The 72,089-nt window shown below is 42.5% G+C and overlaps 1 protein-coding gene across 1 annotated transcript; it reads right to left on the bottom strand.

Annotated features, from left to right (window-relative positions):
* Positions 1–37,233: 37,233 nt before the first annotated feature.
* Positions 37,234–44,287, bottom strand: CTLA4 (cytotoxic T-lymphocyte associated protein 4). The gene is made up of 4 exons (XM_073633358.1): positions 43,989–44,287; positions 43,154–43,504; positions 42,056–42,183; positions 37,234–41,239 (listed from the first exon to the last, which is right to left on the bottom strand). The coding sequence occupies exons 1-4, from the start codon at positions 44,098–44,100 to the stop codon at positions 41,150–41,152; spliced, it is 681 nt and encodes a 226-aa protein (XP_073489459.1). The 5' UTR covers positions 44,101–44,287; the 3' UTR covers positions 37,234–41,149.
* Positions 44,288–72,089: the final 27,802 nt, after the last annotated feature.

Here is a 72,089-nt window from a genome sequence, read left to right as displayed (position 1 = left end):
TTTCCTCCTGCTGTCAGTGTGAACCAGGGCTCAAACTGGGCCTTTTGCCTTTGTAATTCACCTGCTGCTAACCCAGGGACACCATTTCTTATTAAACTCCCTTAAGTTTACCTTCAAATATATGTAGAAATACAGATTTGCATATCTGAAAATAAAAAATACTAATCATGGTTGAGATCAAATATTTGCAGCTGCAATCAAAAGCGTGGTTTCACCTTCTGACCTGGAAATTAGTCATTGTATGCACCCGGAAGTTCCTGTGCTGGTCAGGATCTCCATCTAGGTGGACATGGCGAGGTCTCTTTAGCAGAGAGGAGGTGCTGCTCATTGGCCGGGTAAGTGTAGGATATGTACTTGTACTTAATGTGGGGGTGGATGTGGTAGTTAGATTTGGTGTGGGTGGGGTTCATTGATTTGTTTGGCATCACCACACATTTGCTTCTGTCCCATGTGCACACATCACTTCCTGCATTTGTTCTGCTGATGTAAATCAGTAAGGACTATGCAAGTATAAATGAGAGCTCCTTTTATTAAAATATATATGACTTGTTTCACAGCTGGGCGAATTTTCCAGCAAATTTGGACCTCTGAGTTGCATGACAAGTTGTACCCCATGATTCTCAATGACAACCATTCATATCTGTGCTACTTTAAGTTGCACCAACTTCAAAGTAGTCCCTGTACTACTTTGGTGTGACTTGAGGTATATCGGGTACAATATTACACAGGCATTCCCAGAAGTTGGGGCCAAGTTGCAGCGGCAAAGTGGCAGAAAATAGTGTGACTTTCAGGTCGCAGCAGTGTGAATGAGATTCAAGGATAACACCTTTGAATTTGGCCCTATTGTCATTTGTGCATCCTGAAGGTGTAGCAAATTCGTCCCTGCACTACCTTGGTTTGACTTTGATGCAATTTGAGGTCCATACACCACAAGATTACACAGACATTGCTTCAAGTCATGACAAAGCTGTGCAATTTTAAGGTCGCACAAGTGCAAATGGGGCCTTATTCAAAGGTGTTACCAATTAATCGCATTAGGTTACTTTCACACTTGGGTGACTTTTCATGGAGCTTTGGACCTCAGAGTCACATGAAAAGTTGTCCCCCTTGATTTCCATGCATATTTATTAGAGCTGCACGATTAATCGTCATCGTAATTTTTTTACCCCTTTACGATCTTGGAAAAAAGAGTTTCACGATTCTTGCTATGCAAAGAACTCTCTCTGCTCTTCTGAAGCCACAGCCGAAAAACCAGGAAGTCTGCCAAGAATTAGAACATTCTTTATCAGTGAACTTACCTAGAAACCTTGTAACAATTTGTCAATTAAATAGAATTCTGTGTAAGTGAGGAAAGTTTAACTACTTAAACACTAAACATTTTTCTGACATTTGTTGGTTTCAGGTTAAAATCATTTTTTTTTTTGCTAGAAAATTACTTAAAACCCCCCAACATTATATATATTTTTTTAGTAGAGACCCTAGAGAATAAAATGGTGGTTGTTACAATATTTTATGTCACACTGTATTTGCACCTTTCAAATGCAATTTTTTGGGGAAAAAAGTACTTTAATGAATTAAAAAAAAAAAAAAAAAGAAAAGTTAGCCCAATTTTTTGTGGGATAATGTGAAAGATTTTACGTTGCGAGAATCGTGATCTTTTTATTCTAAGCAAAAAAATTGTGATTCTCATTTTGGCCAGAACCGTGCAGCTCTAATATCTATGCAACTTCACCCATGTTCACATAGGTCTGAATTGACATGTCAAATTGTAGGCCAAATCGGCACCTATTGATGGCAATGGAACTGTCCGAATTGGTGCGACGCCACAACGATTCCCAAAAGAAGTTCCTGCACTACTTTGGGTGACTTCAGGGGGCAATTTCTTACCTCCCAACTTTTTGAGATGGGTATAAGGGACACCTATTAGCAAAGGTAGGTAGGCATAGGACACCTTCTTAAAGGAGAACAGTTGGTACCTATGTGATTTCACTAGACATCTGTGCAGGAAAGTGCACTGATGTCTCTGAAATCGCTGACAAAGTCAGGCTGAGTCACACTTGTGCGACTTTGGACATCAGAATCGTATGACAAGTCATACCCCATGATTTTTAATGTGTACCATTCATATCTGTGCGATTTCAAGTAACACTGACTTCAACGTAGTCCCTGTACTACTTTGGTCTGACTTTGATGCGAGTTGAGGTCCATAGACCTCAAGTTTACACAGGCATTCCCTGGAATTGCAGAAAAATTGCTGATGCAAAATCATGGGAAAGTTGCGTGTCTTTCCCTGCGACTCCTGCGTCCATAGACCTCAAGATTACACAGGCATTGCTTAAAGTCGCATTAAAATCTCGCAACTTTCAGGTCGCACAAGTGTGAAAGGTGCCTAAGTCACTGTGCTGAGTACTATTTTATACCTAGAATATAAAGTAGTCCCACCATCAAACACTAGTAAACATATGTTCTCAATATAATTGTGCTCAAATGGCTGAAATTCACACAGATGGTATCACCTACTGAAAGCTTGCATTGTACTCAGCAGCATATGCTGAAAAGAGGCAAATGCCTATTAGCCAATGCCACATCGGCACGAGCATGGTTGTTACTATAATATTAATGCCTGAAATGCAAAACATTATTGTATTGAATCAAACATTAGTAAATGTATTTTCTCTGTAGGTAAGTGCTCAGCTCTGTAGCATAGCGGTATCCCCTGCTGCCCCCAAAAGTTCAAGCCATGAATTCGAATCCCACTGACAGTATCACCTCTGTGTCCACGAATATAACCAAAATATGGGAGGGGTGGACCTCAACGACCAGTTGTTGGCGCTGTACCTAGTTGCCCGTAAGGCCAGACGCTGGTACAAAAATGTGTCTGTTTATTTATTTCAGTTGGCTTTGCTGAATGCTCATGTGCTATACAGAGCTTCAGGACAGACTGGATCCTTCCTTAAATTCCAGGAAGAGATTGTAAGAGCCTTTCTGTTTCCAGACGGTGCTCCACCTCACCTTCCCCAACCAAATGAAGTAAGCCGGCTGCATGAGAGGCATTTTCCTTATGTCCTCCCGAGTACCCCTACCCAACGAGCCCCCCCCAAAAAAATGTTGTGTCTGCAGCAAGCGCGGATATAGGCATGACACCCGGTATTATTGTCCCTCCTGTCCTGACAATCCTGGTCTATGCATTGGTGAATGTTTTAAACGCTACCATACACTAGTTGAGTATTAGCGTAGGGTACAGCACTGCACAGACTAGGACACACTTTCACAGGGTCTCTCAAGATGCCATCGCATTTTGAGAGACCCAAACCTGGTACCAGTTACAAAAGTTAAAGTTACTAAAAAAAGTGTAGAAAAAAAAAAAAATAAAAACACAAAAAAAAAAAATTAAAAAAAAAAAAATTGTCGTTTTATTGTTCTCTCTCTCTCTATTCTCTCTCTATTGTTCTCCTCTTTTTTACTGTATTCTATTCTGCAATGTTTTATTGTTATTATGTTTTAACATGTCTGCTTTTCAGATATGCAATTTTTTTATACTTTACTGTGTTTTATTGGTAACCATTTTTTTGTTTTCAGGTACGCCATTCAGTTGCAGCGCAGATTTATTTATCTTGACAGCAACAGCGTTTGCTCCCACGATATATAAAGCCGTGACTCCAGCGCTGTTGGAGGTGATTTCACCACCACAGTTACATACTTCAGCATATATGCAGAAGCATGGGGGCAGCAGTGGGTGGACGAGCGATTTGCTCCTACCTTTTGCGGGAGGATGCCCCCATGCTTCGGCATATATATATATTTTAGGCACAGGTTGCATTAAATGTTTTATTTTTTACTATGTTTTTTTTGTATTTGCTTTGCAGGTATGGTAAGTCTTACTGTTATACTGTAATGTTACTTTGTTTTATTGTTAACCATCATTTGCTTAGCAGGTACGCCATTCAGTTGCAGAGCGGATTTATGTATCTTGACAGCAACAGCGTTTGCTCCCACAATATATAAAGCCGTGACTCCAGCGCTGTCGGAGGTGATTTCACCACCACAGTTACATACTTCAGCATATATGCCGAAGCGTGGGGGCAGCAGAGGGCGGAGGAGCGATTTGCTCCTAACTTTTGCGGGAGGATGCCCCCATGCTTCGGCATATATATACGGTGCATGTATGCCCATCATTAGAAGTGGGTGGATGAAGGGAGGTATTCTAATGGTGGGCATACCCACCGATCAATCTCTTTTTTTCGTTCAGCCCACAGGCTGCATGAAAAAAAAATTTACAATATATGCCCAACAAGGACCAGCAACGTACTGGTATGTTGCTGGACTTTGAGTGGTTATACCAGAATGATGCCTGCAGGTTTAGGTATCATCTTGGTATCATTCTTTTCAGCCAACGGTTGGCTTTCATGTAAAAGCAATCCTAGCGGCTAATTAGCCTCTAGACTGCTTTTACAAGCAGTGGGAGGGAATCACCCCACCGTCTTACATGTTTTTCTCTGGCTCTCCTGTCCCAACAGGGAACCTAAGAATGCAGCCGGTGATTCAGCCAGCTGACCATAGAGCTGATCAGAGACCAGAGTGGCTCCAAACATCTCTATGGCCTAAGAAACCGGAAGCTACGAGCATTTCATGACTTAGATTTCGCCGGATGTAAACAGCGCCATTGGGAAATTGGGAAAGCATTATATCACACCGATCTTGGTGTGGTCAGATGCTTTGAGGGCAGAGGAGAGATCTAGGGTCTAATAGACCCCAGTTTTTTTCAAAAAAGAGTACCTGTCACTACCTATTGCTATCATAGGGGATATTTACATTCCCTGAGATAATAATAAAAATGATTAAAAAAAAAAAAAAAAAAATGAAAGGAACAGTTTAAAAATAAGATAAAAAAGCAAAAAAATAATAAAGAAAAAAAAAAAAGCAACCCTGTCCCCCCCTGCTCTCGCGCAAAGGCGAACGCAAGCATCGGTCTGGCGTCAAATGTAAACAGCAATTGCACCATGCATGTGAGGTATCGCCGCGAAGGTCAGATCGAAGGCAGTAATTTTATCAGTAGACCTCCTCTGTAAATCTAATGTGGTAACCTGTAAAGGCTTTTAAAAATGTATTTAGTTTGTCGCCACTGCACATTTGTGCGCAATTTTAAAGCATGTCATGTTTGGTATCCATGTACTCGGCCTAAGATCATCTTTTTTATTTCATCAAACATTTGGGCAATATAGTGTGTTTTAGTGCATTAAAATTTTAAAAAGTGTGTTTTTTCCCCAAAAAATGCGTTTGAAAAATCGCTGCGCAAATACTGTGTGAAAAAAAATGAAACACACACCATTTTAATCTGTAGGGCATTTGCTTTAAAAAAATATATAATGTTTGGGGGTTCAAAGTAATTTTCTTGCAAAAAAAAAATATTTTTTCATGTAAACAAAAAGTGTCAGAAAGGGCTTTGTCTTCAAGTGGTTAGAAGAGTGGGTGATGTGTGACATAAGCTTCTAAATGTTGTGCATAAAATGCCAGGACAGTTCAAACCCCCCCCATGTTTGAGCAATGGACTCGACATGCCTCTCAGCAAATAGCTTGGGGTGTCTACTTTCCAAAATGGGGTCATTTGGGGGGGTTTGTGTCATCTTGGCATTTTATGGCCTTCAAAACTGTGATAGGTAGTGAGGAGTGAAATCAAAAATTTACGCCCTTAGAAATCCTGAAGGCGGTGCTTGGTTTTCGGGGCCCCGTACGCGTCTAGGCTCCCAAAAAGTCCCACACATGTGGTATCCCCGTACTCAGGAGAAGCAGCTGAATGTATTTTGGGGTGCAATTCCACATATGCTTATGGGCTGTGTGAGCAATATATCATTTAGTGACAACTTTTTGTATTTTTTTTTTTTTTGTCATTATTCAATCACTTGGGACAAAAAATAAATATTCATTGGGCTCAACATGCCTCTCAGCAATTTCCTTGGGGTGTCTACTTTCCAAAATGGGGTCATTTGGGGGGGTTGTACTGCCCTGCCATTTTAGCACCTCAAGAAATGACATAGGTAGTCATAAACTAAAAGCTGTGTAAATTCCAGAAAATGTACCCTAGTTTGTAGACGCTATAACTTTTGCGCAAACCAATAAATATACGCTTATTGACATTTTTTTTTACCAAAGACATGTGGCCGAATACATTTTGGCCTAAATGTATGACTAAAATTGAGTTTATTGGATTTTTTTTATAACAAAAAGTAGAAAATATCATTTTTTTTCAAAATTTTCGTTCCTTTTCTGTTTATAGCGCAAAGAATAAAAACCGCAGAGGTGATCAAATACCATCAAAAGAAAGCTCTATTTGTGGGAAGAAAAGGACGCAAATTTTGTTTGGGTACAGCATTGCATGACAGCGCAATTAGCAGTTAAAGCGACGCAGTGCCAAATTGTAAAAAGTGCTCTGGTCAGGAAGGGGGTAAATCCTTCCGGGGCTGAAGTGGTAAAATCCATACCAGACCCTTCAGTCTGATATGGATTTTGAGGGGGACCCCCACATCATTTTTTTTAAATTTTGGCGTGGGGTTCCCCTTAATATCCATACCAGACCTGAAGGGCCTGGTATGGAATTTAGGGGGACCCCCATGCCATTTTTTTTTTTTTATTTTGGTTCAGGGTTCCCCTGTGGGGAAATCCCATGCCGTTTTTATCAATGAACTTTTATGTGTATTGTCGGACCGACAATTCATTATAGCCGCGAGTAGTTTTAAATGACTTTTTTTCCTTTGAAATGTCATTTTGCTGTCAGACTGTTCTAAACACGGGAAACATGTGCTCCGTTACAGGCATGCTATAGAAACCCCCCAGATACGAAAATTTAAAGGAATATTACACTTTTATTGATTCACTTTAAGCATTAAAAATCACTGCTCCCGAAAAAACAACAGTTTTTAAAACTTTTTATTTTTCATTGATACGTGTCCCCTGGGGCAGGACCCAGGTCCCCAAACACTTTTTATGACAATATCATGCATATAAGCCTTTAAAATTAGCACTTTTGATTTCTTCCATAGACTTTTAAAGGGTGTTCCGCGGCTTTTGAATTTGCCGCGAACACCCCAAATTGTTAGCTGTTTGGCGAACTGGCAAACAGCCGATGTTCGAGTCGAGCATGAGTTCAACTCGAACTCAAAGCTCATCCCTAGCTGCAATGCATGTTCACCTAACAACGGCTCCCTCGAACCTCAGCCTTCCCCCCTTTTTATATTGCAGGTGGGAAGGCTGGATCCACAAAGCACAGGAACAGCAGCACACAAATTAACTCTTTCACCCCTAGCCTGGGCCAGCCGCTAACTGAACTAATATTTCTGTAGGCAAGGTCTGGAACTCGCTGGTAAACAACATTAAATCATGCTATCTGCATACGATATATTGCTGTATATCTTCTCGCCCCATATCTACCTGACAAATTTATTCTAAGTACTCTCTGAGTTTGGCTATCTATCACAGCTGTTTGTAAATTAAGCCAAATCTAAGGCACTAAACTTCTCTTTATCCCCTGATCAGCTGGAAGAGGTCCGGGCTCACTATTGCTTTGCTTGGCCCTTTTCACTTCCCTACTGGGGAGTTCACCTGACCTCTACCTTTGACTCACTCTACCAGCCAATTCGCTCCCCTCCCTTGTTCAAGGAATTGTCTGCTTTTCTTGCTTCCTGATCCTCCTTATCGATATCCTGGTTTAGGAGAATTCATGTCCTTGGTATGACTTACCTTCCAAAGCTTCTATACTTTTTTAGGGTTCTGCCTATCCCTGTGCCGGACCACATTCTGCAAAACAAAACAGCGCAAACTCTTGTGGTTCATTTGGTACTCCAACAGACCACACCAACTGGCTGCAATGCTTTATAACCAGCGATTGGCAGGTAGCCTGGCAGTTCCAAACCCTAAACATTGTTATACTGCGGCACAACTAGCACTGTTTGCCTCCTTCCAGGCAACATCTGAGATACCCATCTGGGTGCATTTCCTATTTAAAACCTTCTCTGGACACACCCCACGCATTACCATCGGCTCCATGACCCCTTCTTACTTCATGTCCTACATCTCTGGGACACCGTGAAATACTCTGGCAACCTTATTTCTCCCCACCACCCCCCCCCCGCCGGATATTCTTGATATATATACACCTTTCTCTGCTCAATTTTTTCTGGCTTATAAAAACCCACCGGCTTTTCACTGGTGGCGTAGCAAAGGGGTCAAATATGTTTACAAGCGCTTATTACTGGATGGCATCAAATCCTTCAGTTACCTCTGGGAACACTGGCACCTACTGACCTCGGAAGCCTTCCGCCATCTCCAAATCATGCATCATATCCGTGGCCTTCTTAGGCACCAACCCTGGGCCCCCTCAAGCAATTTACCTCCTTTGAAAACTATTATTGGAAGGACCCACACTCAAAGGGGGTCATGTTGGAACTTCATTCGTCCTTTGTATCTACCTTAAGCTCTGGCAAATTATTGTATGCAACAAAATGAGACCTAGGCAAGACTCTGGATCAGGCAGCTTGGAACACTATCTGGCTAACCTCCTCAAAGTGTTCCCAGAAAACCCTTGCCTAAGAAAATGCATTCAAATTGCTCTCTTGTTGGTACATGACCCCCTGATCATTTATCCCACTTTGTCCCTGGCGTGTCTTCAATGTGCTTTCAGGGTTGCAGAAAATGTGGTACCTTACTCCCAGGCCCGGACTGACCATAGGGCACACCGGGCGTTTGCTCGGTGGGCTGAGGGCCGCCGGGCCACATGTCTGGCTGTGACATGCAGGGTTAGCTACGGATTCCGACATGCAGGGCCGGCTGCTGATGTTCCGCATATGCTGGTGGTGGTGGGAGGAGTGGAGGCATTCTCACTCAGTCTGGAATCTGGGCTGTGGGGACAGCAGCACCATTGCTTCTAAACACATACATTGCCAGACTGTGTACAGAAGATCTGAATATCCTTTCTATCTCCCTGAGCAGTCTTGTGCACGCTCGCTCTGCACCCTCCTGGACTCTGATCCTACAGCCTTCCCCTCACCTCGATCTCCAGTGCCCTTCTGAGAGAATCCGGAGCCCAGCTAATGCTGCTGACACTGTGCAGTGTGGGAGTTGAGATGATCTGTGGAAAGTTTGTGAAGATAAGCTGATTCATGTCGGGACACAGGACAGAATTTCTTGCAGGACATGAGAAACTGGAGGAGTCGAAACAGCAGGCGAGTGTGTGTGTGTGTGTGTGTATGGGGGGGGCTGCTAAGTTTGCAGTCTCTCCCCCATAGCTGACACAAGCAGGCAGACATCACTGTAGAAGCATCCCCCGATCAGTCTGTATGTCCACATACTGTGAACTTCATTTTCGGCCCTTCCATTTAACCCTGTGTTATCCAAACTTTATACAGTGAAAAGTATAAACTCACCACACAAACTAATAATAATCCTCAATAAACAGCAGAGTGAAGTGTTCACAGCTATCTGCATGCTAGCACTATTATATGAAGACTTATTAATTTAGAGAATCATTTCTGTTTTATGGAGGATTGGTTTTTTGCGTTTACTCACAGGCTCAGTTCATACATACAGGTGTGACCAAACATCATATTTTTCACGCATCATGTGTAGGGAATCCCAATCATTTCAATAGGATGCCTTACCTGCAAACAACTGAAAGTATGTCCACCATGTCGGTGCCAGTGTCTGACGGTCGGTGCCAGTGTCCACGTCATGGCAATACATCGGCATTGCCATGATGTGGATCCTGGACTGCAAATGTGCAAAACCCATGAGCCATGCATGCATGGTAAGCAGCGCCATACAGGGAAATGCAGCAGGGCAACAACAGCAGAACAGGCATTGTTCCACCCTAGTAGCCGTAGACAAAGGAGACCCTTGTGTATTAAAGTGAACTTTTCTTAACAGGCCTAAAGCTGTGTAAGGGGCCCCAAAATTTTTGATGGCCGCCCTGTGCAAGGCTGATCCTGGGTGGGTGCTGAGGCAGGCAACGCCGGCCTCTGTGATGACCTGTCCGGCTCTCCTCTCTGATCCCCTGCACAGGTGAGGCTGCATTGCTGGGCACTGGTGAGGCTGCATTGCTGGGCACTGGTGAGGCTGCATTGCTGGGCACTGGTGAGGCTGCATTGCTGGGCACTGGTGAGGCTGCATATATGGGCACTGGTGAGGCTGCATTGCTGAGCATTGGGGATGCTGCATTGCTGGGCACTGGTCAGGCTGCATTGCTGGGCACTGGTCAGGCTGCATAGATGGGCACAGCTGAGCCCTGCATTCTTTATGTAGCGCACTCCTGAGCCCTGCATTCTTTATGTAGCGTACTCCTGAGCCCTGCATTCTTTATGTAGCACACTCCTGGGCCATGCATTCTTGATGTAGCGCACTCCTGAGCCCTGCACTCTTTATGTAGTGCACTCCTGAGCCCTGCACTCTTTATGTAGTGCACTCCTGAGCCATGCATTATTCCATAAACACATACCACATACACTGCATATATAATTTAAGGAACAAAAATTCAGTTTAGTGGTGTGTACAAGGCTTAATACTTTATAACGGGCTTTTCAGTAGTCACAAAGCCAGTTACTTACAGGAATTGGGGCTGATCTGAGGTGTGATGGAGCAAAGTTTAGTTGTTTAAGTGGTTTACAGCATTTACTTAACTATAAAGATTCCTTTTTGTGTGAAGTTGACAGTTTATATTTTTTTATTTTATGTATCTGGCACTCTGAATTTCTTTGAAAGCATTTTTTCGCACACTATGCCCAAAAGGTTGCCCCTGGATTAGAGCAACCCTCATCTTGTGCTGCTTCATACTATTTTCAGTACTCCACCATCAAAACCGGAGTTAAAGTAATCAAACCAACACATCCTGGAACCCCACATCCCACCATCAACCGCCCCCGCAAATGTCCCCCCTCCCCTCCTGGGCTGCTAAGTCTAAAATGCCTGGGCCTATTTTTTGTCCCAGTCCGGGCCTGCTTACTCCACATCTGGTGGACCTGGCCCAAGGTTATCCGCTTCAGACGGGTGTATGCTATGATTACAGCTATACCGAGCATCTCCTTAGCCCCCAATCTGTAGGATGCCTTACTACACAAACCTATTATGACCCTATTCAGGACCCAGAGGAGGTGGGTGTGCTGCTCAAAAGACACTGGCCAGTTTCTTAATATATCCAAGGTTTAACAATGACTTATGGGGACTATGGTTCATGAGAAGCTTACATCTATCTTGAGCAACATATATGCTACATTCCTAAAAGTGGGAACCGTGGCTAACATATAATGACAGCTTAAACCTTTCCTACTCTCTGCATAATATGATGTCTGCAGCCTTAAAAGTGGATGTTTGGGTGCAGCCTGCAGGGTTCCACTCCCCCCCCCCCCAATCACCGTTCTCTGCTCTGTTTCTTTTCTCCCTCTTGGGCATCTTTCTCTCCTGTGCCTGTTAATTAATGAGGGCACTTAGGCCACTTCTCACTTCCAGCATGCGAGTTGCATTTACTGTCCTGAAGGTACAGACCTGAAGGGTTGTTGCTCTGACAAACGTATCCCCATATATTGACCATACTTGCTTTGTCAAATATTGTTGTGATGGATATTTTTCCTTTCTGATATGCTTGTGATGATTTTGGCCAATGTGTTGCCCTTTCTTGTACTTCCTCATTTGCACACATAATTGTTTGCGCTGTTGTCTTTTGCTGTATACGCTTATTGAAAACTTTAATAAACAGCTTTGTAATAGAAAAATGCAGCGATGTACTTTACTTTATCTACCAAATATTGATCTTGTCATTTTTTATTTTATTAAAATGCTCTATAGGTTGGAGAAAAAATCGACAGTATAACATTTGCACATGGAACCCATATTGTTTTTCTCTTCTTAGAAGAAGGTGTGATTGGGTTTAATGCTATGAATGTGGAAAACATTAGTATGGAAAATGTATACATTGGTAAGTAGTTGGTCAGCCTTTTCCTATTCAAAACTGTGAAGCTTCTAGAATACATTGGTTCTCCTGCGACCCCGTCAAGCTAGCCACCATGATGTACATAGGCCTTCCAGCCTGAAAGAGGGAGAGAGCTGCCTGTCATGTCTGCATGGGCTTTTTCATCCCTCTCCTTCTCCGTGTTTCACTGACTCACTGAGTTTAATGTAATGTGAGCTGACTTACACAGGCTATTCTGTTCCTCCCTGTGTTCCTATTGGCAGGAGGAAGAAAGCCAATTAAAGAAGCAGTTACAGGAACCAATCGATGGGGCTTTAACAAGCAGCTGATGCAAAGGATTCTGGAATGTGCAGTCCCTACCTAAAATGGTCCCATAGCTTCCTATGGGGGCAGAAATACAAGAGCCAGCATGCTCTAGGAGGCAGGAAACAAACGACTCCATCTTGCTTATCTGAGGAGACTCTCACTGACCATGAGGCAGTGAAAGAGATGAGACCTGAAGGAGAGATGCTGTCTCTCAGATGATCTCCCCAAGTGATTAATGCCTCCACTGCCAGTCGGGACATCCAGCCTGAGAGGGGGGGATTCCAGGTGCATTTCGAGGCGTACCTGCACCAACGGTGAAGCGTTCCAGTGTGAGGTGACTAGTCGGGTCACCGGGAAAGCCTGCAGTTCCAGGACATTCATTTGGGCCTTGACCACAGGATTTAGTGAGAGGGCATTTTGTCCATCTGCAGGGAACAGAGACACTGCACCATAGGAGGAGTATGAACACTGTATACAGATATCGTTGCTGGTAGTCATCTTGCTACCACAGGGATAAGGGATAAGGCTACTACAAGAGGCCTGACACATTTCTGGGACACTGTGTACAGACATCATTGTCCTCTCACCTTGCTAAAGGATCCTACCTGTTTCAATTGATTAAGCTGGGTCAGTTGTATTGTTTGGGCCTGCTATCCAGGAGTTTAAGTGCACCAACGAAAGATGCTAGCTGAAGACACCAAATCTTATCTTTTCTTCAAAAGGACTAAAGCTACTAGTGCCATACCTATCCACACACAGATACTGTATTCAGGGCTCTGTATATGCACTGGGTGTGGGAGACAGTTTATCTAGAAAGTTAAGCCATTGCTTGTTGACTTGAATAAGTGTTTAAAGTTGGGCCTGTGGTGTCAGCAGAGAGAAGAGAAAGGCTTGACACAAAGGGAGTCATTCCTTTGCTCTCCTCCTGCCTGGACTCATAGAGCCAACCTGAGTAAAGGTAACCAATCCAATTTAAAGTGTCATATTGTGCTTTATTTACCATTTAAGTGTGCCTCTACTCTTGGGGACATTCTTGGGTTTTGAATCCCCTGAAAGCAGCTTGAATATAGGATTTAGAGCTATATTGTTCTTAAATCTCAGTTATTTCTCTCTAGTTGATTACCTGAATATGTATTGTTACTATCTGTTGTTCTTCTACAGAAATTTTGCAGTAAAGACAATTTCTGTGTTTTATCATATCGTGTGTGTTTCTCGCTGGTCATTGCACTTACTCTATTGCCAGGTGTGCCAGGGGGGCCAAGTCTGTTATTAGGGTTGAGAGGCAGAGTAACAGACTGAACTAACTTAAGCAGCTCCTGCAGGGGTATCGCTACACATCAATAGTCTAACTTTACAAAATAAAAAAGTATTGCTAGGATGTAGTCTAGGTAACATGACAGAGGTTCAGTGAGTCCCATATGACAACTGTTGAACATCCTAGAAGATATTAGCTGGCCTCACATGGTAGAAGAAATATAATATACAAAAGTACCATCATCCGAATTTAGTTGAGACAGAAAAATCGGGAGCAAGGACCCCAAATCCGAGCTCTCCAGGGGGAAAAAGTGCAAGCGGACTATTTCGGTACAGATAACAGATGGTAAGCAACAGAAATAATGAACAAATATATAAAACACCATTTTATTTAACAAAAGGTCAAAAGGGAAATATAATACAAACTGTATATAAAACAATGCACAGATGACATGGAATTTCAATTTCGACTAGTTTCGTGGGGAACCCGCTTCATCAGGAAATGTATCTGTGAGAAATACAATACAATGGGATATAAATATTTTTTCATAATAAAGGGGGATGAAAGGGATAATGCCAAAACATGAAAAGGGGGTTGAATTTAGAAAAAGTAACAGTGATTAATAAACAGGTAGGGGGGACTGCTTACCCATGTTAAAGTGCAAACAGAACTCAGGCTAGACCCGGCGGGGTCTCCCGCGGTGACTCATCACAATTAAACGTGATCAATTTAGCTTCATATTCCCTTTCTGCAGATGAAATCTCTGTTTTACAATTAGGTTTGGGGTTCTGCCCCCTTGACCCTATACGCATCACTGAAACTATCAAAGACCTGTATCTTTTTGCACGGAATCTCACCCACAAATTTATGTTTGACTCTAATCGTCAAAACACTAATTTAGAATGCGAACTTACTGAACGCACTAGACACTTTTCAATGGAGGAATTTCGCGCATTACGCAACTTAATGCTCCTCTATGACGAGAGCAACAATGGAGATACACCTAATTTACAACCAGAGACAGCCACTGCCACCCTTGATACCACTGCTACATGTACTTCTTCATCCCATATAGCTTCCAAGCCCCCCACAAAATTTAAACCCAAGTCATGCAAGTTTCCTGACCTGATGACTTGCCCAGCTATTTGGGCCTTCCTACACCAATCTATTAGAGATCTCAATAACAACAAGTGGCAGGAATTTCCATCCAATTTAACCTTTAACCAACAGCAAGCCCTACGATGCTTGCAGACACGTCGTGACATCATCATTAAGCCATTGGACAAAGGTGGCAATATAGTGATCATGTCACATGCCCAATACCAGACTATGTGCCACGAGATAACTCAACCTGGTACAAACCTATTTCACCTAGCAGCATAACGAGCTTTATTAATGAATTTAGAGAACTTTGCACAGGGGCTTTCTGGCAGGGTTTATTGATCAAGATACTCTGAATTACTTGGTCCCCAAGCATCCACGTACTCCCAAATTTTATACACTACCCAAAACACACAAAAATCTCTCCCGGCCTCCGGGCAGACCCATTGTGTCCGGTATTGGGTCTTTAACAGACAACGCTAGCAAGTTTGTGGATAGTTTTTTGCTTCCCCACGTCTCGGGTCTACCATCATATATTCAAGATACCTCTGTCTTGCTTAGACATATCGAGGGGATCCAGGTCCCTTGCGACGCCCTTCTCGTGGCGATTGATGTTGAGTCTTTATACTCTAGCATCCCCCACGAGAGGGGTGTCGCGACTTCCAGATCTTTTCTCATGGAACAAGAGGATACATCTTGGCCTCTTAATGAATTCATCTTACAAGTGCTAACATTTATCCTCACACGTAATTTTTTCATTTTTGAAGACCAACATTACCTACAAACACAAGGCGTGGCAATGGGCACGTCATGTGCCCCATCATACGCAAACTTGTTTCTCGGAGCTTGGGAGTGACATGTTTTTTCGGACGATCGATTTTCAATTTTTTTAGAATCGATACTGTGTTGGTTTAGATTTATTGACGACTTGTTTGTAGTCTGGACTGGCCCATCATCTTTATTGAATCAATTTATCGAGGCCATCAATATTAATACCATGAACCTACGTTTCACGGTCAGCTCAGATAACTTACAGATCCCTTTTCTAGATCTAGTAATTGTTAAAAACCCTGATGGAACTTTGGGGACCAACTTATATCGTAAACCTACAGCTGGCAACACTTTGTTGCACGCTACAAGTGCCCACCCCAAACCTCTCGTGCGCAGTATTCCCTACGCACAGTACTTGCGACTGCGTCGTAACTGCGCACGAGATGAAGACTTCTACAAACAATCAGCCTTTTACGTGAAAGGCTCCTTTTGAGGGGATATTCGCAGACTATCCTTAGAAAAGCCTTTAATAAAGCTTGTGGCCGCACCAGAACTTCTTTACTTTATCCCGTTGCACGTGATACCAACACTAATACAGTTAAAATTGTCACTCAATATTCAGCACACCACCAACAACTCAGACGAATTATTTCAAAATATTGGCACCTTCTCACTGACCATCATATACTTAAACATCATATACGAGAGACACCCGAACTGGTTTTCCGGAGAGCTAAATCCCTTAGAGACCGTTTAACCAGTAGTCACTATAAACCGGATTTTAGTGGCCTTTTCCAACCTTTCGGTACCTCTCCTTGTGGCCAGTGTCCTCTTTGCCCCTGGATACTTTCTTGCTCCTCTATAAGGCTTCCTAATGGTGAGATGTTCACTCCTCAGATTTCTGCCCAGTGTGGCACTACTGGCATTGTCTATCTCATGCTCTGTACCTGTAAAGCATTTTATGTGGGTAAGACGATCAGGGAGTTCAGACAGAGAGTTGGTGATCAAATATATTATTCTACCAACGGCAAACTTACCACTGTCGGGCGCCATATAGGCCTATATCATAAATATGATCTTAAAGTTGCCCAATTTCTAGCCCTGGAAGTGGTACCCCCCGATGTCAGAGGGGGTGACCGTGATAAAATTTTACTACAAAAAGAAGCCCTATGGATAGAAAGACTTAATGCCACTATCCCACCAGGTTTAAAGGAAGTTAACTCCTTCAAATCTTTCCTCAAGTCATGATCACTGACTCTCTGTCCCCTGTTCGCCTCCCTGTGTGTTACTTGCCAAAATTGCTTTTTTTCCTTTGTTGTTTTTTTGCTTTTTGGTTACTTTGTTCATGTATCCTGCCTTGTTCTTTACAGGGGACCCTTATGGAAATTGCATTCATGTGCACTTTACCCAGAGGCCTTTAACTGAGGGTACACCCTCTGATTTATTATTTATTTTTATTATTTTTATACTTCTTTGTTTGTCTGTGGTGACTTCGTCCTCCTGACATACGCACATCTATCTTTATTTGTATTTTCTTTTATTGTTATCTTGTTTCTACAAATGTATACAATAATTCCTTATTTTATTTTTTATGTTTGGCTCTTGTCACACTTCTGGGGTGCACTCGGACAGTCATGGCTACACCTGGCCCTATTTTTTCTGCGGCGACTGGTAGGGTCCCTGGTGGCTAGTTGGGCTCCACAATTCCTTTCCTTCCTTTCCCCCCCTTCCTTTCCTCCCTTTTCTTCCCCCCCTTCCCCCCCCTTTCATCCCCCCTCCTCCCCCTGTGGAACCCGACCTCCCACTTGCACCTGCCTCTCATTGAGTTCCGTTAGGGCTCAAGTTGGCCACTGCTCATGCGCGCGCAGGATTCTCCAGCACGCATGCATCGCTATGGCCTCACTGGGAGCTGTTCAGTGGCTCGCACTTGCTGTGCGGACACTGTATGCTCCTGGTCCCCCGAGATGCTGTGCGCAGGCGCGCGCACGATTACATCGCGCGTGCTCCCTGTGGGACCCTTGACCCCGTGACGTGACTCTACGCCGAGGTCGGCGTTGCTGTGACGTCGCGGGGATGGAAGGCATATTTACTGCGGTCTTATCCCGCAGTCTTCACAGGCCAGCGTGGGATCCGGACGGTTCTGTGACCAGCTCTACTGACAGTAAGTTTTAGACTTTACCCATGTGTAACTCGCCCACTGCACTCTCTTGAATTGAGATGCGGTGGGTTTCAGTTTGGACATTATGCCTCCTTTATATATTTTAGTTTTTAGATCTCTACCAAATACTTTATCAAATACTGGATATCTAACAGGCATATTTAAATCACTATCCAATTGCTGGTCAACCCATATACCTCTACATCCGTACCCTTCTATTCATATTTATAATACCTGGCACAGGTAGATCTTATGTTCTAACTTTCATTATTTACTTTTATCACCTGCATGAACTCTGGTCCTCGTGCTTTCTCTGCTCTCCTCCCCAGCTGCTTTTCACACATCCATCCAGCCACATCTTCCTTGCATTTCTGCAATTTCTGTGCAATTTGTCACCTAGTTTCTGCCATCACTCAACCACAGCTTGGTTTCCCTGGACGCCTTTCCCTGATGTTTATCATCACCTTTCTTTTTGTCACACCACACTCTTTTCCTCACTTTTTTAACTAGGATCTCTGGTATTGGTTCCCCTCTGTACTTTTCTTGTGGCTTTTTTCATTATTGCTTCTAGGTGTTTCGTTCATTCACTTCCACTGTTTGGACCATAGTTATATACATATTTGTTATACTTATATGCACATCCCCCCATTCTTTATTCATGCAGAGGTTTGTCTTCTTGTGGCCTCATTGTATCTTCCCCAGTCGCCGCGGGAGACCCCGCGGGGCCTAGCCTGAGTTCTGTTTGCACTTCAACATGGGTAAGCAGCCCCCCCTACCTGTTTATTAATCACTGTTACTTTTTCTAAATTCAACCCCCTTTTCATGTCTTGGCATTATCCCTTTCATCCCCCTTTATTATGAAAAAATATTTATATCCCATTGTATTGTATTTCTCACAGATACATTTCCTGATGAAGCGGGTTCCCCGCGAAACTAGTCGAAATTGAAATTCCATGTCATCTGTGTATTGTTTTATATACAGTTTGTATTATATTTCCCTTTTGTTAAATAAAATTGTGTTTTATATACTTGTTCATTATTTCTGTTGCTTACCATCTGTTATCTGTACCGAAATAGTCCGCTTGCACTTTTCCCCCCTGGAGAGCTCGGATTTGGGGTCCTTGCTCCCGATTTTTCTGTCTGAACATCCTAGAAGATTTGCAAGATCTTTATAAGCGTCTGTTAATATATTATGCATGTTTCTTAAGAAACTGAGAAAAATACCTTCACTTTTTTTTTTTTAAACAAAAATCTGTTGAAAACCAGTAGGTAAAAAAAGAAAGTGTTGTTGGTAAAGAAAGTGAAATCCAAGCAAAAATTTTTAACTGGGGGGCATCTTGAAATGGTCCATAACTTCAGATATACTAATCTGGCAACATGAATAGGAGGTTGCCTATTTTGCCAGCTGATATGAGAATCTGTTGTGGACCTTCCCAGGACTTGAGATTACCTATCTGTAAGGCTTTGTTTACACTTGTGGCTAGGACACTCTAAAAATAGGTGGTTGTGTTCAGCGAGCAGTACCAATGCCAAATGCGACCCATTCAAGTGAAAGGGTCATTCCACAACAATCATGTGACTAGATGTGATACAAGCATTTGCAGGTTTTTTGGTTAATACAAGCAGTGAGGAAGTGACATATAACCTTCCAACTACCTTTCAACACCCCCCCTCTGACTTTTTAGAGGGGTGGCAAGGACTTTCACAATGTGACTATATTGTCTTGAAAGTGGAAGAAAAAAGGGGAGTGTTCAAAGCAGTAGAAAAAAAACAGGCATTGATTTCTTAAGGTGAATTTTGCATGTGCAAAATCAATAGCCCTATATTAGAGGCCTTGTAATGATTAGCATTGACTTTTACCATCTACTGGTCATTACTCAGCAACATAGGTCTCTGCAGTTACTTAGCTGTACCATAGCTCTAAACTGTCCCTGATTTCGAGGGACTGTCCCTGATTTCGAACACAATCCCTCTGTCCCTCTTTCCTCCTCATCTGTCCCTCATTTTGATCTGATCTATATAGTTGTATATAAAATTTTTTATTTTTTTTTTATTTTTCAAAAAGCGTTTCATCCAATTTCTCTGGAAAGTACTGTTTTCATATATATATATATATATATATATATATATATATATATATATATACACACACAATATATGCAGTATGATATATATATATATATATATATATATATATATATATACACATACATATATATATATATATATATATATATATATATATATATATACATATACACATTATATTTTTTTATATATTTGCTCACATTTCCAGATAAATAAATAAAACACATAGAAGCCTACGATATAAGTTCTTTAACCACTTCAATACCGGGCCAATTCTGACATTTCTCTCCTACATGTAAAAATCATCTTTTTTTTGCTAGAAAATTACATAGAACCCCCAAACATTATATATGTTTTTTTAGCAAAGACCCTAGAGAATACAATGGCGGTTGTTGCAACTTCTTATCTCTTTTTATCAATATGACATGTCAGGTGCTCTTAATAGTGAGATATGGGGTCAATAAGACCCCATATCTCACCACTAGGCTGGGAAGCCTGAAATAAAAAAATAAATAAAACGATCGCCGCATCCCAGCCGAAGCGGCACCGTTTTTTTGAATGGAGAGGCTGGGTGTGACGTCATAACATCGCGCCCGGCCTCCGACGATCATAGAGACTCCGGGGACCATCTGGGAGGGGGAGGGGGTCGCCTCTCGCCTCCCATAGGAACGATCAAGCAGCGGAACGGCCGCTATGATCATTTCTATGGTGTAGAGATTCGCTGGCTGAAACCGGCAATATCTGAATGATGTCTGTAACTACAGGCATCATTCAGATATACCCGCCCAAAGCCCAGGACGTCATATGACGTCCGTGGGCTGGAAGTGGTTAAAATCAGTATACAGTATATTTCAGAGTTGGGGAGTGGGAGAGACCCCTCAGAAAATCAAGCATAGGATATCCCAGCAGAAATCCTCTATTCACTCTCCACAAGCTGAATTACCAGTTTTTAAACATTTTAGACAGTGTGTGCATACTGTAGCCCAAATTAGATTTATGGCAATTGATCACATGCAATGGCAGAGAAGAGGTGGAAATAGGGCGTTAAGATTGAAACAGAGGAAAGTAAAATGGATTTCACTACTAGATACTGTTTACCGTTGGCCCGCGGGCCGGACTTTGGACATGCCTGCCTTAAGGGATTGAATAAAGATTATGATTTACATTTGTTTTTGTAAATATTTTTATAAGATGTTATTTTTATTTTTTACAGGTTTCTATATGAAGTAACCAGAGACATTGTTATATTTTTTGTCCTCTGAACATTAGTTACTGTATTTAATTACATTGTACCAATTGAAATGATTCACGTGTTGCTAATTTGCGGTCTATAAGAGATTTGTTATATAAAGAGTATATTTGAATTTGGCTTTCATGCTTGTCATCCCTGAGCTGTGATTGGGGTATAGAAGGCTCTTGACGGATCCAAAACTGTTGTAACTTGATGAGTTTTTGACTCTCTTAGGAAACCTACAAGGTGCTGCAGATTGGACTTTTTTGTTTATATACAGTATATATATATATATATATATATATATATATATATATATATATATATATATATATATATATACACTGTGGTATATATATATATATATATATATATATATAGCCACATTTCCAGATATATAAAACATGTAGAAGCCTACAAAATAAGTCCTTCAAAATCAGTATATATTGTATATATTGCAGAGTTGTGGCTTCTTTTGACATTATTATTTGGTAGCTAGAGAATAGTACCCGTTCAGATATAGTATTAGTAAGCTGCATCTTACTAAGCACTGAAGAGGCGTCTGCTAAGAAATTTGAGTTTCTGCAATAAACTATTAAATAGATGACCCCGTATTCTGCATCAATTTTATGTGCTGTGTTGTTAGTTTCAGTTCTTTGGTCAGAAGATGGAAACTATTATTTAATAGTCATCAGTGGTTTACCAATACAGGTTGTACCTTGTCAAGCCCTGGTTCTTGCATAAAAGATTACCCACAATACACTGCTTAAAGATGTAAAAGAAATCACTCATGTTAGTGTCAGCAGTTTTGACTAGAGTACATCTTCCTACATCGTCATTTACAAGAAGCAGCTTGTCCTTGTGGAGAAATGAACTGTCATGCCAGTTAATGTGAAAATCAGTGACACATTTTAGATACATGTTTTTCTCTGTTAATGCACTTTGTCATTCAAATATTGTATTTTATTATTCAAGATTTAATCATTGCAGTAGCCTGCTTTAAAGGAAAACAGAATAAAAGTAAATTGTTTGTGATAGCACTATTCAAAGATTTACTAATGACAAGTCTAATATCTATTTTATTCTTGACTCTAAGGGGGATTTACTAAAACTGGAGCACTCAGAATCTGGTGCAGCTTTGCAGGTTAGCCAATCAGCCTCTAACTTCAGCCTGCTCAATTACATTTTGACAATAAAACCTGAAAACTGATTGGTTTCTTTGCAGATCTGCACCAGATTTTGCACATTCAAGTTAAAGTAAATTCCCCTCCCCCAAGTATTTTTATTATGAAATTAATTAGTTTCAGAATAATGTATGCCCTGTTTCTAAACAGTTTAAAATGAATTGTGAGTCTGAGGGAAAGTAATAAAGGTGATAATGAGGTATCTGGAGTGAATATATTTGTGTTTTCAAGGATAACATCTGCTGGTTATGTTATGTAAAACGACCTTTAAAGTGATTGTAAAGGTTGTTTTTTTTTATTTTGTTTTTTAAATAATTAGCATATCATATTTACCTGCTCTGTGCAAGGGTTTTGGACAGATCGCCTCAATGTTCCTTTTCTGGGGTCCCCTGGTGGCGCTCCTTCTCTTTGGCGAGTGCCCCCACAGAGAGCCGCATTCCATGGGGGCACCCATGCAGGCTTGCTCCTGAGTCCTTCTACTGTGTCCATTGACACAGACAGCAGGACTCGGTCCCCCCCGGCTCCCGTGTCCCTGGATATGATTGACAGCAGCGGGAGCCAATAGCTCCTGCTGCTATCAATCTATCCAATGAGGACCTGAGACCTGAGACAGTGGCTGGAGCTGCTGGGCTCATGCTCATCGCTGAAATGGACAGGTTCAGGTAAGAAAAAGGGGGGCTCTGGGGGACAGCTGCAGCACAGAAGGTTTTTCACCTTAATGCACAGAATGCATTAAGGTGAAATACTCCTTTAAGTAACAGGTATTAATTAATAACCAATGGAAAGTTTTTTTGCCAAATTAAATGCTATATAAGCTGTGTCTAAGCTTACAATCAGAGAATACATTTGTGTCATTGAAGGGCTATCATGAGGCCTGTATTGCTCTTAGTCATTTGACTTAATAAAATGCAATTGATCAGATTGTCCTGTTGATTCGTTGACATGTGTTCACCTAAATTATCCCATAATATTCAGGAGAATTGAAAAAACAAATGGAAACATTAAACAGCAGAAAACTTTAAACATATCCTGAGAGGTTTTCTGGGGGTATCATCCCAATATACTTGCTGCACGACTGAAACCCACCGGAAATAAGGGGACTTTTAATTATGCCACCAAGAAACTAACCAAGAAAAAGGAAAATTGATAAAAAACAGGGCTTTTTTCCACCCCGAATGTGCCGGAACACAGTTCCACCACCTCAGACAGCCCTCCCCTCTGCATCCTGTCACATAAAACAGAAGTCGGTAGAGGAAGTTTTCTTTACAATTCACTTCCTCCACCAGCTTCTGTATGCTAGCGCAGGCATCCGAGGTACATGCCCCACAACTGACTGATCAGTGCCCTGGGACCAAGTGCACACAACGCAACTATTGGCATTAATGGGGGATTTCAAAGACAGCTATCCCCGCCTGTTGCCTGTCAGATCTGTGTAGCACGGAGCCGGGTGAAGCTCTCTGAAACTCCTCCTCGGTTCTGACAGGTGGAGCTTTACGGAGTTGACTGCACAGTAAGCTGAGGAAAAAAAAAAGCCTTATCTGACAGAACAGAATGGAAGTCTGCTGCACTGCTCTAATACCAATGCAGGTGAGAGAGCTGTGGAGGAAAATGGGGAGGAAGGTTGTGCAGGGAGAGTAGAGACTGTAAAGTTATGGATGTTCTGCAGAGGTCAGAGCTGGGGGGGGGAGGGGTTAGATTGTGCAAAGTAAGAGTTGTGGGCATTGGAATTTGTACATGGTTAAGTATGCTGGGGGGGGCTTGGGGTGCAGAGGTGGAAGATGAGGGGCTGTAGAGATTTAGAGCTGTGATTGGGGTGCAGAAGTGAAATGCGGAGGGAGAAAGATAAGCTGTGAATGGGGTGCAGAGGTGAATGTGGCCTGGGGGTGTAAGCTGTGGATGGGGGTGTGCAGAGGTAACATGTTGACAGAGGTTGAAAGGGGAATTATTGTGGATCGGGGGAGGGGGCTGCGCATGCTAATGTGAATTGTAAAATGGGGGGGTGGAGAGGGTGAGCTGGCTGTGGATGGGGGGGTGAACTGTGGAGAGGGGGGAGAGGGTCAGCTGGGGGGTGAACTGTGGATGAGAGAAGAGAAGGTAACCTGTGGGTGGAGGGGGGTGGTGAGCTGTGGGGAGGGAGGGTGAGCTGTGGGGGGGTGAACTGTGGATGAGAGAAGAGATGGTAACCTGTGGGTGGGGATGAGCTGTGGAGGGGGGTAGGGCGAGCAGTGGGGGGTTGAACTGTGGATAAGAGAAGAGAAGGTAACTTGTGGGTGGCGGGTGAGCTGTGGAGAGGGTAGGGTGAGCAGTGGGGTGGGGGGGTGAACTGTTGACGAGAGAAGAGAAGGTAACCTGTGGGTGGGGGTATGTGAGCTGTAGAGAAGTTGAGCTTTGGGGGGTGAACTGTGATCGAGAGAAGAGAAGGTAACCTGTGGGTGGTGGGGTTAATAAGCTGTAGAAAGGAGAGAGAGGGTCACCTGTGGTGGGGGGGTGAACTGTGGATGAGAAAAGAGAATGTAACCTGTGGGTGGGGAGGGTGAGCTGTGGAGGGGGTAGGATAAGCAGTGGGGGGGCCTGACCAGGTCATTTTTTGCAATTCGGCATTGCGTCACTTTAACTGACAATTGCGCGGTCGTGCGACGCGGTACCTAAACCAAATTTATGTCCTTTTTCTTCCCATAAATAGAGATTTCTTTTGGTGGTATTTGATCACCTCTGCGTTTTTTATTTTTTGCGCTATAAACAAAAAAGAGCAACAATTTTGAAAAAAAAGCAATATTTTTTACTTTTTGCTATATTAAATATCCCCCCCCAAAAAATTTTCCTCAATATAATAAATATTCTTCTACATTTTTTTGGTAAAAAAAATTGCAATAAGCGTATATTGATTGGTTTTTGCAAAAGTTATAGCGTCTACAAAATAAGGAATAGATTTATGGCATTTTTATTATTATTCGTTTTTTTTTACTAATAAAGTTGGTGATCTGTGACTTTTAGCAGGACTGCAACATTGCGGTGGACAGATCGGACACCTGCTGATTTGCTCCCCCGCTGGCCAGAGTAGAGTTCCTGAGCCGACGTACAGTGACGGCGATTCGTGGGAAGGAGCCGACCTGCCGCAGTACAATGACGGCGGCTGCTCGGCAAGTGGTTAAATACACAATATCACAAAAAGCCTATATGGGCTCAAAGACTTCAAAAATGAATATGTAAATATATATAAGAAATACTGAATTATCACAATTAACAGTGATTGTCCTTACAATGTAATTTTAATGTAATTTCTCTGTTTCACGGTTAACCTGCTTCTTCAGTACAAGGATGTACTGTCTGTATCTTCTAGAATATACATATATAAATTGAAATTACATTGTGAGATCATTCACTGTTATACTGTAAGTCAAAACCTAACTATGCCTAAATATACTCCCATCCCCTTTCTAAGCCTATTCTATTTACCCTGGGTGGTGACATCACCCAGAGGCTTACTATGGGGCATCATACACTGAAGCTGGGCTGGGATATGATCATGTGACCGGACTGGAGAGACTTTAGAATAGGTAAATATAGACATCTTTCCTTTTACAGGGTCGATAGAATAGATATAGAATGGAGGTGAGAACAGATGTAAGCTTAGTTTTGACTTGCCTTCCACTTTAAGTATTTGAGTCCATAAAGGCTTTTTATGATATTGTGTTGTTAATAAAAAAAGTGTAGTAAACAGGCTAAATCAGAAGTCGCTTTTAGCTTTTTTAGCAGTGGGAGTCATCGCCGCCAGGTCCACGCTAGGGTCTTTAGAACAATAGTTTGCATGGAGATTGCTGGCATCTTTCCTCCTGAAAGCACTGTGGAGTGCAGCGTGAACAGGATGACATCACCAAGTGGAGAGAAGCCTCTAAAAGTGGCTTCTAAATTCATATGAATCTGTTTACTGCTTTTATGTGAGTTGCCCTTTGGCAGCTTTTTAATACATTTATGAACTAAAAAGGGGGAGTTCGGGACTTTAAATGAGACATATGGGTCACATGTCTCTACCCCTAAATCTGCGTAAAGAAAGGGGTGGGGTTTTGGGACTTTAAATGAGGTGAGTACACATGGCTAGAAGATGAGTAGATATCAAAAGCATGTTTTTATTGGCGAAACAAGGAACATGGCAAAATGACATGATACATGCAACAATGAATAAAATTGTCAATCACATATTACAGAGGATATATAGAAACAAACATTAGTAGCAACCAGCCAACCACTGTGTGGTATGGAACAAATCCTGGGTGTAGTAAAAACACAAATTACATGGTACATGGAGAGCTCAAGATAATGTATTGAGTAGGGGCGTCTGCATGAGAATAAGTGTATTCAAATTAGCCAAAGGCGTTTTGTGGATAATACCACTCTTTAGGGGAAGGTGCACGCAAATATATAAAAAACAAAACATGAGTAGACCAGTGTGACAGAGACAGGGGGGCCCATGGAACCCAGAATCTCTTGGGTTGGGAAAACCTTGTTTCAGCTCCCCATGCACCTACTTTGTCTAAGTCCCTGTGTCTCTAATAGTGGCACAGGACCGAGAAATCCAGTCTGATCTGTACTAATCTAACTCACTGTACAGCCACACTGGAATGTTGTGTGTATATATATATATATATATATATATACACACAGTATCTCACAAAAGTAAGTACACCCCTCACATTTTTGTAAATATTTTATTATATCTTTTCATGTGACAACACTTAAGAAATGACACTTTGCTACAATGTAAAGTAGTGAGTGTACAGCTTGCATAACAGTGTAAATTTGCTGTCCCCTCAAAATAACTCAACACACAGCCATTAATGTCTAAACCGCTGGCAACAAAAGTCAGTACACCCCTAGGTGAAAATGTCCAAATTGGGCCCAAATTGTCAATATTTTGTGTGGCCATCATTATTTTCCAGCACTGCCTTAATCCTCTTGGGCATGGAGTTCACCAGAGCTTCACCGGTTGCCACTGGAGTCATCTTCCACTCCTCCATGAGGACATCACAGTGCTGGTAGATGTTAGAGACCTGGAGCTCCTCCACCTTCCGTTTGAGGATGCCCCACAGATGCTCAATAGGGTTTAGGTCTGGAGACATGCTTGGCCAGTCCGTTACCTTTACCCTCAGCTTCTTTAGCAGGTCTTGGTCTTATCAGACCACAGGACATAGTTCCAGTAATCCATGTTCTTAGTCTGCTTGTCTTCAGCAAACTGTTTGCGGGCTTTCTTGTGCATCATCTTTATAAGAGGCTTCCTTCTAGGATGACTGCTATGCAGACCAATTTGATGCAGTGTGCGGCATATGGTTTGAGCACTGACAGGCTGATCCCCACCCCTTCAATCTCTGTGGCAATGCTGGAAACACTCATACATCTATTTCCCGAAGACAGCCTCTGCATATGACTCTGAGCATGTGCACTCAACTTTTTTGGTCAACCATGGAGAGGCCTGTTCTGAGTGGAACCTGTCCTGTTAAACCGCTGTATGGTCTTGACCACTGTGCTGCAGCTCAGTTTCAGGGTCTTGCCAATCTTCTTATAGCCTAGGCCATCTTTATGTAGAGCAACAATTCTTTTTTTCATATCCTCAGAGAGTTCTTTGCCATGAGGTGCCATGTTGAACTTCCAGTGACCAGTATGAGAGAGTAAGAGTGATAAAACCAAATTGAACACACCTGCTCCCCATTCACACCTGAGACCTTGTAACACTAATGAGTTCCATGACACCAGGGGGGTGGCTAATTGGGCCCAATTTGGACATTTTCACTTAGGGGTGTATTCACTTTTATTGCCAGCGGTTTAGACATTAATGGCTATGTGTTGAGTTATTTTGAGGGGACAGCAAATTTATACTGTTATACAAGCTGTACACTCACTACTTTACATTGTAGCAAAGTGTAATTTCTTCAGTGTTGTCACATGAAAATATATAATAAAATATTTACAAAAATATTAGGGGTGTACTCACTTATGTGAGATACTGTAACCAATTACCTTCAGAAGTCCCATAATTAGTGAAATGATGTCCACCTGTGTGCAATCTAATTGTCACATGATCTGTCATTACATATACACACACCTTTTTGAAAGGCCCCAGAGGCTGCAACACCTAAGCAAGAGGCACCACTAATCAAACACTACCATGAAGACCAAGGAACTTTCCAAACAAGTAAGGGACAATGTTGTTGAGAAGTACAAGTCAGGGTTAGGTTATAAAAAAAATATCCAAATCTTTGATAATCCCTAGGAGCACCATCAAATCTACCATAACCAAATGGAAAGAACATGGCACAACAGCAAACCTGCCAAGAGATGGCCGTACACCAAAACTCATGGACTGGGCAAGGAGGGCATTAATCAGAGAGGCAGCAGAGAGACCTAAGGTAACCCTGGAGGAGCTGCAGAGTTCCACAGCAGAGACTGGAGTATCTGTACATAGGACGACCATAAGCTGTACGCTCCATAGAGTTGGGCTTTATGGCAGAGTGGCCAGAAGAAAGCCATTCCTTTCAGCAAAAAACAAAATGGCACGTTTTGAGTTTGTGAAAAGGCATGTGGGAGACTCCAAAAATGTATGGAAGAAGGTGCTCTGGTCTGATGAGAATTAAATTGAACTTTTTGGCTATCAAAGAAAATGCTAAGTCTGGGGCAAACCCAACACATCACCCAAAGAACACCATCCCCACTGTGACCACATGGTAGTGGCAGCATCGTGCTGTGGGGATGTTTTTCAGCAGTTGGGACTGGGAAACTGATCAGAGTTGAGGGAAAGATGGATGGTGCTAAATACAGGGATTTTCTTGAGCAAAACCTGTACCACTCTGTGTGTGATTTGAGGCTAGGACGGAGGTTCACTTTCCAGCAGGACATTGACCCCAAACACACTGCTAAAGCAACACTTGAGTGGTTTAAGGGGAAACATGTAAATGTGTTGGAATGGCCTAGTCAAAGCCCAGACCTCAATCCAATATAAAATCTGTGGTCAGACTTTAAGATTGCTGTTCACAAGCGCAAACCATTCAACTTGAAGGAACCGGAGCAGTTTTGTAAGGAGGAATGGGCAAAAATCCCTGTGGTAAGATGTGGCAAGCTCATAGAGACTTATCCAAAGTGACTTGGAGCTGTGATAGCCGCAAAAGGTGGCTCTACAAAGTATTGATTTTAGAGGGGTGAATAGTTATGCACATTTACTTTTTCTGTTATTTTGTCCTATTTATTGTTTGCTTCACAATAAAAAAAAAATCTTCAAAGTTGTGGGCATGTTCTGTAAAGTAAATGAGGCAAATCCTCAAACAATCCATGGTAATTCCAGGTTGTGAGGCAACAAAACACGAAAAATGCCAAGGGGGTGAATACTTTTGCAAGGCACTGTATATATATATATATATATATATATATATATATATATATATATATATATATATTGTATACTGTCTCATTTTGTTGTGTACTCCTTGCTGGATCGTTTGGGGTGTGGCTGTATTCCAATGTTCTATTGTGTCTGTCTGCCTTGGTTATTTTGGGATGTGTATGTAGATTAGCTGTGAGATTGGTGGGGGCGAATTCCTCCAACAGCTCTCACTGCTGATTGGACAGTCTACCCCGCCCGGAATAAAAAGGGGGGGTGTCCAGAGTATTACCTGTGTACCTTTCTTTTCAATAAACAGTCCATGTTCAGCAACCAAACAAGTTTTGTCTTGTTTTGTTGGTTGTTAGCAGTGGTTGGAATATCTGATATCTATATTCAGACTGGGAGGAAGCGGAACATGACGAAAGCACTCAAGTGGAGTGTGGGACATTCCGTTACACCCAGTATGATCCAATGTTGTACCCCTCAATGGGGAGGATATGTACAAAAAGAAAGGGAGAGAGTTACTCATCCCTATGAGTACTTACATCACAATAAGTCTGAAAAATGGGGGACGAGGAGTCAGGGGCTGAACGGGAGCTGTGAAAGGGACCTGCAGAAGAGGAACCGGGTGCATAAACATGATCCCCAAGAAAACGAAGGACAAAGATCCAGATAGTGGTGTGACTGGGCTTCATATCTAAAAATATATATTGGGTATATTGTAAATACTGTATTTTGTGAGAAGTTGCTAGAGCTCAACACCAAGGTGCAGCTGAACAAATCAGTGTAAAGGCTAATAGTGTGTGAGGAGGAAAGAGCAGATCAGAGATAAAAAAGAAAACCATGAAACAAGTATGGATGACAAAAATAAGAGTGAGCCTCTGTGAGCATGAATAAGAAAAGAATAACCATGTAATTACCTGTTACTGATGTAGAAAAGTGAACTCCAAGTAGTGTGCAGTGTGCACAAAAAGGTGCTGCCATGAGGACTGGATAGCACAGAGTGAGGATGTTAAATACACTCGGCACACCCCAGAGGCTCCTCCCAACATCACACAAGGGCATCAAGAGCGGAGGAGAGGTATCCATGCCCAAGCAGCAGCTGGCGCCTATGGAGGCTGAAGACGCCCTCCTCCATATGGTGACACCAGATGGAAAAATTCAAGCGCCAGCACCAGGAAGCCCTGTGGGGACATCATGCGCATGGCGTGGAAGTTTGACATCGATTTGCGGTAGAGGCAAGCCCACCCGATCCCTCCGCATCACCCGATGCAAAAATGGTGGGAGGAAGGCGCTCGCGCTCGCACCCCAAATCGCAGCTCCAGGACATAAGACAAATGAAGGAACAGCACATCAAATCCGGGTCCCACAATTAACCAGACTTACACAAATATGGAAATGCTGGTGCTAAATGGATGTAAAATGGATAATTATATAAGTCTGATAGGTCGAATGCAAGCAATTAAAAAGCAAAAAAAGGAATATGGCAAAACAACATGATACATGCAGCAATTAATAAAATTGTCAATCACATATTACAGACCATATATAGAAACAAACAGTAGCAACCAGCCAACCACTGTGTGGTATGGAACGAATCCTGGAGGTAGTAAAAACACTTAAAATACATGGAAGATGTACTACATTTAGTCATTAATACATTTAGAGGTGCTTTCAACTTCTTGTTTCCTTGTTTGCACATACAGAGCTGGCTTCTGCTCCTGGAAAAGCTAGCCTAAGTGAATGGACTTTGCTACATTGGACCTTTATTTGTACTGTTATTGGACTCTTTACAACATTGTTAGTTTCAGTTGTTCAACACTTCTTTAGTAAATCAACCCACAATATTTGCATTGCAAAAATATCTGGTAGACGGGAATGAGCAAATGTGTCTGGGTTCAGTTCATGGGACATTCATCAGATCCATTATCAATTCAGAAAATTGTGAACTTTAACCTGTAACCTACTGAAGCCTATGAGGAGGTGAATCTTAAAAATCAATTCTGGCAATTTTTAAAGCTAATAGGTAAGGGGTTGTCAAAAAAGGGTGTGGAGAGATGTGCACTGTCACAAGGGCCATATACCACTACAAAAATGTTTTTAAAAAATTACTGCTCAATGGGGAGTGGGCATGCCTTTTTATGCAACTTTGAGGGTGACAGTAACAAAACAGTTTCATAGTATAATTTTTAACTCCTTTTGCAGTACCCACTATATTGTCTTAAAGGTTTAATAAAATGACAAATTAGAGGGCACGCAAACACTTCACAATCAAACCCCACATTCCAAAGACAAGGTAGTGTTTTTTTTATCCTGAAATGAAAATTAAAGTGTAATATTTCAAATACAATAGCCACACATATAGTATATCAGCTAGTGAGTATTTAGGCAGCTTGATTAGGTTGCAGTATAGAAGGGGGTGATGAGTCAGTTCATAACATTAAATAAAAAGGAGTTCATTATTTTAAAGACAATATCCACCCATATACTACGGTGGCTAACGAGTATGTTGGTAGCTTGATTAGGTTGCAATGTAGGGAGACACAAGACCGTTTTTATTATAAAAATACAAATTAGAGTGTATCATTTAACAGAAATAAGCCAGAAATATTGCATAGTCGATAAATAGTATGCAAGCATTTTGATAAGCTATCACTTTAGAGTGAGAGATGAGGCATAGTAGGCTTAATTTTTAACCGCTTCAGCCCTGGAAGATTTTACCCCTTTCCTGACCAGAGCACTTTTTGCGATTCAGCACTGCGTCGCTTTAACTGACAATTGCGCTGACGTGCGATGTTGCACCGAAACAAAATTGATGTCCTTTTTTTTCCCACAAATAGAGCTTTCTTTTGCTGATAATTGATCACCTCTGCGTTTTTTATTTTTTGGGCTATAAACAAAAAAAGAGCGACAATTTTGAAAAAAACGCATTATTTTTTACTTTTTGTTATAATAAATATCCTCCAAAAATATATAAAAAAAAACTTTTTTTTTCCTCAGTTTAGACCGATATGTATTCTTCTACATATTTTTGGTAAAAAAAATCGCAATAAGCATATATTGATTGGTTTGTGCAAAAGTTATAGTGTCTACAAAATAGGAGATAGTTTTATGACATTTTTATTTTTAATTATTTTTTATTAGTAATGGCGGAGATCTGCGATTTTTATCAGGACTGCGACATTATGGTGGACACATCAGACACTTTTGACATTATTTTGGGACCATTGTCATTTATACAGCGATCAGTGCTATAAAAATGCACTGATTACTGTGTAAATGACACTGGCAGTGAATGGGTTAACCACTAGGGGGCGATGAAGGGGTTAAGTGTGTCCTAGGGAGTGATTCTAACTGTGGGGGGATGGGCTTCAAGTCACATGACAGCGATCACCATTCCCGATGACAGGGAGTGGTGATCTCTGTCATGACACAAGCCAGAACGGGGAAATGCCTTGTTTACACAGGCACTTCACCATTCTGAGGCTCTGTGACACGATCACTGAGAGACCAACGGACATTGAGTCCGCTGGTCCTGTGGGCATGGTCACACTGTACAAGGCGGGCGCGCGCGTGCCCCTGCTAGCCCTGACTCTTTAAGGGGATGTACAGGTGCGCCCATTTGCCCACTGCTGCCATTGTGCCGACGTATATTGACGTGCAAGGGTCGGCAATTGGTTAAAGAGAAAAACAGGGCACACTTTAAATTTCAACAAATAACAATTAGAGTCTTTAATTTCACAAAAAATAAATGAAAATATTGTAAAAAAATGCACCGTATGTAAGCAGTTTTTCTAGGACGCCATTTCAGAGGGATAGACAAGGCGGGTTTTATCAATTAATAAAAATTAGAGTCTATAATTTCACAGAAAAGGGCAAGACATACTATACAACTGATACACAGTATATGAGCAGCTTTAGTAGGCCACAACCACAAAAGGAAAGACATGGCACGTTTTATAAAAAAGTATCAGAGTGTAATATTGCCCAGAAAATTGCCAGAAATATTATGCAGTCCATATAACTAGTAAGCCAGGTTTTAGTAATAAATATTTCAATTTAAAATAAAAAAAAATAGAAGTATTGTACAGTTCAATACACAGTATGTAAAAAAATTTAGTAGGCTACAATTATAGAGTCAGAGAAAAGGCAGGTTTAATCAAGAAACCTGAAATTTTGTCAAATACTTACCGTCATTTTCCTTTCCTGACACCAAACCATGGCAGCATACTAGCGATAGAGTTCTGCCTCTTGATCACTCCCTCAAGAACAGTGAATAGCATAAAAAAGGAATAGTTAGCCACCCCCCTATTATTTGTAACAAGCCATATACCGAAACATACAGGGTGAGCCAGTATGCTGCCATGGTTTGGCATCAGGAAAGGAAAATCATGGTAAGTATTTGATACACGTTTCCATTTTCCTGACGCCAACATGGCAGCAGACTAGTGATAAATAACTTGCTGCCAGGGTGGGTTCTGCTTGCCAAATAATTTTTTTTAATCAGGATGGAACAAAAAACTGAATAGTCCTTCCTCCAAAGTCCACTGTTGACAAGGCACCTGGGTCTACTCTTTAATGCTTGAAAAAAGTTTGCTGGGGCAGCCATCTGTCCACAGGACAACTATTAGTCATGCACTCCACAAATCTGGCCTTTATGGAAGAGTGGCAATAAGAAAAATATTGTTGAAAGAAAGCCATAAGAACTTCCGTTTGAAGTTTGCGGGAAGCCATGTAGGGGACACAGCAAACATGTGTAAGAAGGTGCTCTGGACAGAAAAGACCAAAATTGAACTTTTTAGCCTAAAAGCAAAATGGCGGAAAACTGGCGGAAAACTAACACTGCACATCACCATGAACACACCATCCCCACCATGAAACATGGTGTTTCATGTTGTGGGGATGCTTTTTTTCAGCAGGGACAGGAAAGCTGGTCAGAGTTGATGGGAAATTGGATGGACCCAAATACAGTGCAATCTAAGAAGAAAACCTGTTGGAGTCTGCAAAAGACTTGAGACTGGGGCGGAGGTTTACCTTCCAGCAGGACAACAACCCTAAACATACAGCCAGAGCTACAATGGAATGGTTTAGATCAGGGGTCTCCAAACTCGAGCTAACACTGGGAGATGGCCAGCCATATTCCATTTCCTCCATTGGTTTACTTTTTAATAACAAACACCAAGGCATTTATTGCCATTGACATTTGTCTATTTTCTTGCAATAAATCATTTTCTTTTTTACCTGAAAACAGATTCAATAAAGCTTTACCAAAAATATTTATACTAATGTTTGTTTTATATTTTCAGTTTTGATCATCTTTATTTTTGTATGCCTTTTTAAAACCATGTTTATATTGGGGGTAAGAGGCTGTAAGTAAGCAGACCTTCCACTTGCATTAAAGGTCCACTTTAACAATTAACATGCTGAAATGAATATAGTAAAATGGATCACAAATACATGTTACTGCATAAGTACAGGTGTGAAAGGGTCCTTAAAATAGGTTTCTAGCCATTTCCAGTATTATACAGTATATATCCACATTTCTTTTTAAAACATGAATGATTAAATTCCTTTGATTAGAGCATAATTCACAAGCAGATCTTTCTTAAACATAGCAGATTTTTTCCCTGAAATATCAAGCATCAATATTTCTAAAAGTCAAGTGTACTTTGAAAAACAATTACCATCCCTAGACCCCTTACCTACTCTAAGTTAGAACCCCCACCAAGGTACTGACTTGCCTCTTGTTGAAGTTTGCTTTGGTGTTTAAATCATCAGAACAATCTTCTCTGGGACTGACAGATTCTGAACAACAAATCCCCATAGACTTGAATGGGGCTCTACTTCTACAGTAGGGGTGCTAGGAGTTGAAGTGGTAGGTGGGTGAACATGGAGTCCCGAGGGCAATACATTTCCTGATTGATGCAGCGGACCAGGCTGTATTGTTAAGACACAAAGTGGGGGATTTACTAAAACTGATGCACAATCTGGTGCAGATCTGCATGGTAGCCAATTAGCTTTGGCAATAATCCTAGAAGCCGATTGTTTTTTATACAGAGCGGCTCCAGATTTTGCTCTCATCAGTATTAGTACTGTAAATAACCCCCAAAAGCAGCTAAAAAATGCTGCTTTCTGTGCAGAGCAAGTGTGGGTGAGCTTTGACTAATCCCTAAAGACTTCTCCTGGGCATCTGTTGTTAGCTCTTTTAGACTGCAAAATTTATAGGAGATCATGGTCAATGCCAACTGTAACTTCTCCAATCCTTAACTATACAGCACCAGATCTGTGTTATATTCTATGCACACAGATCTTCTATATTTAATTTGCTTCAAAAGTCTGAACACTGGTACTCACCTGCAACTCCAGGCCCCATAGCAGTTGTGTGGGATGCTATGGCTATAGTTACCTCACTGGAAACAGCTCCGTTGAGCAGACAAACACTTTGAAATGTCCTGCGAGTGGCTATAATGGAAGATTAAAGGAGAAGTATAGCCAAAGCTTGTTTGACTGTACTTCTCCTATTGATCACAGGAGTGCAATTCGTTTTGCACTCATGTGACCCATTTTCAGCAGAGAGCGGGCTGAAGTCCGCTCTCTGCTGACATCACAGAAGTCGGTCCAGGCACCGCATCATCGTGACAATGGATTCTGGATCTGCCAGGTGCCTGGACCGACACCTGAGAGACTGAGCATCTGCCTAGGTAAGTATAAATCTAAAGAAAAGCCCAAACCCATATTTCTCTTTTAACTCAATACTGGTCATGTATTCAGGCGAACCTGTCTAGTGGTACAGGGTGAATCCTCTTGTATCAAATTTTATTGTAACTGTATTGTCGTTTTTTATTTCATAAAAGGCTGTTCAAACTGTTGGCACTACAGAAATCCTGTAGAAAAATAAATTACTTAGGTATTTTGGTGCGTTGGGCAGGACTTCTGGGACATGTCACTTCCAGTGTTTTGAGAGCAAGTGGAAATCGTTTTTTTTAAGTTTCTTTTTCAATGCCTGAGCATTTTTACTTGATGTAAGTGCAATTTTACATTTTTTATCCATTAAATGTATTATACTACACTGTGAGAGGCTCATTTTCCCTTCTCTTCATGTACTTTAGTTATATGCAAAGTATCTAGCAGGAGCACCAATAAATGTATGCTGGTGTCCATTAATATACATGTATGGTATTCTATGTCAGATGGAAAAGAGAGCTGGATTCCATAGCTTTGTGTGAGAACCTGCCAGCTGGGGACATATAAGGTGTTTCGTAGCTTACTTTAAATAAAAGGAGTCATAAACCTCTGGTGAGTAAGCTGTGCACCTAAATCTGGTGGAGAGGAAGAGCACAATTTCCTTTGGTGTCACATTTTTTTAACTTTTGGAATCACTGCACTGAGCACTTCATTTAAATTGTTTTTCATGGACATTTTATATTTATATGTATGTTTTGTTGATAATATTATTTTGGGGTTGTGAGAGCGCGCTAAATAATTTATCTGATTGTTTGATCTCTAGACTGAATTTTAGTCTTATGACGAGCAGCTCACAATATACACATATGGTTTAAAAAAGTATATATTTTATATATTTTTGTTTGTCACTTGGATTTAATTTCGCAAGTGTGGACATGTTATATAAAGTCCTATTTTATTAAATTCCTTAGTACATGACTGGGTATTCAGAGGGAGCACAGCATCATTTTTTTACTGAACTAAGTTAATACTCTCTACTCCTTTAGTAAATAAATCCCACAGGCTAATGTCTATTTAAAGTGCTTCCACAAATCTCAATTTACAGTTTTACACTCTAAAAAGAAATTGCAACAAGGTAAAATGATAATATTTTATTAGAATATTGATGAAGGAAGCAATTCCTGTGTACACCATATTTATACCATAGTTTGATTTAAAACAAAAACATATAATGGTATTATCAATGCTTTTTCACAGAAAACATATCTCTCAATACACATTTCATCTTGTGAAAATCTGATGTAACACATAGGATACAAAGATAATGCTAGAAGCATATGCATAATTTATTATGTAAGGGTTATACACAACATTGACACAATGCATAAGGCAAACTAATTGCTTTATAGGTCAGTTGTTACTATTAACACAACTACAATGTCCAAAGAAGGTATAACAGATAGGAACTGTTTTGCTCATTTTCAAAACATATTCAGTGGGCTATTGATATAGCATACAGCTACCTATAAATTTATTCAGTAACACACTCCCTTGTATAATAAAATGTTTCAGACTGCCTACCTGTCTGACCCATTCTGGATCAGTACACTGAAAGCTGCTAACGCTATAGATTGACAATTTTCTGATGCATAGTAAATACATTGATTCTTTCAGCCCCTTTACCCATAGACTTAGCATGCTTTTTGTGACTGTTGCATTGTGTTACTTCAAGGGCCTGTGTGGATGGACTTTTGTTTATTTCAAGCGGGTTTTGTATTTTCAGACAGGTCTATGGTCATGCATATCTTACTTAGGTCTTAGATGCATCCTAAACTGATATCAATCTGATGCCATCGACACAAACCAAAAACCTGACAAAATAGGCCCTAAAGATAGACTGTTAATGGGATAGTAGGGAGTACAAGTGCAACTGGCCTTGTTGGGCATGAGGTATACATCTGGACCTGAATTCTGTCCTAGAACCAGGCTGGAGCCTATAGATGTATTACTATCCCTAGCATGACAATGCTTGTTCATGGGTTACATAAGTGACATTGCCAGTATGTGAAAGTGATTACAGCTCACATTTGCTGGCAGCGTTAGCTCAACTTTAGTAAATCAGGCCCATAGAACTGAAGCCTTTGGGGTAAATTATTAAAGATTTCCATTCGGGCATTTACCTTGGTACTACATAAAACTTCCACTACTCAGTAAATCTAAACATCAAAGGAATCACAAGGAAGTTCAATGAAATATACATATCAGGTGTGGCTCACATTGTCCCCCATGTATAGATGCTGACTTAAAATATTTCTATTGGTGGACATCACCTATATTTCAAAATGCCTTTTTGTAAGGTACCACTATTCCATTTATTAACTAAATGGTTTAATCAGTAGACAAGTTTTACCTACGCATTTTCCTTTAGAAAACATAGTTAAATATGGTTAATATATTATTTACATGCTATTGAGAAGATGACAACTAATGCTACTATTAAAGGCACACTAGAATGAAAATTATCTATCTGAAGCAAAATACTATTTGTTTTATTTTTTTAATTTTTCATGTATTGCAGAGCTTTATATTTACTATTATTTATAGTTGATAAATATTGGGTATAATTTATTTTAAAAAGATGGAAAGGGCAAAAAGTGGCTTATTCGTTGCAATTATTTAGGTCTCATTTTGCCTTTTCCAACCCATACTGGTAAAAAAAAAAAACAGCTGTGATTTAACTAGCTAATATAGGGAATGCTGCTACTTTTTGCTTTCTTGGGTTTATAAATGATTTCTATTATACATTAAGGCCATTGCAACTGTCACATATTCTCACTGAAGACATGATTTCTCAACACAGTTTTGGTGACTCTTTAGCATTTAGTTGTCATTAGATATAATATCTGAGGTATTTTCTTGAGTGTAAAAGTTTTATAATATACAATTTGCGTCTGCTACAATAATTTTTTTGTTCAGAAAAATAGTTTGCAGATTATTAGGTACTGTACCATACATAACATAGTTACTGTATTCCTGTGGCAATTTAAAAGGAGTCATTTGTTAAGGTGGAACTCCAATCACAAATATAAATACGTCTTCCTATAGAAATGAATTAACATCTGTAAAGTTAAAGAGATTCTTCACCCTGTTTGAAAAAAATTAGGAGTCAACAGCTACAAAACTGTAACTGCTGACTTAAAAAAGTAAAAAGACACTTACCTATCCAGGAATCCAGTGCTGGCCTCACCCAGGCCAGTTCCTTGCCAGTCTTTGGGTCCCCAGGGCCTGCAGGTTAACTGTCTAGGGATCCAACACCATCCTCACCCGATTCACTGCTGTTCTTTGGGTCCCTGGCACCAACATGTTAGCTGGAACCAGGGAAGCTGGTTGTGACTCCTTGCGGCTTCACAGAAGGCTTCCCACTGTGCATGCATGAACCATGCTGCACTTTGTGAATGGTGTTGCAGGCTTCTGGGAGCTATGACGTGTCTCAGAATGTTGCAGGCAGAGAGGTCGGGCATTGCCTGTGGAATCGCCTAGGCGATCTGAACCTAAACAGACAACCCCCCCCCCCCACCTTCTTCATTTGGAATTTTGTTTTTTGAGGGAGGGAGCTGGTACTTGGTTACTATATGTTCCCCCCCCCCCCAAAAAAAAAAAAAACAAAAGAAGAAGTCAAGAGGGAGTATAAAGCGGAATGTCCCCTCAGGGTGAAGTTCTGCTTTAGTCGAGGAAACAGTAAAACTGCGTCAGGATTGGAAGTAACAAAATGCAGTGAGGCAGAGATGTAAAAATCAAAAATCAAATCATTTTGATAGTACAACTTTTGCTGGTAAATATTTATATACTGAATATCATTTGTGCATTTAGATGTTTGCCTGGAGTTGCATTTTAAAGCAATCACTGTGCAGTATTACATAATACAATTAATAGAAAAATAATTTATGGATATTTTTAAAACTTTTCAAAGTTAGTCACTGGTTGCAAACACTTCAGATGACAATGGCTACTACACCACATCAGGCTCTAAAAATTCTGCAGTATATCCAAAACTTTAAAAAAAGTTTTTGGCTTTTGATACACTTTAAAGAACAAGTTTGCTTTATAACTAGAATTCACTAGCTTCCTAACCTAATCTAAACTAGATTACTCACCCTCAATCAGATGGTAGCGATGGCCTCCTCCAATGTTTACATTCTGTGGCCCAAAATCTCCTTCAGAGCTTAGCTTGACTTGTATAAGTAAGTTCCCAGATACTTAGATGGGACCATACCTCTAATGTCTCTCATGTAGAAAAATAGCTCAATTCATGTCTGTGGGGAGTTACTGCCCAGGCACAGGCAACATCAGAGAAAAATTTGAGCCATAGAATGTGCACACTGGAAAAGATAGCAAATGCCAAATCTGACTGGGGAGTTCTACGGTAGATAAGATTAGGTTGGGCTAGTGAGTTTTACTTAGGAAGTGAACCTAACTCTACCTATCTAGGAATATTGGAGGGGGGGGGGAGTGCCATTCTGGGCCCCTGTTGAAAATACTAATTGACTGTTTTTTTTGCTAGCCCGTTGGCTTCAAAGCCCTTTTACTAGACCCAGAATAAGTATGCAGATCTGCAAAAAAAAGAGTAAACTCTGAAGCTAAAGAACCAGCATAACAGCCAGGAGCTAGCATTTGCAGAAAGAGAAGTCAACAATGGCATCTACCACAATTTTCTCAGAAAAGACTCCCTTTAATTTTATAGGATTCTATGAAAAGGAATATTACATTACTTCAGTTTGTTTGGCATTAAACTGTTATGCAGCACAGGCACTATACGGCAAAAAATGTGCATCTCCTCAGATGCAGGAGATGTGGACTTAGACTAGCACTATAAAAAAGTCCCAGCAAAATAATGCATGCCCAGCTTTGTCTTGCAGTGATGTTTGGGCTAAAACATGTACCATCTTGCGCAAGATAATGTATGATGACAACATTAGCCAGCAATAACATGCTTGGCAAGCAAGGATGGGTAATAAAATACTTGATAAGTATGAGTTTTCCAGCTTATTGAAATCACATTTTAATATAATAAGGATGGTAATTCTTGTTATTTGATTGGAGTACCTGCCCATAGTGGCCTGTATCCCATCTCCTTTTCCTTCGCTGTAAAACAATATTAAAAAAGTTATAACTAAAATCTTTATAGACATATGCAATAAATAAACCAGAAACAAATACTTTTTGGACAGACTTACTTTTTAATATAAAAGATAATGGGTCTGATTAACTGAAAGTAAATGCATAACAGGGAGGAATCATTATGAAGACAATTGTGGTCATGTACCTTTATGTACCTAGTGATCAGCTGAAATACACACTCATGTTTAATGCATGTTTATTGCAGATGTTGTGGTCCTCATTTGTAGTGTGCATTGAACATCAAAATAATGCTGTTTTAAAGTTTCTTAAATGCAAATAAGGTAAATAAAGTTATGTGTGTGTGAAGATTCTTCCTTAAATGAACATGTTCAGCTATTGCACAACAAAGTAAATTTACCCTGGAAAGTGATAAACTCAGATCATCATTGCTGGGGAATAGTTTTTGCAAATAGTATTGCTATCTGCTGTTATTACATTCTATAATTACATATACAAGCCAAACAGGTGTACTTCCATTTGGTTGATGTGCTAGCAGTGGTACTCTCAATTGCTCCTCCTGGTTGTTATGTCAGCAAACTACTACTGCCACCATGGATGTCAGAAGTCCACTCACAGACCAGCAGGAGGAAGCTGATCTTCTGCAGCCTACATAGTACCAGAAGCATGCCTTTTAGCACAGCAGGCAAAGAAGGCCATTGCAGTGTTTGTTACAGACATCTTGTATAATAATTCTGACGGATGAGCTTTAGTTCTTTTTATTATAACTAAGCATGGAAGTTTGTGCTGAGTAACATTTTTTATTATCAAATGACAACTTACCTTGCATATTAAAACACTTGTGACCAATAAACTGTAGACTAACATAACCAGAATAATGATGAGGAAGGCCAAATCGAAGGACTTTGATTCAACTGGTTCCATTGATTGAGCACATTGCGATCTCAGATCTATCAAATCAATTATATTCAATGAAATTTATGTTTTACATGTTTTATAGATCATTTAAGCAAGATGACAAATGCAACAAATATGGTGTCCACCCAAGCATTGATATGTCAACTCATATCTCTAGAAGAAGCTTATGAATTTAATCATCTTCTGGCTCCATATATTTTTCATAGACCCCCAAATATTTCCTGTGTTCTCTTCCCTGTCAAGGTGATTACAAGTGTTTCTTAGCCTTTGTGTTGTATTGCCATTCATATATTTAGGTTAGACTAATAAAGGGAAGTTGCCAAAAATCAAACATAGTATTTAGTTTGTGATGGAATCAGCCAATCCTGGACTTACATGTCACATTCTCAGTCCAGGGAAGGAACTCAGTAAAAGGTTGTAACTTCACAGCCCCTTGGCTAATATGCAGCATATCTCCCAAGATATGTCTTTTTCCATCAGAACCCAATTAAACAGCTATTTTTAGGCATGACAGGATGCTTTTAAGTCAGACCAATACTCTTCTTCATAAGAACTGTAGTAAGGTGTCAGAGTTCATCCCATCCAATAACATTTCTATAGTTCAACCAATCAAAATAAGTAATAGTTTTACCAATCTATACCTATCCTTTAAAACTATTTAAAATGTGAAAACCTTTATGAAAGAAGCAAATATTTCATTTAAACCTTGTACTGCTTTTCAGTCCCCCAATTCAAGTATAATAAATTAAGGTGGTTTAGCTAATTATAGTTAATAGTTTAATAGTTTATGCCTTTGGACAAAGTTCTTGTTTACTAACATAATTACCAAATATATTTTGCTTATTATTTTCAGAAGCAGTGTAAGTTAATACAAAGCTTTCACTAGATGACTTAGAAATGAGCTGTATACATTTAAGAATATGTCGATAATATAAATAATATGAATATGTACAAATAATATTAATATTATCAATATATAAAAATAGCTGGCAAATTACTCACCACTGACATAAATAAACATTGCATTGCCTTCTGTAATACGGTAGGGAGGAGGATACATGACTTCAAGCTTGCAGAAATACAGTCCAGTGTCCTCCACCTGCAGCCCTGATATGTTAAAAATCACATTACGTGGACCTGGAATTCCTAAACATTGGAAGGTATTGCCACTAGTGTCTGGTTTGTAGGCAGTGGAAAAAGACAGAACACAAACTTCTGATAACTGATTGCCTATTTTCTTCAAGAGGCTGAAACGTATCTCCTCCTCCATTCCCTTTGCTTCGTAGCCACAGTCTAATGTGGCTTCTCCATGTCTGTTAGCCACGACCACAGCTGGCTGGGAAACTTCAGCACCTGTGAAACACAAGCATCAACATCATATGTTCTTATTGCTAAATACAGTATGTATTTCTAGTGCAGAGGTCTAGTCTCTGCTTTTCACATCAGTTACATCCCCATAGCAACAGCCAAACAAAATGCAATAAACCAGTAAAAAATTTCAGTCTGGAATGCTCACATTTTCACTATCCATACTATAAATTCAATAAGCCTCATAAGGTCAATATAACTGAAATATATTTGAAACCATACATAATGTTCATTCATATGGAAGAACATTCCGTCAAGTGTAACAGTTTAGAATAACTAGTGTGCTTATGCTTGTGTCTACACTCCCATAATATAATACAATGATAACCTAAACATTATTGTTAAAATGGTCCTGTTAAAAACATGTGTAGTTAGTAGTAATAGCTCACAAGATCAGAGAGACAATAACATTACAATAAAATAAACTTCTATCAAATAGGTTGTCAGACCATACACATATTGCTCCTACCTTCTGATGTACTGATATAAAACCAGCTGATTCCAATGAATATGGGAGCAAACATTGTGATCCAGTTGTGTAAAATTTTTATGAGAAAATTTGTTTTAATATTCATCAGCATATACTAAACGATAGCCTCTTTCTTAAGCTTGATTGTTCAGGAACTGTCTTCACAGACGTCTGTCAGATTACTAAACCCTGTCTGCAATAAATAAGGTGAGCAGATGCCCCTGAGAAACCACGTTTGAGGGTAAGGTGACTGATGTTTCAGGTCACACTAAGATTGCATATATAACCTCAGATTCACAAGCGTTAACCTGAGATGTTCAATGTTCAGTGTTTTGAATTTACAAGAAAGGAAATAGTGGGTTGGAGCCGTTACGTAGAGATTACCACATTAAGAACTGAGAAAACTATGCATAACCAAAACAAGCCTATCTGAGAATGGAAAATAATGATGATTTCACAGCGCCTGTAATTTGCTTATTTAATTCTAGGAAACCTTCACCATTCTCAGATGAAATGTATAACATTGGGGGCTCATTTACTTATTTGCGGTATGTTAACGCAAGCATGTTAATGCGCATTATATTGTATATTTATGTGAGCTGCGTTAAGGCAGTCCATTGAAATTAATCGGCTGCCAAATATCCTAACATGCTAAAAATTGTACATTACATCTTTTATCTAATGTAAAACTTTGCAATGCACTGCTTTGCATTGCCAGGCATTGCGTCACCCTAAAACACAGGTGTGTTGCCTGAGTGCAATGGGGTGCCATTCAAAATGAATGACACTGCAATGCTGTAACACATGTCATTTTGTATTACTACCCATTGTCCTTAATTGTATAATGGTCCTACGGTGTATACCCAGTTGTACCAAGAAGCTGCCGAATGGATGTACAAATCACCTGGCTGGTACATAGGCAGAAAATGGAGCTGGCTGAAAAAAATAGTTTGATAATCGTTGGATTTATACTTTTCAGAGTCTAATAACCACAGTTTAGCAGGTTGGAATAAGTTTGTGCTTTGTTATTTAGGTTTTATTTAAAGGGATTGTAAAGGCAGAACATTCTTTTATCGTAATGCATTCTATGCATTATGATAAAAAAATCTTCCGTGTGCAGCAGCCCCCTTCAGCCCCCCTTATATTTACCTGAGCCTGTCTTTATCCAGCGATGTTGCAGAAATGTCTAAGCTCCCCAGGACTCCTCTCCTCATTGGCTGAGACAGCAGTGCAGCACAATTGGCTCCCGCTGCTGTCAATCAAAATCAGTTAGCCAATGAGGAGAGAAAGGGGGTGGGGCTTGGTCACAGCTCCATGTCTGAATGGACACAGGGAGCTGTGACTTAGCTCGGGTGCCCCCAGAGCAAGCTGCTTGCTCTGGGGGCACTCAGCAGGAGGGAGGGACCAGGAGCAGAGAAGATAGACCCGAGAAGAGGAGGATCCAGGCTGCTCTGTGCAAAACCAACTGCATAGAGCATGTAAGTATAACGTGTAACATGCTGACAGGCAGGGAGGGAAGGGGAGGGGCAGGCACTGACACTAGCTCACAGGCAGGGAGGGAAGGAGAGAGGGGGAGAGAGGAGAGACAGTGGTCTGACGGAGGCAATCAGGGCTCAGCAGCTATGATAAACATGGTCAGTTTACAGAGGGGAGGGCAGCACCAGGCAGGATCAGCCAGGTATTTTAGATGACAGAAAAGGACAAATTACACAGCACAAGCACTGTGCTGTTATTCATGCTATAAAGGAACCAGATCAATTTTTATTTTTAAGGTTACAACCACTTTAACACGTAATGTTCAAACAATTGAAGGAGGATATATACAAATCTTTGTGGCTTGTGATCACCATTTTAATGTTCTGGTAAATCATGCTGCTCTACATATCCCCAGTCCTCCATTGTGCTCCAATACCCTTTTCAAAGTCAATCAGCATGGTTTGTGTCATCTACAATATGACCTCTTTTTATTTTGCTGACTTAAAAATAAAGATTTCCCTATAAAACCATGACGAGATTAGTCACTAGGGAGAACTGATGCCACCAATCATACCTTTATATTAGAAAAGTGCTAACACTAAAGAAGAATTCTAGGAAACTCTATGTAGCACGGCCCCCTAGAGGACTGCTTAGAACTACCTGCTCATCTGCACGGCCATGACTTGGCGAACATTCCAACCGACTTGACACTCTGGGTTCAGACATCCTTGTATCACTGTAGAGTAATAATCAGACAACTCTGTGTATTTAGGTTCTATGAATATTTTACTTGAACCAATAATGGGATAAATAGAAAAAAGAACATTAAGGCTATGGGGGTACCTCATCCTTACTCAACTTTTCATAGATAGAGAACCAACATGATGGATTATTGCGGTACCAGAGAGGGATTTTACACACAAGGTAATAAAGAATAAATTTATTGTAACAAAATTTACAAATAGAAAAACACACATGCTAAAAACATCCAATTAATTGTAAGGTTCAATACAATAGTTACAAAAGATATCAAAGAGATGGTTGACGCGTTTCACTTAATAGCTTCTTCAGAACCAATTACTTAGTGATTTGCAACAACAGAACCTCATATTAAGAACACAAGTTAGCTTCACTTACTCCTCCTAAAAAGGAGAATCGATAAGCCCATGTCAAAAAAGGAGGAACGATGGATGAGTAGATGTGGGGATGCCAATACACCGCAGCGCCTCTCCTATATAATATATAATGGCTCAATATCATTAGCTCGCAGGGTTCCAACCCCAAGAGGATAATATATATAGGACCCCGGTTAGCTTATCCAAAGAGGAACAACTTCTATCATCCAAAAAGCCATCCCATACATAAACAACACAAGTCTAGTTCAAAGGAGATCTTGCACCTAATGCTTATGGGGCCAGCGAGGACATTAACAGATCACTCCTGCTAGATAAGTTCTGCTAACAATGTCCAGCATTCATATCTTTACACAGCAGAAAAGGTGCAGAACCAATAATGGGAAACGTTGTCTCAAAGAGGAGGTAACAGATCTGGTGAGTTCTAGGCAACAAAGCCAACTCAGCAAAAGAATTCCCCCGAAAGACAAAAAACAAATATTAACAATGACAGTACTATATATATATATATATATATATATATATATATATATATATATATATATATATATGTATATATGTATATATGTATATATATATATTTCCCTCGATTGCAACCAGTCGTCCCATCCCTGCAGCTGAAAAACACCCCCACAGCATGATGCTGCCACCACCATGCTTCACTGTTGGGACTGTATTGGATAGGTGATGAGCAGTGCCTGGTTTTCTCCACACATACCGCTTAGAATTAAGGCCAAAAAGTTCTATCTTGGTCTCATCAGACCAGAGAATCTTATTTCTCACCATCTTGGAGTCCTTCAGGTGTTTTTTAGCAAACTCCATGCAGGCTTTCATGTGTCTTGCACTGAAGAGAGGCTTCCGTCGGGCCACTCTGCCATAAAGCCCCAACTGGTGGAGGGCTGCAGTGAAGGTTGACTTTCTACAACTTTCTCCCATCTCCCGACTGCATCTCTGGAACTCAGCCACAGTGATCTTTGGGTTTTTCTTTCTCTCACCAAGGCTCTTCTCCCCTGATAGCTCAGTTTGGCTGGACAGCCAGCTCTAGCAAGGGTTCTGGTTGTCCCAAACGTCTTCTATTTAAGGATTATGGAGGACACTGTGCTCTTGGGAACCTTAAGTGCAGCAGAAATTTTTTTGCAACCTTGGCCAGATCTGTGCCTTGCCACAATTCTGTCTCTGAGCTCTTCAGGCAGTTCCTTTGACCTCATGATTCTCATTTGGTCTGACATGCACTGTGAGCTGTAAGGTCTTATATAGACAGGTGTGTGGCTTTCCTAATCAAGTCCAATCAGTATAATCAAACACAGCTGGACTCAAATGAAGGTGTAGAACCATGTCAAGGATGATCAGAAGAAATGGACAACACCTGAGTTAAATATATGAATGTCACAGCAAAGGGTCTGAATACTTAGGACCATGTGATATTTCAGTTTTTCTTTTTTAATAAATCTGCAAAAATGTCAACAATTCTGTGTTTTTCTGTCAATATGGGGTGCTGTGTGTACATTAATGAGGAAAAAAAATGAACTTGATTTTAGCAAATGGTTGCAATATAACAAAGTGTGAAAAATTTAAGGGGTCTGAATACTTTTAGTCCCCACTGTATATATATATATATATATATATATATATATATATATATATATATATATATACACAGTCTCTCGCAAAAACATCTTTAGCCTTCCTTAATACAAGAAATGTACTGTTTCCCACTATACCTAATCAGATTACAGTTAACGAGCGCCTACATGGTGGTGAAGAACATCAGATCTGCAACATGGACTTTATTGCCATTACTGATAGAAAGGCCCCTATATTATCACTTCTAGACCTGCTCTCCCCTTCTTAGGATGGCATTATAGGCTAATCAGTTAGCTGAAATGACCATCTAGGGGGTAATATTATCTCTCAAGGAAGTGCATATATATATATGTATATATATATATATATATATATATATATATATATATATATATACAGTATGTCACAAACGTGAGTACACCCCTCACATTTTTGTAATATTTTATTATATCTTTTCATGTGACAACACTGAAGAAATTACACTTTGTAAATTAGTGAGTGTACAGCTTGTATAACAATAATCAGTTGGCTGAAATATCCATCTAGGGGGTAATATTATCTCTCAAGAAATTGTATGTGTATATATATATATATATATATATGTATAACAGTGTAAATTTTCTGTCCCCTCAAAATAACTCAACACACAGCCATTAATGTCTAAACTGCTGGCAACAAAAGTGAGTACACCCCTAGGTGAAAATGTCCAAATTGGGCCCAAAGTGTCAATATTTTGTGTGGCCACCATTATTTTCCAGGACTGCCTTAACCCTCTTGGGCATGGAGTTCACCAGAGCTTCACAGGTTGCCACTGGAGTCATCTTCCTTTCCTCCATGACGACATGACGAAGCTGGTGTATGTTAGAGCCCTTGCGCTCCTCCACCTTCCGTTTGAGGATGTCCCACAGATACTCAATAGGGTTTAGGTCTGGAGACATGCTTGTCCAGTCCATAACCTTTACCCTCAGCTTCTTTAGCATGACAGTGGTCATCTTGGAGGTGCGTTAACATGTTGGAATACTGCCCTATGGCCCAGTGTCCAAAGGGAGGGGATCATACTCTGCTTCAGTATATCACAGTACATGTTGGCATTTATGGTTCCCTCAATGAACTGTAGCTCCCAAGTGCAGACAGCACTAATGCAGCCCCAGACCATGACACTCCCACCACCATGCTGGACTGTAGGCAAGACACATATGTCTTTGTACTCCTCACCTGGTTGCTGCCACACACGCTTGACACCATTTGAACAAAATAAATTTATCTTGGTCTCATCAGACCACAGGACATGGTTCCAGTAATCCATGTCCACAGTTTGCAGGCTTTCTTGTGCATCATCTTTAGAAGAGGCTTCCTTCTGGGATGACAGCCATACAGACCAATTTGATGCAGTGTGCGGCGTATGGTCTGAGCACTGACAGGCTGACCTCTCACCCCTTCAACCTCTGCAGCAATGCTGGCAGCACTCATACAGCTATTTCCCAAAGACAACCTCTGGATATGATGCTGAGCATGTGCACTCAACTTCTTTGGTCGACCATTGCAAGGCCTGTTGTCAGGACCTTGGTAGGAGACCGAGTTGCTGAGAGGGCTCCCCTTGCGGCCGAGTGCAGCACAACCCTGAATATGGTACAGGGATGTGGTGCTCACAGAAGCACGGGTTGCCTGGAAGTAGGAGCCGGTGTTGGTGGCTTGATAGAGAAAGTCCGTAGAGGCAACGTGCTTAGGATCCAAGGATGGGACCAATGGAAGTCCAATAGGAAAGTCAGAAGCCAGGCCAGGGGGTCAAACACAGTAAGCAGTCCGAGAATCAAAGCAACAAGTCCAGGTACAGGAGACAGAGGAATGCGGAGTCCGTTTAGCCAAGCCGGGGTCAGATGCAGGAAGCAGGCAGGGAGATTCAGAAGCAAGCCGGTAGAATAAGCCAGGAGGTCCAGAGGAGTTGATAACAAGCCGGGTCGGTGCACAGGAAGTCAGGACAACAGGAAGTCAGGATAACAGGAAACACAATCACAGGAACACAGGAAGAGCTGACGATAATCCAGCAATGTGGCACCATCAGTGGGACGTTTAAATAGACAAGGCGTAGTATCACGTCGTACGCACACCGTTCCGTTCGTGCGTTCGTAACATCGCGACGTTGCTACGCACGCGCATTCGTCCGAATTTGGTGCCAGGCGTCCGCCTAGTAGAAACATTGCACACCCGTGTGCGTTGATGCGCGTTAGCGCGGCCTTGCCTGTGCTGGTTTGCTAGCCTATTTCCCTGACAGTGCCCCCCCCAAGGGGCAGCCTCCGGATGCCTAAACGTGCCCATTTTTCGGGGTACCTACTGCGAAATCTCTGAATTAGCCTAGGAGCGTGTACATAACTTGCGGGCTCCCAAGAGTTCTCTTCTGCAGAATACCCCTTCCATTTGACTAGAAATTGAATTGTCCTACCTCTCCGACGACAGTCAAGGATAGATTCAACTTCAAATTCTGCTTCATCTCCAACCTGGACCGGAGGTGGGGGCACTTCTTCTCTCCCTGGAAAAGGACTAGAAACAACATGTTTAAGAAGTGAGACATGAAAAACAGGATGGATCTTGAAAGATTCGGGTAAAGTGAGTTCAAAGGCTACAGGGTTGATTTCGCGTTTGATCTCGAAAGGACCCAGGAACTTGGGTCCCAATTTCCGAGATGGGCATGGTAGCTTGAGATTTATAGATGAGAGCCAGACCTTGTCCCCTATCTTAAAGGTAGGGCTCGCTCTTCTCTTCCTATCGTACTGCTTCTTATATTCTTCTTGGGCCTTCTTCATGGTATCCTGGAGTGTCTGATAATTAGTATGGATGAAATCCACTCTGTCCTGAACCGCCGGTACTGAAGATTCTGGAATGACGTTGGGTAGGAATGAGGGGTGGAAGCCGTAATTCGCCCAGAAGGGTGATTGGTTGGTAGAAGTGTGTATTGAGTTATTATAAGCAAATTCTGCACAAGGTAATAGTTGAATCCAGTCGTCTTGAGAAAAGGAACAGAAGCACCGCAGATACTGTTCCAGCGTTTGGTTGGTCCTTTCGGTCTGACCGTTACTCTGTGGGTGGTAAGCTGTGGACAAACACATTTCAATAGAAAGTAATTTGCAGAGGTTTCTCCAAAACCTAGAAGTAAATTGTACCCCTCTATCTGATACGATGTTATTTGGTAATCCGTGTAGTCGAACAATTTCCTTAATAAAGATTTTTGCTGTATCTAAGGCAGAGGGGGTACCTTTCATAGGTAAAAAATGCGCCATTTTGGACAGGCGGTCTACTACCACCAAGATGGTAGTAAATTCTTCTGAGGGGGGTAACTCCACGATAAAGTCCATGGAAATCTTCCTCCATGGTTGTTCTGGGACTGGCAAGGGTCTTAACAAGCCCCAAGACCTGGCGTTGGATCCTTTGTTCCGTTGGCAGATGATGCAGGAGCTGACGTAGGTTTTACAATCAAGTTTCAAAATGGGCCACCATAGGGACCGCTGAACTAGCTCAGTTGTTTTTCGAACCCCAAAATGACCAGCTAGCTGATGGTCATGAAAGGTCTTCAACACTTGTAATCTGGCTTGCTGGGGAACGAAAATCTTATCTTGGTGCCATAGGAGTCCCTCTTGGCTTCTCAGGGAGGAGACTTCCGCTTCAGTACACTGACTAGAGGCCTGCTCAATAGAGGATCTTAGGTCGGGTTGGATCAGTAGGAAGTTTTGGGGAGACAAAATTGTACTGGGGGCAATTTCTTCAGGCGTGTCCGGAAACATCCGGGATAAGGCGTCCGCCTTTCCATTCTTCGACCCTGGGCGATAGGTTAAGTGAAAATTAAACCGAGAGAAAAATAGTGCCCATCGAGCCTGTCGGGGTCTTAGGCGTTTGGCCGTACGGAGGTATTCTAAGTTCTTGTGGTCCGTAAAAATCAGGATGGGATGAGTGGCACCTTCCAGGAGATACCTCCATTCCTCGAGAGCTGTCTTGATTGCCAAAAGTTCCCGATCCCCCACATCGTAATTCCTCTCAGGAGGGCTCATTTTCCGTGAGGAAAAGGCCACGGGATGCAGCAGTGCTTTGGGACCCTGACGCTGAGATAGAATCGCCCCTGTGGCGACTTCTGAGGCATCGACTTCCAGGACGTAGGGTAGAGCAGGGTCAGGATGTTGCAGAATTGGGGCAGAAGTGAAGAAGGTCTTAAGCTGATCGAAGGCGGACTGTGCCGCTGCTGACCACTTAAACTTGGTATGCTGGCGGGTTGTCTGAGTAATAGGTGCTACAATGGTGGAGAAATTCTTTATAAACCTTCTGTAGAAGTTGGCGAAGCCAATGAATCTCTGTACACCCTTCTTGTCAGAAGGGGCCGGCCAATCAAGGATGGACTTTACTTTTTGAGGATCCATGGCGATTCCACCTGTGGTGATGATAAGACCCAGGAATTGAATTGAAGTTTTTTCGAAATCGCACTTTTCAGATTTGACGAATAACCCATGGGTTCTGAGGATGCTCAGTACCTTCTTCACGTGTATTCTATGGAGTTCCAGAGTGGCAGAAAAAATAAGAATGTCGTCAAGGTAGACAACAACAAAATGATCTAAATGTTCCCGGAAGATGTCATTTATGAAATGCTGAAAGGTCGCCGGGGCATTGCACAACCCAAACGGCATGACTAGGTACTCAAAATGTCCAAATCTTGTTCTGAAAGCCGTTTTCCACTCGTCCCCCTCTCGGATGCGGACGAGATTATAGGCACCACGGAGGTCGAGTTTGGTAAAGATGTGTGCTGTGCGGAACCTTTGAAAAAGCTCAGGGATGAGCGGGAGTGGGTAGCGGTTCTTAAGGGTAATTTTGTTTAACTCCCTGTAGTCCACACATGGTCTCAGTGTCTTGTCCTTCTTCTCAACAAAGAAGATTCCGGCACCTGCAGGGGAAGAAGAAGGACGGATAAAACCTTTTTCAAGATTCTCATCAATATATTGTCTCAAGGTCTCAAGCTCAGTCTCGGAGAGGGGGAATATACGACCAAAAGGAATAGTAGCTCCTGGTAGTAATTCAATGGGGCAGTCGTAAGGACGGTGTGGCGGTAAGGTGTCTGCTTTCTTTTTATCGAAGACATCAAGAAATTCCAGGTAAGCTGCTGGTACATTAGGATCCGGACTCGGTGTGGATTGTACAGTCAGGCAACTGGAAAAGTCCTGGAATTCGGGGGTCAAACAATGTTGTTGGCAATAGGGAGATGTAAGGAGTACCTCCTTCTTGGACCAATCAATCTGAGGATTGTGTGCTTGTAGCCATGGGATTCCCAGGATGACTGGGAACATAGGGGAACTTAAGACATCAAATCTGAGAAACTCCTGATGACCAGAATTGGTAGTGGTAAGAATAGGTATGGTTTCCTGGGTGACATGACCCGAGCTTGGCAAGGAGCCGTCAGCCAGATGAACTGTTAGTCTCTGTTCCTTATAGTTTAACGGAATAGCTAGATCTTTAGCCAAGGCCAAGTCCAAGAAGCAACTACACGCCCCGGAATCCAGTATTGCTTGGAGGTGGATCTCCTTACCTGCCACTAGCAATGTAACAGGAAGTGAGATATGGGCAGAGGAAGACCTGGATACTTGAAGGTGAGTACGGAGGGTCGGTTTTCTTGGTCTTATAGGGCAGTAATCTATGAAATGTCCTGATTCCCCGCAGTAGAAGCAAAGTCTCACCTGCCGGCGATAAAGTCTCACCCCAGGAGTTAATGCTGGATGGAACATGCCGACTTGTAAGGGAGCTGATGCAGACTGAACTTGGGGCAGGTTCCGAGTGGAGCAAGAGGCCTGGTCACGTTCACCCTGACGTTCCCGTAAACGTCTGTCAAGCTGAATAGTTAACTGGATGAGATCTTCAAGTGTGGCCGGACCCTGTAACCTGGCTAACTCATCCTTGAGGGCCTCTGATAACCCCATTCGATATTGGTATTTTAATGCTGCCTCATTCCAACCAGAATCCATGGACCATGTGCGGAACTCCACTGTATAGTCCTCCGCAGGGCGCTGACCCTGACGGAGGGAATGTAGATTTGCTTCGGCAGAGGCTACCCGTAGGGGATCATCATATAACCGAGCCATGACTTCAAAGAACTGATCCATAGTGTTGATGGAGGGACTGCTTCGTTCCAACAGGCCATGGGCCCAGGTCTGTGGTTCACCACGTAATAGGGAGATAGTGAACCCCACCTTGACTGTTTCACTGCAAAAAGTCTGTGGTTGCAAGTCAAAGTATAAGTAGCAGGAGTTTTTAAAAGACCTAAATTTTCTTCGATCGCCACGGAAACATTCTGGCATTGGGACACGTGGTTCTGGAGGGACCAAGATCCCAGCAGCTGCCGCTGGAGGTGGACCTTGAACCGAGGAGGAGGATGACTCAGGTAGGTGCTGCAGACGTTCCTCCAACCGGAAGTATTCCTCCTGAAGCTTCTGAATGACTGGGGTAAAGGCCGTGATTTGCTGGAGAATGGCCTTCATCGGGGAGTCACCTCCGTCGGTCTCTGACATGGCTGGATTATACTGTCAGGACCTTGGTAGGAGACCGAGTTGCTGAGAGGGCTCCCCTTGCGGCCGAGTGCAGCACAACCCTGAATATGGTACAGGGATGTGGTGCTCACAGAAGCACGGGTTGCCTGGAAGTAGGAGCCGGTGTTGGTGGCTTGATAGAGAAAGTCCGTAGAGGCAACGTGCTTAGGATCCAAGGATGGGACCAATGGAAGTCCAATAGGAAAGTCAGAAGCCAGGCCAGGGGGTCAAACACAGTAAGCAGTCCGAGAATCAAAGCAACAAGTCCAGGTACAGGAGACAGAGGAATGCGGAGTCCGTTTAGCCAAGCCGGGGTCAGATGCAGGAAGCAGGCAGGGAGATTCAGAAGCAAGCCGGTAGAATAAGCCAGGAGGTCCAGAGGAGTTGATAACAAGCCGGGTCGGTGCACAGGAAGTCAGGACAACAGGAAGTCAGGATAACAGGAAACACAATCACAGGAACACAGGAAGAGCTGACGATAATCCAGCAATGTGGCACCATCAGTGGGACGTTTAAATAGACAAGGCGTAGTATCACGTCGTACGCACACCGTTCCGTTCGTGCGTTCGTAACATCGCGACGTTGCTACGCACGCGCATTCGTCCGAATTTGGTGCCAGGCGTCCGCCTAGTAGAAACATTGCACACCCGTGTGCGTTGATGCGCGTTAGCGCGGCCTTGCCTGTGCTGGTTTGCTAGCCTATTTCCCTGACACCTGTTCTGAGTGGAACCTGCCCTGTTAAACCGCTGTATGGTCTTGGCCACCATGCTGCAGCTCAGTTTCAGGGTCTTGCCAATCTTCTTATAGCCTAGGCCAGGGATATGCAATTAGCGGACCTCCAGCTGTTGCAGAACTACAAGTCCCATGAGGCATAGCAAGACTCTGAAAGCCACAAGTATGACACCCAGGCAGAGGCATGATGGGACTTGTAGTTTTGCAACAGCTGGAGGTCCTCTAATTGCATATCCCTGGCCTAGGCCATCTTTATGTAGAGCAACAATTCTTTTTTTCAGATCCTCAGAGAGTTTTTTACCATGAGGTGCTATGTTGAACTTCCAGTGACCAGTATGAGAGAGCGATAACATCAAATTTAACACACCTGCTCCCCATTCACACCTGAGACCTTGTAACACAACGAGTCACTTGACATCGGGGAGGGAAAATGGCTAATTGGGCCCAATTTGAAAATTTTCACTTAGGGGTGTACACACTTTTGTTGCCAGCGGTTTATACATTAATGGCTGTGTGCTGAGCTATTTTGAGAGAGCAGGAAATTTACACTGTTATACAAGCTGTACACTCACTTATTTACATTGTTACAAAGTGTAATTTCTTCAGTGTTGTCACATGAAAAGATATAATAAAATATTTACAAAAATATGAGGGGTGTACTCACTTTTGTGAGATACCATATATATATATATATATATATATATATATATGTATATATATATATATATATATATATATATATATATATATATATATATATACATATATATACTTCCTTGAGAGATAATATTACCCCTAGATGGTCATTTCAGCTAACTGATTAATCTGCCACTCTGTAGAAGATGGAACCTAGCCAGCCTATAATGCCATCCTAAAAAGGGGAGCGCAGGTCTAAAAATGATAATATAGGGGCCTTTCTATCAGTAATGGCAATAAAGTCCACATTGCAGATCTGATTTTCTTCACCGGCATGTAGGAGCTCGTTAACTGTAATCCGATTAGGTAAAGTGGGAAACAGTAGATTTTTTGTATTGAGGAAGGCTAAAGATGTTGAGTCACAGTGTTCAAGTAAATGCGGTAAAGTATTCCTGGAGTAGAGATGTCTATGTAAAATGTCTTAATGTAACGGTGTCAAAGAATGGATAAAGGTCGAGCCATTTGCCCTCCCACCAAAGACCAGACCGCTCTGATGTCTTCTGGGCAACTTCTCTACAACTCGTGTAGCGACACTTATTCTTATTCCTTTGTTCTCGAATGGTAGAGGCCTCCTTGGCTTTCTCATAGGCCACCTTTAAATTCTTCCGGAGCCTGTCGACATATCCCTTATAAGAGGCTTGGCAGTTGTGATCTATTGATGTTCCGAAGGCCAGATCCATGGGTAGGTGACCTTCTCTCCTGAACATTAATCTGAAAGGGGAGTATCTGGTAGAATCATTTGAGGTACTATTATAGGCATGAACTATTGCAGCGATATGGTCTCCCCAATGCTGTTTCTTCTCTAATGGAAGGGTTCCCAACATGTTCAACAGGGTTCGGTTGAAACGATCAGGTTGTGGGTCCCCTTGGGGAGGGTAAGGAGTAGTCCTGGATTTCTTTATGTTTAAGAGTTCACATAGTCTTCTGATCAGTTTACTCTCAAAGTCCCGACCTTGATCTGAATGTAGGCGCTGAGGCAACCCATAATGGACAAAGAACTTCTCCACTAGAGTCTTGGCCACCATACTAGCTTGTTGATCCTTAGTGGGGAAAGCTTGAGCATATCGGGTGAAGTAATCTGTCACAACCAGGACATTACTCCTTCCACTCAGATCAGGTTCTAGGCACAAGAAATCAATGCACACCAACTCCATTGGCCCTTGACTCTGTAGATGGCCCATTGCCCTGCCTTGTAAAGTTTTTCTCTGGATACACCTGACACAAGAGCGCCAATAGCTTTCCACTTCTGTTTTCATTGATGGCCAGTAAAATCGATCCCTGACCAGCTCTTTAGATCCAATACACTGAACCATTCGGCCCCTGATAAGCATTGTAGGGCTTCTTCTATGCAAGGGGTCGTGTATTGTTCTGGGATGGTCCTTCGGTTCAAGGTTCGGTAATCGATACACATCCAAAGGGACCCATTCTTCTTCCTTACTACCACAATTGGAGAAGCATAAGGACTAATAGACTCCTTAATGACCCCTGACTTCTTTAGTTCAGCCAGTTGCTCTCGAAGATCCTGCAGTTCACACAAGGGGACTCGCCTCACCCTCTCTCGAAATGGCTTATCTTCAGTCAATTGAATTCTAAGTTGAGCGCTCTTGGCACAGCCCACATCGAAGTCATTCTTGGAGAACATTTGAGCCTTATTCCTCTCTTCCCATGAAGGGGGAAGATTTGGGCAGTGGACAGTGGTTCTTCCTCCATTTGCCTTCTGAGCTACCTCATTCCCTGATAACGGGGTGGCAGCACTCACTTTTCCGATCACCATTCGAGGCTTTAGGCTGATTGGGTAGCTAGTGACATTCCACACACTGACAGGAATTCGCCCTCTGCTTCTTAGAAAAGCCATAGTGGGGACAATCTCCGGAACCAATTCCATCCCCAACTCTTTTTCTGCGGGATCAGCTTCTACCACCATGTACAGACTCGGCTGGTCCCAGGATAGCTTGACCATGGCTTTTAGACAGGCTTTTTATCCAGGCTGCAGCAACTTCTCTTGGGTGTCCAACCACCACAATCTTCCCACTCCTTCTGCAGGTGCCTCCCTACCAAGTTGGTGTTGGCGCCTATCAATAGGGAATTTCTGCCAGCCCCAGGTGGTCGGGGGCATATGACAGCCAATGTGTCAAAAGTCTCTGTTTTTTCTGCTAGTGCAGGGTCAAAATTTATCTTGATGGGTATAGATAAATCAGTGTAGCGCTGGACATGAATTTTTAGTTGTTAATTTTTAATATTATCACTATTATCAGTTCATTCACTCAGATTCATGTCCAGCGCTACACTGATTTATCTATACAATTGTTGCCTTATATCGGGGTTATAGTGTTTAGCAGCAGGACTCATATCACGTTTTTTTCACTAATGATTTTTGTATTTTTTCATTGTTTATTTACCTAGTGCAGTTCTTTATTTAGTTTTAGATCTTGATGGGTATGTAGCCATCATATGGGCACTTCTGGGTCCCGATGCCCCAAATTTCTAACTCCTAGAGCTTGCACAAAGGGATGTGCTTCAAGTACTTGTGGTAAAAATCTCGATATAGCAGTGTCACCTGAGCTCTAGTGTCCAGCAAAGCATGTGCATATATAGGCCCTCTACTTGTATCAACATTATGGGGGACGGCCTGTCAGGGCTGGGCTCATCCCTTCCTTCTCTGAGCTGGCCGCTCAGCTGTCGGCTAATTGCCAGCTCCTATCTCTCCACAGTTACTCACCTGTCGATGATATCCTGTTCGTCAGTCCTGCCTACTTAAGCCATCCAGCCCAGAGGATCTCTGCCTTCGCCTTGGTCGACATCACAGAGACTATCTCCTTTTAAAAGACTTGCTTGGCTGACATCCCTTCTAGCTCCAGATTCTGCTTGCTGTTCCACTACACTGATCCCTGACTTTCTGGCTTGGCTGACTATCCGTTCCATTTATCGAACTTTGACTATATTTTGACTACGTTTGTTCTATTTACTTTTATTATTAAACAAGTGTGATTTAACTGTACTTCTGTCTTGGTCTGATTCATGGTTTCTGACAGTAGGCGAAGGCCATGAATTCAGAAGATACAGTCAATGGTAATATTTTTTCCAGATTGGATGAGCAGGATCACTGTATGGATCAGTTTGCCATAGCGTTACAAACGCTCCTGAGTCGCACAGCTCACCTGGAATCTCCCACTGTGGCTGCTCTGGTACAACCTGTGTTGCAGGCCATACTTGCTGCTGCTCCAGTCTCTGTGCAGGCACCCGCCTTGAGTATTACCTCTATAAAAGGTATGCCTGGTTCCGCTCCGCTTCCCCAGCGATTTAGGGGCGATCCAGTCCAATACAGAGGTTTTCTCAACCAGGTTGAGATATACTTTGAGATGCTGCCCCAGGCGTTTCCCAGGCACAGAAGCAAAGTAGGTTTCATGATATCTTTGCTTTCTGAGAGAGCCTTGGCCTGGGCACACCCTCTATGGGAGATGCAAAAACCTGTTGTCTTGAGTTAGCCTGAGTTTGTGGCTTCTTTTAAAAGTGTATTTGATGTTCCCGTATGCTGCGCTTCTGCTGCCAAGTGCCTCATGTCCATCAAACAGAGTACGAGAACTGTTGCCGATAACGCCATTGAATTCCACACTCTGGTTGCTTGGAACAATGAGGCTCTCGTGGCTGCTTCTTCTCATGGTCTCTCGGATACCATCAAGGATAAGATAGCAGCCTGAGATATACCCACTGAGCTGGAGAAGTTGATCACGTTTGCCATCCTCATTGACTCCAGACTCAGAGAAAGACTCTCTTTTAAGGAGCGCTTGTGGAAGCCTCCTGTATGTTTGTCTCCGAGCTTTGCAGTCCCACCCTTGCCTCCCTCACCTCCCATGCCTCCTGGTACCGAATCAGTCAGTGAAGGTGAACCAATGCACTTGGGATTCATGTGTCTCTCTGCGGATGAGAGAACCTTTAGGAGGAAGGAGAGAATGTGCGTTTATTGTGGCAAGGCAGGTCACTTTTTGAAGTCTTGTCCTACCCATCCAGGGAACGCCGGAACCTTGAGGTCCTGTCATGGACAGACCTTAGGTGGCGTTGTTTCATCCCCAGTTATCCAGAAGAATAAGCCCCTGGTTTCTGTCACCCTTTCTTGGGCTGAGGCGTCTGTCGAGATACAGGCTCTAATTAACTTTGGGGCTGTAGGCTTGTTCATTGATGCTGCCTTTGAATCGAAGCACTCAATTCCTCTGCAGCTGCATTAAACTCCACTTGCCATTGAGGTTCTTGATGGGAAACCTCTACAGCCTGCCTATGTGACTCATGAGACTGTTCCATTGTCCATGGCCGTAGGGGCTCTTCACCATGAGGCAATGCAAGTTATTTCCTCACCTAACTTTCCGCTGGTTAGTGGTTATCCTTGGTTACAGAGGCACAATGCCTCTTTTGATTGGCTCCGTGCTGAGGTTCTCTCCTGGTTGCCACATTGCAGTAAGACATGCTTCCAGGTAGCCAAGGTCCTGTGCACCTCTTCACTCTCCTCCCTGCCGGAGGAGTACTGCGATTTTAGCGACAAAGGTCAAGCCGGTAGTTTGCCTCCACACTGGTTGTAGGATTGCACATTTGACCTTCAACCTGGTGCCATACCCCCTCGTGGCCGGGTTTACCCTTTGTCTGTCTTGGAGGATAAGGCCAAGGAGGAGTATGTTGCAGACGCACTTTCTTGAGGTTTCATCCACAAATCCTCAGCTCCTGCTGGTGCTGGTTTATTCTTTGTGAAGATGAAGAGTGGTGAACTAAGACCTTGTATTGATTATAGGGTTCTCAATCCTTTTACGATTAAGAATGCCTATCCGATTCTGTTGATTATGGAGTTATTTGACCGCCTCAAGGGAGCAACGGTTTTTACACAGCTTGATTTGAGAGGGGTATACAATCTCGTGAGGATTAAGGAGGGCGACGAGTGGAAAACTGCGTTTAATACCAGAACAGGCCATTATGAGTACCTCGTAATGCCTTTTGCCCTTTGTAATGCCCCGGCAGTTTTCCAGGAATTTATTAACAATGTCCTCCGAGATTTGTTACAGTTATGTGTGGTGGTTTAACTCGAGGATATCCTCATATTTTCCAAGTCCCTGGAGAGCCACCACACAGATGTCTGTCATGTGCTTCAGAAACTAAGAGGAAACAATCTCTAGTTGTTTGGTTTTTCTGGTTTTTTTCGATGGACCCAGAGAAACTTTCAGCAGTCCTACAGTGGCCCCGACCCATGGGTTCACATCCTCTGCAGTGTTTTCTGGGCTTTTCCAACTATTATCAAAAGTTTATTCCTAACTTCTCGTCTCTGGTCAAGTCCCTGACTGATATGAACAGAAAGGATGGTAACCCACAGAGTTGGTCTCCAGAGTTCATTAAGGCCTTCGAGAGTCTCAAGGCTGCCTTTGTTTCTGCTCCTGTGTTGGCACATCCTGATCCTATGTTACCTTTTATCCTTGAGGTTGATGCTTTTGGGACTGGTGTTGGCACCCTTCTGTCTCAACGTCCTACCTCTGAGAGCACTATGCATCCTTGTGGCTACTTTTCCAAGAAATTTTCACCTGCAGAATGCAATTACGAGATTGGTGACAGAGAGCTGTTAGCGATGCCCTGAAAGAATGGAGACATCCCCTCGAAGGTACCACTGTGCCGGTTCTCATTCTTACTGACCTTAAGAATCTCACATTCTTGTCTGAGGGTAAAAGCCTCTCCCAGAAAGGCGCGATTGGCTCTTTTCTTGTCAAGTTTCAATTACATTGTCTCATTCTTACCCGGTACTAAGAATGTAAGGGCTGACGCTTTGTCACAAAATTTTCCTCCACCTCCAAGATGGAGTCGGTTCCTGTGATTCCTCCTGATCGTATTCTGGCTACGGTTTGCACCAGTCTCATTTCTCCTTTGTGTGACAAAATTCTTGCTGCTCAGGTCCATGCTCCTCCTGAGAAACCTTGTGCTTTGCTTTGTCCCAGAGAGTCTCTGTACTGCCATGCTCCAGATTTACCATCCGAAGTCTGCTGGCCACCCTGGGAAGAATCAACTCTTTTGGGCCATTTCCCAACCATTCTGGTGGCCTAGCCTACGCGCTGATGTAACCGCCTTTGTAGCTGCCTGTTCCATGTGTGCTCAGAGTAAGACTCCATGACACCTTCCAGTGGGTCTCCTACTAGGGATGAGCCGAACACCCCCCCGGTTCGGTTCGCATCCAGAACATGCGAACGGACCGAAAGTTCGCGAGAACTTTCGAACACCGTTAAGGTCTATGGGACTCGAACGTGAGAAATCAAAAGTGCGAATTTTAAAGGCTAATATGCAAGTTATTGTCCTAAAAAGGGTTTGGGGACCCAGGTCCTGCCCCAGGGGACATGTATCAATGCAAAAATGCCGTTTTTTCGGGAGCAGTGATTTTAATGATGCTTAAAGTGAAAAAATAAAAGTGAAATATTCCTTTAAATATCGTACCTGGGGGGTGTCTATCTAAAACTGCTTGCAGCTGTAATGTAATGTCGGGTCCCAGCAATACGGATGAAAATTATTGAGAAAAACGGCATGGGTAACCCCCCAGCCCATTACCAGGCCCTTTGGGTCTTGTATGGATATTAAGGGGAACCCCGCACCCAAATTAAAAAAATAAAAGGCGTGGGGTCCCCCGTCCCTATACACTCTGAACACCAGTATACAGGTGGTCCCAAGAAAGACAGGGGCTGTAGGTTTGTTCTTAAGTTGAATCTGTTTGTAATTTGGAACAGGTACATTTTGTAAGTGTAGCTCCAGCCAAAAAATCTATTTTTAAGCTTTTTGGAAAACATAGGGAAGGGTTATCACCCCTGTAACATTTGTTTTGCTGTCTGTGCCCCTATTCAGAAGATTTCACCTAACTTTCTGTCCCAAAGACAATTGGATTTTGAAAATTTGGGGTTTTTAGGGAAACAAGGATTGGTGATAAAACATCATTGGAGGAGACACCTTTTTCCCACATTAACTGTTACAGGAGAGAATTTCCCTTCCTAGCGGTAGATTTCCTCTCACTTCTTGTTGTCTCCCTCCGTTTGTAAGTAGGAGTCGTTTGTAAGTAGGATGTTTGAAAGTATGGGCTTGACCTATATAATCTGCAGAAATTTGGGCCTTAGGTGTTGGTGGTACCAGAACACTGTAAGCCCTCACAGTTACTCTTGGTGGGCGTTGGAATGGGCCCTGCTGTGAAATACTATATCAAGAATTGTAATGACATGCCCCTATTGAACAGGGTCAGAAACATTGGGCCTTTGGTGGTGGTGTGGTGGTGTTGCCACAACACTGTAAGCCCTCACAGTTACTCTTGGTGGGCGCAGGGACGGGCCCTGCTGTGGAATATTAGATCAAAAATTGTAATTACATGCCCCTGTTGAACAGGGGCAGAAAATTTGGGCCTTAGGCACTGGTTGTGGCGCCACAACACTGCAACCCCTCACAGATAATCTAGTTTGAGCGCAGGAACAAGCCCTGCTGCAAAATATTACAGCAAAAATAGTAATTACATGCCCATGTTTAACAGGGGCAGAAAAATTGGGCTTTAGGCACTGGTGCTGGTGCCACAACACTGCAACCCCTCACAGATACTCTAGTTGAATGCAGGAACAAGCCCTGCTGCAAAAGATTACAGCAAAAATTGTAATTACATGCCCCTGTTGAACAGGGGCAGAAAAAATGGGCCTTAACCACTGGTGGTGGTGCCCATAACCAAAAATGTTCTTACAAGCTATCAACATGAACATTGAGGAGGAATAGGATAGTCACTCAGCATAACAGGATAGTCACTCAGCATCAGCATAGGCAGTCTTCAAGGGATCGCACATTCATAAAAAAATGATTCAGTTACATCAGCATCAGGTGCTTGTTAGCTGGTGATCCAAGACTGATTCATTTTTATGAAGGTGAGCCGATCAACCGAGTCGGTGGACAGGCGCACTCTGTGATCGGTTACAAAGCCTCCAGCAGCACTGAATGAAAGAACGCTGGATGCAGGACAGGCCAGTAGCTCAATTGCATACTGTGCAAGCTCTGGCCAGTGATCCATCCTCAAGACCCAGTAACCCAGAGGATTTTCGGATGGAAAGGTCTCCAAGTCTGATCTTGCCCCTAGGTATTCCTGCACCATGTAAATCAGACGCTGGCGATGTTTGCTGGAACTGATCAGACCTTGGTGCTGCGGACTAAAAAATTGTCTGAACGCATCTATCAGATGGCCACCTTCTCCACCACTTCTTCTGTGACTGACCGAAGCCTCAGCAACACGTTGTCCAGCACCAAGAATTTGTAACCTCCCAGGCTCTGGAAACGCATTGCACAAACCTTTATTCAAGGCCTCCCGAAGATGTTCTGGATAAGTTCCGCAACCTTACCCTTGTAACGTGGATCAAGGAGGGTTGCCAACCAGTACCGATCCCTCTCCTTGATACTACAAACCTGAGGATCCTTTCTCAATGCTTTGCAGGATCAGGGAGGCCATGCAGCATAGGTTTGCTGAGGCATTCGGTCTGGAGTCCTCTGGGTCACTAAGGACGACCTGATCCACAGCCACCTCCTCCCAGCCACGTACAAGTCTATAGGTTTCTGGGGACTGAAAACGATCCCTTGAAGACTGCTGCTGAGTGCTAGGCTCCACCTCCATGCTGACACAATCCTCCTCCTCCTCTTCCTGTGTGATTGGCGGGCCCACAGGAACACTGTCTGGATAAAGGGGGCTTTGAGAGGTAAGGAAGTCCTCCTCTTTCTCCCTCTGTTCTGCCTCAAGTGCCCTGTCCATTATTCCATGCAGCGTGTGCTCTAACAGGTAGACAAGAGGGACAATATCACTGATACATGCACTGTCACTGCTCACCATCCTCGTGGCCTCCTCAAATAGTAACAGGACAGTGCATGCATCCTTGATCATGAGCTACTCGAGTGGAGAAAAAAGCCAAGCTCCTCTGACCCTGTCCTGGTGCCATAGTCACACGAGTACTCATTGATGGCCCTCTGCTGCATGTGCAGCCGCTGCAGCAAGCCAACGTTGAGTTCCATCTGGTGGGCATGTCACAGATTAGGTGGTTCTTGGGCAGGTTGTATTCCTTTTGGAGGTCAGCCAGCTGAGCACTGGCATTATATGACCGGCGGAAATGCACACGGACTTTCCTGGCCTGCCTCAGGAGATCTTGTAAGCCAGGGTACCTGCACAAGAACCGCTGCACCACCAAATTAAGGACATGAGTCAAACAGGGAACATGGGTAAAGTATCCCTGTTGGAGGGCGGAGAGGAGGTTGGTGCCATTGTTGCAAACCACCATTCCTGCCTGAAGCTGGCATGGCGACAACCACCTCTGAGCCTGCCCCTTCAGAGCTGACAGAATCTTTGCCCCAGTGTGGCTCCTGTCCCCTAAGCACACCAGCTCAAGCACCGCATGGCATCTTTTTGCCTGAGTGCTTGCGTAGCCCCTTGAACGCCTACAGAGCACCGCTGGTTCTGAGGACAAATCTATAGAGGAAGAGGCCATGGAGGAAGAAGAAGAGGAGAGGGTGGAGGAGAGAGGTGTGTCAGAATCCCCACTAGTAGCATTTTGGAGGCGTGGTGGTAGAACAAGCGCCAACAATACTGCACCCTGTCCTGCATCTTTCCCAACTGAAAGATAGGTAACGTCCCTGTCCATGCCTGCTGGACCATGAGTCAGCGGTAATATGCACCTTACCGCTGACCGCCCTGTCCAGCGAGGCCAAGACATTGCCTTCCACATGCTGGTAGAGAGCTGGAATCACCTTCCGTGAAAAAAAGTGGCGTTTGGGAACCTGCCACTGAGGTACCGCACATTCCACAAATTCACGAAAGAGGGAAGAGTCTACCAGCTGAAAAGGCAGCAGTTGGAGTGCTAGCAATTTAGCCAAGCTAGCATTCAGCCGCTGGGCATGTGGATGGCTGGGACTGAATTTCTTTCCCTGGTTTAGCAACTGTTGTAGGGAAATTTGCCTGCTACAATCGGACGTTGGTGTAGCGATAGCAGATTGCCCGCAAGTACTTGGCACACCTAATTCTACACCTTCATTCCTCTCAGTGAAGGTTTCTGAGAGAACTGAAGGTATAGTGGGGTTGGAGATCCCAGCTGATGAGGAGCAAGGAGAGGTCTGCCTTGTTCTTTGGTGTGGGTCCTTTAAGTACACTTGCCAACAGACTGCATAGGACTTCAACATGTCTGGTCAAGCATGTGGTGCCCAAGCGGCTGCTGTTTTGGCTACGCTTGATATGCTTCAGACATATGTTGCAAACAGCAATGGTGCGATCTGCTGCACACATCTCAAAAAGCCAAAGGATACAACGATTCATGGATAAAAAATCAAATACAACACGTTGAAAAGATTGAGAGAACCCAAATGTTACAAGATAAACTAAAAAAGAAAATGTTATCAGAAGCACCGAGCCTAATATTGGGCTACAATGCCCAATATAAGGATGTGGCCAGGATCATTAAACGTCACTGGCACATCCTTAAAAACGACAATGATTTAAATAAGATACTACCAGAACGTCCGAATATTATCTATAAAAGAGCTCCCACGATCAAGGACCTGGTTGTTCAATCAGTAATAGAACCACCAAGGAAACCAACATTTACCTTCTTCAATGGCAAAGGATTTTACCCTTGCAAAAATTGTTACGCCTGCCGTCATGCAAAAAAGTTTCAGGGCAAAAGAACGGAATTTATAGCCACAAATACGGGCCAAGTACACATGATTCATGACTTTATCAACTGCCATACGGAAGGAGTTGTATACGTTCTCCAGTGCAGCTGTAATTTACAGTATGTTGGAAGGACCAAGAGGGCACTGAAAGTAAGGATAAAGGAACATATACAAAACATACTAAATGGTTTTCCAAAACATAATGCATCAAAACATTTTCTATTGAAACATAACAAAGATCCCTCACAACTCCAATTTTGGGGCATTGACAAATATCAAAAAGCGTGGAGAGGTAGTCACAAAATTAGAACAATCAGCCAGAAAGAATCCAAATGGATATACACTATGCGCACATTAACACCTGGGGGAATGAACGTAGAGTTCAATCTGAATTGTTTTTTAAGTAATTTTTAATACACATAATCATTTTTATTCTATTTATTCCATTTCTACATCCACACCCCATTTACATGAGTAGCTTCATAATAAAATGGACAAATATGTAGCCAGTATGGGTATATATTTTATATATATCATAAATCATAATGTAATCATACCGTTACTCTGGGATATATTCATGAATGAATTTTAATTATTTACTAAATATTTTAATGAATTAATTTTAGCACATAATAATTTACCATTGAGATATAAAGAATTATAATTTTTATTCGTTTATGTATTAATAGGTTAGTGTGTAAAATGCATAATATTTACCTTATAATATATACTTTGATTAAGATTGATTAGATGACTCAATCAAGAATGTTTAATACTATGTATATGGAACAGTATACATTATCTCAGCAAACAGACACTAAGCGAATATATCAGGCACCCATTCCACCAGTGAGGTATATACTCACTAGCAAGAAATTTATATTCAACCTTACAGGCTTCAAGTAGATCCCGAAGTATAGAGTGCAGCCTGACTAGCTTAACATTGCGATTGTAAGAATGGCCAGGGTCTTATACCTACATTGCGGACACTAAACTTACAAAAAATGGCCGACGGTAGACTCAACATCAAGGAAAATAGTGACCGCAATGTACCTCTACAATAGACTACAATAAAATGACCGCGATGTTTCCATATCGCCCATTCCTAAAATGGCCGCTGAACCACTTCCGGAATTTAACAATAAAAGCATGGTCCAATAAACAATCCGGTTCCCCAGATGAAGTTGTGTGAAACAACGTAACGCGTAGGGATTGGCCGGATAGAGCCGCGACCGGAAGTGACGTGAGAAGGCGAGGAACAACGCCTAATTTGTTCCCTGTGCTTTTTAACTTTGTTTTGTGTAAGAGTATATGCTTTTTAATAAATACGTTTTTAAAATAATCTGGCATACTGCACTATTGGAGACCCCTTTCTCTCCCTGTCCCCTCTTCACGGAGGTACCGCCCCACTTAACAGGAGTGAGTGACTGAACATGGTTATCTGAGAGGAAACAGCATCACGATATACCATCCAGAGGAGTGATGATCACTGTCTAGGAAAATTGAGGGATCCCCCCAGTGGTGACGGCGGTAACTGCATGTTATTATTAACCTCGAGGTAAGAGTTCTGGGAGACCAGATAGATAAAGGAGCCACAGTAGAAACAATGGAAATAATCATCCTTACTTGATCCTATATTTACAGAACTTGGTTATTCTCTACCCACTACAATACTTATTGGACTTCTATTATATTACTCCCTATCACTGTCATAGAGATAATTTAAAGTGAAGTTTATAGAGTCCAGGCTATATCTATTCCATCTATATATATTTCATTTGCTTGTATAGTTATTGATTTATTATTTACACTATTGTATGTAAAACACTGAGAATTCACACACGGATGTCACTATTGTCATGAATATTGTTTATTGATTATTTCTTAGTAGAGATAGATTTTTTTTTTTTAACAGAAAATTTTTTATTGAACAAATCAGCAGTACAATACAAGAATTTAGTACAGTCATTTCAGTGAGAATAAAAACAGTAAAATTGACCCTTAAACAATAGCCATTATTTATCAGATATTCCAGATGTGCAAACATCAGAAGTTTCACTCAACTATACCTCTCAAGGCTCAAATCATCATACATTTTTTGATAGTATAAAATGAGTGGCCCAATATTCAACCAAGCCTGGTAGGGACAGCGGGGGGGGAGTGGGGGGGGGAAGGAAGGAGGAGGGGAGAGGAAGAAAGGAAGAGAGGGGGGGAGGGAGGGAGGGAGGGAGGAGAAGGAATGGGATGAAAGAAAACGGGCATAAGGAGAATAGACGTGAGATATAGGATGTCTTCCATTATGTTTCCCGTCCTGTTTATGGGGTAGGGGGATCAGGGTCTCCGGAGGCGTCGACCCAGGACGACCAGATTTTATCAAACTTCCCCGGGCATTGCCTACTTTCATACGTTAATCTATACAGAGGGAGTACCTTATTCACAGACCTTATCCACAAGGCCAGGGTAGGAGGCTCTACCATTTTCCACCGCAATAGCATAGTACAATGCGAAGGTTAGACACAATTTGCTATACCTATCACCCACAACATCTTCCAGATGACTGAGCAATAGTATTCAGGGATCCGCCTGCAAGTCTGATCCTATGACATTGCTCAGTGTGGATGCCACTGCTGACCAAAAGAGTCGGAGCCTGGGACACGACCAGACCATATGCCAGAAAGTACCCACTTCCTGTCTGCATCTCTGACAATTGGGATCTCTCTGAGGGTAAATGCGCGCCAACCTCTGTGGGGTAAAATACGCCCTGCGTAGGAACTTGAATTGTATGAACCTATCCTTTGCAGCGATCATGGAAGGAATGTAGGATATTAAACACTCCTTCCATTCCTCCTCATCTAACAAGGGAATATCAACCCTCCACTTTTCCCAGGTTTTAGTTAGTTTGGCATCGTACTCCACTGTCAGGTATAGGTATAGTGTGGAGAGGGGCTTCCCCATCACGCTGGAAGTCAAGAGCCTTTCAATAGAGTCCGGTTCCAGAATGAGGGGGGCAGGGAATTGAGCATCAAAGGCGTGCTTCAGCTGCCAGTATCTAAACTGGAAGGAGGCCGGAATAACAAAGGATTGTCTAAGGGCTTGGAAAGTCATGAGCCTGCCATCCTTGACTATATGCTTTAATGTAAGAATTCCCTTTTTTGCCCAGAGAGAGGGGTCCGGTAAAGTGTAAATATGGGGTAGCATAGGGTTGCCCCACAGGGGCATGTGAGGTGAAATGTAATTGGGCTTTCCATATATTTTCCTAGTCTCCTGCCAAATCTTTACAGTGGTTCGCATAGGGGTCGTCATGGACAAACTGGCCCTGAGACACCGAAACGGGAGATTACTCAAGGCAGCAAAGGAACCCAGAATGGCTGCCTCCAGAGTGACCGCGGGATTTTGCGTGGGCTGGGAGAACTACCACCGAATCGTGACCAGAACTGCAGCCCAGTAGTAAATTTGGAAATTCGGTAGCGCCAATCCCCCCCCCAAAAGAGGGAGATATAAGATCTGCTTGGCCACCCTGGGTTGCCTCCCAGCCCAGACAAAGTGTATCAGCAGGCTCTCCAGCCTCCGGAAAAAGGTCCTAGGGATGGGTATGGATGTATTGCGAAAGAAATATAGATATTTGGGAAGGTAAATCATTTTTAGTAAGTTGACTCTGCCAACAGGAGTCAATGGAAGGGAACGCCAAGCAGCGCATCTAGCCGTAAGCTGTGTCATAAGTGTACGCAAATTATTATCAATGTAGTCTTGAACTTTACCGCTAATTTTTATCCCCAGGTATTTGAAATCATCTACCCATTTAAGCTGCGGGTGTGGTACCCTTGGGGTCGAGGGATGGAGCGGGAATAGGACCGACTTGTCCCAATTAATGCGAATCCCCGCCGAATCGATTAATCAGATTGAGTACAGTCTGCAGAGAGGACGATGCATCCGCTAAATAAAGTAGAGCATCGTCCGCGTATAGCGATAACTTCTCCTCAATGGGTCCTACCTGAAGTCCCCTTACCCCAGGGTCGGCCCTCAACAATATAGCCAGGGGCTCCATCACCAGAGCAAATAGATCCGGGGAAAGGGGACACCCCTGTCGCGTGCCTCGAGACAATTGGAACTTCCCCGAGAGGCATCCATTGGTGCGTATTCTAGCTGAGGGGCCATGGTATAGCATGCGGAGCCATTTCGTGAAACCCGGGCCAAACCTGAACCGCGAGAGGACTTCCCATAAGTAGTCCCACTCGACGGAGTCAAAGGCCTTCTCCTCGTCGAGTGAGGCCACCATCCCGTTAGTCACCTCATCCGCCCTGTCTATGTGAGTATGGAGGCGTCTGATATTAATGTCAGTTCCTCTGCCGGGCATGAAGCCTGTTTGATCTCTGTGGATTAGAGCGGTAATTACCAGGTTAAGCCTATTGGCCAATACTTTTGACCAGTACTTTTGCACCCACGTTCAGAAGAGATATAGGGCGGTACGAGGAGCACAATGTGGGGTCTTTCCCTGGCTTGGGGATCACTACAATGATAGCTTCGCTCATCGTGTCCGGGAGTTTCCCAAGGCGTGATGACTCAGAGAAGAGGACCTGTAGTTTGTCAACTAGTTCTGTGGCATATTGTTTATAAAACTCCACAGGGATGCCATCAGGTCCCGGAGTTTTCCCTGTCTGCATTGATTTAAGTGCCCGTAGTATCTCCAAGGACGTAATTGGAGCGTCAAGCTTGTCGCGATACGTTACTGTAAGGGTTGGGATATCAATGTTGTCTCGGTATGCCCCCAGATCCTCCCCTCTATAGTCTACCCTGGACCTGTAGAGGGATTCGTAAAACTCCGCGAAGCAACAATTGATCCCCTCCAGTGTGTGGATCAGCTGTCCCGAGGAGTCTCTAATATGTGAAATGCTCATCCCGTCCGCTTGTTCCCTAGAGAGCCAGGCCAACAAATGGCCTGACAGCTCTCCCTGCTCAAAAATCCGTTGGGATTGAGCCAACATTTTCTTCTGAGTAAGAGAAGTACGGAGATGAACCACCTTCTTCGTCATAAGTTGAAGATGCGAATAGTGCACAGGGTCTCGGGTACGAACAAAAAGAGCCTCCGCACTACTCGCCTCCCGCTCAGCCTTCACCAAGTCTGCCCTACGCTCACGTCTGACTCTGGCAATGATGGTCTGGTAATGCCCCCTCGTCGTGGCTTTGAAGGCATCCCACACCATCGCAGAGTCAGCAGAGCCCACATTTACAGCCCAAAAGTCAAGCAA

Source organism: Aquarana catesbeiana, linkage group LG06 (genome assembly GCF_042186555.1).
Source record: "Aquarana catesbeiana isolate 2022-GZ linkage group LG06, ASM4218655v1, whole genome shotgun sequence".
Lineage (NCBI taxonomy): Eukaryota > Metazoa > Chordata > Amphibia > Anura > Ranidae > Aquarana > Aquarana catesbeiana.
Note: the sequence above shows the minus strand (reverse complement) of the source record. Positions and strands in the feature narration are given on the sequence as shown.

Excerpts from the sequence above, each read along its gene's own strand:
- CTLA4 (XM_073633358.1), bottom strand. The coding sequence starts at position 44,100 with ATGCTGATGAATATTAAAACAAATTTTCTCATAAAAATTTTACACAAC. Across the intron at positions 42,184-43,153 it reads AATGTTTATTTATGTCAGTG|ATCTGAGATCGCAATGTGCT; the intron begins GTGAGTAATTTG and ends TTGATTTGATAG. Across the intron at positions 41,240-42,055 it reads CAAGTGTTTTAATATGCAAG|CGAAGGAAAAGGAGATGGGA; the intron begins GTAAGTTGTCAT and ends ATTGTTTTACAG.